General features: G+C 40.9%; 1 protein-coding gene and 1 long non-coding RNA gene across 3 annotated transcripts; both read left to right on the top strand.

The window, feature by feature from the left end:
- Nucleotides 1–31,036: 31,036 nt before the first annotated feature.
- Nucleotides 31,037–31,616, top strand: LOC102516934 (60S ribosomal protein L12-like). Its single transcript, XM_032475214.1, is given in 2 exon segments — nucleotides 31,037–31,445; nucleotides 31,448–31,616. Coding segments are annotated over 2 exon segments (495 nt in total). The 5' UTR covers nucleotides 31,037–31,051; the 3' UTR covers nucleotides 31,549–31,616.
- Nucleotides 31,617–39,898: 8,282 nt separating this feature from the next.
- LOC116662116 lies at nucleotides 39,899–68,339 on the top strand. 2 transcript variants are annotated; one of them, XR_004318097.1, is made up of 4 exons: nucleotides 39,899–40,111; nucleotides 40,885–40,986; nucleotides 42,240–42,341; nucleotides 68,066–68,339. It is a non-coding gene; the product is annotated as an uncharacterized LOC116662116 (long non-coding RNA). The 2 variants fall into 2 exon arrangements; XR_004318098.1 differs by lacking the exon at nucleotides 68,066–68,339 and adding an exon at nucleotides 43,161–43,997.
- Nucleotides 68,340–72,089: the final 3,750 nt, after the last annotated feature.

Raw genomic sequence — 72,089 nt, 5'->3', positions numbered from 1 at the left:
ACCATTGTAATAATCAAGAGCTAGACAAATATCAAAGTTGAGCGACACCTCTACTTCTGCCTCCTTCTCCCAACAGAAAAGTTCTTTGTTCACTGGCCCAGCGGGATCAGGCCAAATCAGGGAAAGTACATCTGGGGACTTTTTCAGGGCCACCTTTAGCCATCCCCCTGACAGTCATCCTCACAGCGCAGTCACTGCATGCAACCTAAGTGTTCATCAACAAATGACTGGATAAAGAAGTGGTTCTATATTTACACAATGGAATACTACTCAGGCATAAAAAATGAAATAATGCCATTTGTAGTGACATGGATGGACCTGGAGATTGTCATTCTAAGTGAAGTAAGCCAGAAAGAGAAAGAAAAATACCATATGAGATCAGTCGTATGTGGAATCTGAAAAAAGAAAAAGAAGATACTAATGAGTTCATCTACAAAATGGAAACAGACTCACAGCAATAGTAAGCAAACTTGTGGTTACCGGGGAGAAAAGGGGTAGGGAAGGATAAATTGGGAGTTCAAAATTTGCAAATATTAACTACTATATATAAAATAGATAAAAAACAAATTTCTTCTGTATAGCATAGGCGACTATATTCAATACCTTGTCGTAACCTACAATGAAAAAGAACATGAAAACGAATATATGTGTGTATATGTATGACTGAAACATTATGCTGTACATCAGAAATTGACACATTGTAAGTGACTATACTTCAGTTTTAAGAAAAAGACTTAAAAAAAATTTGTGAGCCTCTTTATGTAGCAAGTCTGATGAATCGCACACTTAGAAGTTGCTTTGGTTGAAATATATACAAGCTGAATGATGTGAAATGGGTCTATCATAAAAAATCTTAACTGTCCCATAGGGCTTTCTGTTATGATGGAAATTTCTAGAGCTGTGCTGTCCAATGTGATAGCCACTAGCCACATGTGGTTACCGAGCACTTGAAATGTGGCCAGGGTAACTAAAAAAAAAAAAAAAAAAAAAAAAAAAAATCGAATTTTAATGTAATTTAATTTTCATTTCAATGTATATAACCACATGTGGCTGGTGGCTACCAGGAGCATCAGTCTGGACTCTGGGGTTTGTAGGAGCCTCACCTTTTTACCTCTATTTTGATTTTCTTTTCTGGTTACGCCTTTGTGCCACTTCCTCTGTAGGCTTCCTCACATTCCCTTAACACCCTAAAATGATTGCACCTGCTGATACGAGATGTGAAACGAGCATAAAAATGCATTGTTCTGTGTACAATTGCAGCACATGTCTTTTTCCTGAGAACTCAACAAAGCTGCATTTAAAGGGATTTATTACTCAACTGACACTAGGATAGCACTGACTATGTGCCCGGCACTAAATGCTTCATCAATAAGAACCTAAATGGGTTCATACTGAAATGATAAAGCATTGAAGTTTCATAACAATTCTGTTAGGCAGGTGCTTTTGATCATCCCCATTTTACAGATGAGGAAACTAAGGTGTAATGAGGTCCATAACTTGCTCTCTGGGTCCTAGTTAGGAAGTGGCAAAGTCAAGATTCAAACGTAGAGAGTCTGGCTTCAGAGTCTAACCAGCATCGCCTGCCAAGCATCCAACTTTTCCAGATCAATCTCATTCACCTCAGCAATCATCGCCATCGGAATTTCCACATCACTTCCTTCTGTATAGGTCGCCTAACATGGAGCAGAGGCTCTCTGCTACACCCTGTTGGTGCCAGGAGACAGAAACAAAGTGTGGGAGCATCACCCCCTCATGGAGATGAAGGTACCACAGGGGTACGGAATGCCTAGCAAAGGATAAGTACAGAGAGGAGAAAAACCTGAAATTGCCAGTCCCCGCCCCCATGCATATATCATCCTGCTGGAGGAAGAAAATACCTTAAACTCTACCTGACTTTCTCTCTCTTGGAAATACACTTTAGCATTCTGCATTGTATCATAAGACCACAGGATGACGTTACCTCTAAACTCTGCTCTGCAGCCCCAGTTTTCTTCTTTTTGCACGGTGTTGTTGGAATCTGTTCTAATAACCCAGACCTATTAAACTCAAGCCATGAAGATCCGGGGGCGCCCCCAGACTTAAGCTGCTCTCAAATGAAACCAGAACAATAATCAGGGCTAAGCCTCTGGAATCTGGGGCCTGTCAGGAGCCAATTTCTCCAAGCATAAAAGGGACAACAATGATTTGGATGGGGAAGCTTTACTCTGCCCCTGGCAGGCTCTGTATGGAACGATCCCCAGAATTATTGCTGGCTTTGACTGAAACCACAGATCAGGTATCCAAACGCTCACCTTTATGGAGTCGTTCAACTTCAGTGAGGAGATATGGAAAATCAAAGAATGCAATGGTTGGTTGGTTCTGAAATGAAAACCAGTTTCAACTAATGATCCTTTATTACCCAGTAACATGCATGAGAAAATGGACCATTTCCCTCCCCTTTTCTTCCATCATAGTGCATTCCAAGGACCATGCTCTAAGTTCAACTTGCTTTTTTCTGTTTCCAGGAAAGATGGAGAGAAAAGAATTGAAAGAAGTATAGCTAACAGATACTCAAGTGTGTGAAATATATTCTTCAGGAGGAGAAAATCTGTCATCTATAACGTCAAACTGGAAACAAACATTTAGCATTCCAAGCGTCTCAAAATATCCCTATAGTGGTGGCTTTAAAAAAAGTCAGGAGTGGAAATAATGCAGACATGTCCTACTAGAGCTGAAATATGGAGGGGAAAAAAAAAGCCCTGTAAATAAAAAGTCAAAGTCTGAAACAGTGGTTGGCTGACGGAAGTACAACTTGCATTTGACAAATCTGAATTATTTGCATTGCTATTTCAGCAAGAAAACACAGTGTTCCTTTTCCCTGCAACTCAGTCATGACAGAGATGCGGTGAGTAGTTCACTACTGGTTAATGCTTCCGCAGCGAGCCTGTGGGAAAATGAACCGTAGCACGGCCCAGAAAAAGGCAAATATGACTTTAACGGATTGCAAACATTAGTGATGAGTGAAGGGAAAATTGGTATCCAATTATGCTTGGTCCTATTCATTTCTGTTTTCACTGATGGTGACAAATATGTACTGGAGGATTTGGGGGAAAGCACTTCATTTCTTGAGAGCATTAAATAAATATGCAATATTTAAAGGAGAATGTTTCATTCTTACAAGATTCCCTGTAGAAATTAAAAGTCACTCAGTTCATTAGCGGTTTGGAATTTTATTCTGTTCTGGAAATAACGTAACGACAACATCAGAGGCCAAATTAACGCTTTCATCATGGCTTTTTGGATGGTAAATGTCAGCTTTTCAAAAGTGTATGATATGCCCCAAGAAAGCTCTAGTCATCATTAACTGTGATATAGTGAACTATCGGGTTTTTTTTTTTTAAATCACAAATTGTCAAATGGTGCATTAGCAATGTATCGATTGCAGTTACAGTGAAAATGACACCTTGACTTAAAATGAGGTGCGATTTCCTTTCCTTAAAAGATTGATTTGAATATGAAGAGAGCACACTGTTAAGTACCCTGGGTTTATATCCAAGCCTATGACTTGCCTGCTTAATATATGCCCACACAGTATTTTTAGCTGGCTTTTCTCTATTACTTGGGAACAATTATATGCTTCTTATTATATAATATTTGTCTGATAGTATTGATTTGCATATGATTTAATATGCTGAAATCATTAACTTTTAAATTATTATAAAGAGTACTAATATAATCCTAGCAATTAAATAATATTTTGGTTTGATATGGCATATCTATCTATCTATCTCCTGGAGCTCTCCGTTTGGATTATGGATACCTTGAACTCAGAGTGTTCGAATTTGAACTCCTTCTCTTCTCTTCCGCCTCCTCTGTTCTCTATGTCAGTTGATGCCACCACCAATCACCCAGTTGCCCAAGCCAAGAATTGGGCGCGATCTTAGATTCCTCTCGGTCCCCTCACTGCCTCATCCACGTTCATCCCCAAGTGGGATCAATTCTACTTCCTTAATATCACTCAGCAGGGTCCTCTTCATTCCATGTCAACTGACACTTGATTTCAAGCCAGCACCATCTCATCCCTAGATGCTTGCAAAAGCCTCTGAAATGGTCTCTGTGTCTCTGAGGTTGTTCCCACATCACCCTTGAGTCCATCCAAGTTTCTCGTCATGGCCCACTAATTCATGACCTCCCCGCTTAACCTTTTCGTTTCTTTTTCTCCCTCCTCTTCTCTCTTGCCAGAGACCCTGGATTGGTCCTCCTCCCTTCTCGTTCCCTCTTACTCCTCCTCCTCTTTCAGGGTCCTGCTAAAGTGAGTCCTCTTCCAAGAAGGCCCCCATTCTCTCCTTCCGCCTTCCCAGGCTGGCTACCCCTCCTCTGCCCGCAGATGGCACTTGTTATACTGTGCTGTATGTAAGTGGTGATTTACTTGTCTGATGCAGAGCCTTGAAAGAGCGGGATCTTTCTCAAGTTTGTATGTCAGGAGCCCGGCACATCTCTTATCATTCTAAGTGTGCAATAGATATTTGCTTAATGAACGAATGAAATCCGATATACCTCATACAGACAGCAATACCAAAGCCCACTGCTATGCGCCCCCTCTGCATTAGAATGAATGAAAAATAGCCCAGGTCTTAGCTGTTTGTCCAGAGGTGCCAAAAGGAAATTGAGGATCATATACAGCTGCCAGTTAAGCCAAGGTAGATCAGAGCCCCCATCTCAACTCCCCGTCTCCGAGATAAGGGTGTCCATCTTCCTTCCTCTTCCACATAAGGTCCTTTGTTGCCTGCATCCTTTTTGCTCATCTTTCTCTAATTATAGGCTGCATTTGTGTTTATGTAAACCCAATTTCACCCAAGTTGATTCATGGTGTTTTCAGAATAAATCGTCAGACAGACTCATAAAGAATCATAAATAATAATAATATCTAACATTGGTTGAACACTTAACTGTGTGTCAAGCACTAGAGCAAACAATTTGCATGCATTATCTCATTTAATTCTCATAACAATCCCTTTGGAATAATGTCCCTATTTTACAGTGCAAGGAAAAAAAATATAGTCGGGAGGGTGGTTGCCAGGGGCAGTTGAGGGGATTAAGGAGCTGTTTACTGGACCTAGACTTTAAGCTTTGAAAGATGAAAGGAGTTGTGAAGATTGGCTGCAAAACAATGCGAATGCACCTACCACTGTTGAACTGTACGCTTAAAGGCGGCTGAGAAGGTACATTTTCTGGTATACGTATTTCAGCACATTAAAAAAATAAATTTGAAAAATAAAAAAAGACTGGAACAATACAGCAAAAATGGAGGCAGTAGGTCTATTCAAAGAATACCACTGAAACAGTAGTTCTGTTTAGAGGGAGCATTTTATCTGTGTTTACAAATTTCCAACAATAAACATAAAGAAAATAGTTGGGAGCAGGGTTGAAAGGTAAATACCGTATGAAATACCCTACGGGACACACCAATGTGTGCATTTCTGGGACCATCTCGCCCTTTGTTCCCCCTTTTCCGTTGTGCCCTCCACATCATTTTGTTCACAACCATCCAGCCAACAGGGCTCACTGGCTTCCTAATGACCACTGGTCTAAAATATCCCAGAAGAAATTAAGGTTGTGATTATTTTAAGCAATGTGTAAACCCGTTTTAACCACCCAGCTTATGTCGCACCATCACGGCCAGGAGGTAAGGGCCGCTATGATGGGTGTCTCTGTCCCTCTTTCCTCAGAGCCCTAAAACTCTGTCCCCACCAAGCATCAAATGATACTGTTTGGTCAAACCAGGAATTTTTATTAAACAATGACTACACGTAAAACAGGAAACCAGAGTGTTTCCTGGGACAAGCTCATGTTTGGGGAAGGAGGGGATTGTCCCTGCTTCCCAGGGTTCCCAATCAAGCCAGGGAGGAAGACCCCAAGCCATGGCTGTGAGAAGACTACAGATTGCCCTGTGGGATGCTGGAGATGTTGCGCTGGATAGAAAAAGAAATTCCAGTAACTTTGTAGACCAGATTCAGCTTGTATTAGTGAGAGGTTCCTATGTCTGGCAGGCACTGGCCAGTTCAAGTTAGAGCTCGGGATTTCAGCTTTCGATGGGTATGTACACATAAGGATCATTAGGTAATAGGTATGCATAAAATACATTTTTTTCTCAGTCTTGGTAAAGAGAGACTTTATTAAAGAATATCATTGCGATTTAGAGGGAAGTTTTGTATTAGGGAGAACATTCCTGACCATAAGATCTGTTAGTATTGTCCATCAAAGATATTTTAATATTCAATTTATTAGCATCACACGTCATTCAAAGTTATCTAAAAATATTGTCAATCCTTGCAACAGACCTAGGAGTATATTTAGGCACACAATTGGAGGGTTAGAGGTGTGGGAAGATAATGAAACATGTTCAAGTGTCCCTTTTAAGTAGTGGATCAAGTGATGGAATTGAAGTTTCTCTACTGAATAGAAAAACAGGGGCTCTGGAGATAGCCAGATTTGGTGGCACTAAGAATTGAAACAATGCAATTCCACTTCTAGGTATATATCCAAAAAAAACCCCAAAAACATTAATTTCAAAAATATACATGTGTCCCAATGTTCATAGCAGTATTATTTCCAATTGCCAAGTTATAGAAGTAACCTAAGTGTCCATCAACAGACAAATGGGTAAAGAAGAAGTGGTATATACATATGGTGGAATATTACTCAGCCATAAAAAAGAATGAAAATTTTGCCATTTGCAGCAACATGGATGGACTTGGAGGGCATTATGCTAAGTGAAATAAGTCAGACAGAGAAAGATAAATACTGTGTGATATTGCTTATATGTGGAGTCTAAAAAGTAAACAAACTAGTGAATATAATGTAAAATAATCAGATTCACAGATTTAGAGAACAAACCAGTGGTTACCAGTGGTGAGGGCTTAGGGGAGTAAAAGGTACAAACTATCAGATATAAAATAAGCTACAAGGATATATTGTACAACACAGGGAATATAGTCAATATTTTATAATAACTATAATTATCATATAATCTTTAAAAATTGTGAATCACTATTATATACACCTGTAACTTATGTAATGTTGTACAGCAACTGTATCCCAATTAAAAAATAAAATAAATAAAAATTAAATTAAATAAAAAATTGAGACAATGAAGCTACAATCTCTTGCTCCAGATATCTGATATTCTGTACCACTTTTCAGTAACTCAATTTTTGCAGGAGAGTCTCAAATTTAAATATTCTGTCCCACTATCAGAATATGAATACTTGTTTTCATATAATTTTTAGCTTGCTAATACTATCATAATACCAATGGGCTTGTCAAAATATCTGGACATTTTCCACTGCAATAAATTATAGGTAGTTTTGGCTTTGCAAACCGGGCAAAGCAATCTTAACCTATGGGAAAAATGACAGCTGTTCTGCGACTTTTAAAAATTGTCATCAGAAGCATTAAGATTTCTCTTACTGTTGGCTACAAATCTGTAGGAAAATTTAAACTAGTAAAATTAATATCTGTTTAGTACGTTGCAATTTAAAACATGAGACACATTGAGAATCAAAGTGGTTTTCGTTGTAAAAAACTTACCAAGTGTAGTTGGAGCCTTCTTACCGCTTTATTCCCATCATATAACGTTGGATCCAGAGCAAGCTCCTTCTCTATGCTTTGGCAAAGCGTCGTGCTCCTTTCTAAGTATGAATAGCTTCCAACATTTCATCCTTTGCACTTTCAATGTTGTAAAATATCTCTGAGAGTTCCTTTAATGTGAAGTTTTTGCCGGGGTCACTTCCTCTGGGACATCGCCGTGCTTTTCATCACAGCCACTTTCCTGACTTATAAATGTGTGGAGTTCCCCTTCACTAAGTTCTTCTGACTGCACATCTGGGGTGCCTTGAGGACAGGGTCGACATTCTCACAGTCAGCTATTTCTTCTATCACTCTGTTTGTGTTGGATTCAGATTTAACTTCCAGTATTGCCACTTTTCATTTCTTTGCCTCCCTTTCATCTTGCTTGGCCAATTTCCTCTTTCGATTATCCATTTTTGGGAAATGTTGCATGGTTTTATCACTGAGTAACAAGGAGGCAACACAAGTATATGTGTGAACTGAATAACAGATTCGCAGAAACCAGTCATCGGCAGATTTGAAAGAAGTGATGTGATTGGCGACTGGTTCTGATGCGCATCTGTTATTTACGTAGTGATTTGTGGACCAAAAAGCGAGCAGCCAAGATTGTCCTTTATGCAATTACTCAGTGTTAACAGACCTGGTAACTGAAATTTGAATCATATTGTTGGGGGTCTGATGTTATTAACTAAACTGTGGTATCTGAAATTTTTGCATGTCAAAATCATACTAAGTACGGACTTCCTGTAGAGCAAAGCCATGAGATTCCATAGCCACTGTCTTCAACCCTGAGTAAATGAATTTCTCCAGGATTAGCATCAGAGTTTAATTTACACAAGTAACGTGGCAACCATAAGGTGACCAAAGATGTATCTAGAACTCTTATATCATGCTCCTCTAGTCCCATGGGAAGGGAAGATGGCTTGGGGTTGTGACCAAGGTCTTTACCTACCTGAGACTAAACACTTGTAAGGAAGAGGCAAATTCCAGACTCAAAGCCTGTTTCTGAAAGTATTGCAATAAAAGGATGCGAGCTCCCATGAGGCCAGTATCCGGTGGTATCTGTGACCTGCAGAAGACAGGTAGGGCTCAGCCACTGTCTCAAGTTTGAATCTTTTCTTAAAAGAGCTTCACAGCATCCCATTCACCGACTAAGGGGTCTTCCTGAACAGCTGCCCACCGAGGCTGTTGCTGAGAAAGGAACGGTACACACTACTGGACAACAGAAGGATCTGGGACTAGTCCAAGTTACGGACAGACACTGCTGAGAGGAACCGTGCAAAAACCATCCAGGAGGGGCTGTTTTGGGGTTTCTTTGGCTACTATTTACTAACAGACATGATATTTTATAAACCTCATGCAGACAAACTTATTCTTTCATCCAACAAATAATTACTGAGTACCCACTCTGGCCTATACTCTGAAAGGTCCTGGGATAAGATGGTCAAAGTGACAGACTCGATCATTTAATTATGATCAAGCTTATCAAGATCTGAGTTACAAGAGAGACTGACATGGTAGCATGGCAATGCGAGGGGAGAGGGCTATTTGAAGAAAGCTTTCTCTTTTTTGTATTTTTTGGTGGGGAGAGGTAATTAGGTTTATTTATTTACTTATTTATTTGAATGGAGGTACTGGGGATTGAACCCGGGACTTCATGCATGCTAAGCATGCGCTCTACGGCTGAGCTGTACCCTCCACCCTGGGGAAAGCTTTCTTGAGGGAGTGACATTCGAGCTGAACTTTGAATGATAGGCTGGTTGGGTTTCCCAAAGGCCTGGCATGTCCCCCATATTTGGAAGATTTATGACATTTACATAGAAAATGATTCTTTTCCCAATTCCTTTCCCAGGCTAAAAGGAAACTTCTCTAAATTTTACAGATTTACATTACTTTTTCCAAAGCACAAGTTTTCAAGCCAGCGTGGCCTGCTCCAGACCTCATTTAGGTGGTTACCCAGCACTTCTGTCTGTGCGAAGACCTGCCCTGACCTACCTGCCTTGGCCCATACGCCGACTCTCACCCCGTACTCCCCATTTTCCCTACTCTGGCTTTGCCTTGCCCCACACATTTGACATACACTGTTGACAACCTGGTTACAAATTGGGCTCTTCTGAGCAGCTCCGATTCTCCACGCCAGTGTCCAGCACCTACTCTGACTTTGCCTCCACCAGCATGGCTGCCCCTTGTTTGATCATAGATGTCCTCACAAGACCCAGACAATTTTGTTAAATGCCTACCGTAAGAACTCCAGGATGTTTGACTCCTACTAAAATGCAAGGTCTACAAAGGCAAAGCCAATGTCTCCCTCATCCCAAACATACTCCTGGCACAGTCATCAGGAAATCATAAACATCTCAGTTTCCCATCCCCTTGGCAGGGGGGCCTGGGCATAGCTCTGAGAGGTGGGCTGGACAGCCTCCCTGTGGTCCCCAGTGCAACCAAGCCCCAGTTGTCCACAGTGATAACCAACTTGATACTGCACCTTTTATTGGCGGCCTTCCCTTCCCTGTCTCACTTCCACATCTTTTGTTCGTGTTTCCTGGGACCATCTTCCAGATAAACGACTTGCATTCTCAGCCTTGTCCCAGGATGGGCCTTAGGGAGAACACAAACTCAGTCAGCTGCCTAGAGAGAGTACCATCTTGTTGACAATATGCTAAGCCCTTGACATGCCTCCTCTCAATTAATCTTCAAGACAACTTTAGTAGGTTTTTCTTTTCTTTTCCCGTGTCTTATGGAGAAGAAATTGAGTCTCTGAGAAGATGGTAACTGGCCCTAGATCATACAGTAAGTTAACGGTGAAGGCAGGATTCCAAACTAGACAGTCTTATGCTACAACTGCATCCTTCAACGTAACCTCAAGGTTTACCTTTTAGAAACATCACTGTTTTCAGCAGTCAGGTGGCTGCATTAACTTAAACTGAGCTCAGCAAGTACCACCAGTGAAGGTCACCTACATGCAGGAATGTTCTCAGAATTATCTGTACTCCTTCTACTTACTTCTAAGGCCAGTTCTGCTTTAGAGCAATCTGGGTTCAACTCCAAGACACAGATTATATCCTCCATCTTTTGTGTATAAAATATTATTAGGGTACCATTTATTACCCTAATGAAGAAAGGTATATCTAAGCAAATGGTATAGCCCAGATTTTAGCCTCATTTTCACAAAATCCCAATAGAGTCCAAATGAGGAAAGTCTGACTATGTATTGAAATTTATAAAAGGTGGCACCTAGAAAAGCTAAAATACGAGTGTAAATCTAACTCCCTATTTGAAGATGGGGTCAACGAAAGGTGGTTGAAAGGAAAAGGAAATTTTTTTTTTTAATCTCAAAGGCAGAAAATCAAGAAGAAGCAGTGGGAGCTAAAACTCCAAAAGACAGATGAAGAAGTCCTGAATTGTAACTCCCAGGGTTTTAAGTGTTGAGATGAGTTTTCTTCATGGGAAACAAAAGGCAAATCAGTTAATGAGACTGCAGGTGAAGTGTTATGAATCTGCGAGAAAGCAAGCTGACAGCTTGATTGGCATATTGAAGGAGAGGAAGAGAATGAATGGAAAATTTATCAGATGAAATTTACAGATGCCTTTTTAACCTCAGAAGTGAACAGGGGTAGAGATGCAAAAAAGATGCTCTCATCCTTGGAATAAATGGCTAATAATGATGGGCCCTGATTGTCTGCATACAGGGAGGATTTATCCAACTGATATAAAATCTCATGGTTGTACCTAGAATGAGACAAAATCATGGGAATAGAATACCCATAAAGGGGGACTGAGAATGAATGGCTAATGCCTCTGAGGTATCCAGCAAGGCCCAGGTACCTTGAGGAACAATCTACTTGGTCCCAACAGAAACAAAAATAAATGGACCCAAGGATCATGGAGGTGGGAGTAGCAGTATTTGAGGATTTTTGTCTTCCCTCCGTTTTTCATTTTCTACTTGGAGCCCTGACCTTTTGACCAGGTGAGCTCTCAATCATATTCCTCCTTTGTTTCATGGCTCGTTGCTTTTTCTCTGAAGCACTTCATTAGACAGTGTATCTGCTGAAGTTTTCCATTTGGCCTCTAGATCATTCCGGTGGCCTCGGCCAAGGAGACAGCCTCAGAGTTCAGAGTCTATCCATGGTCCTGGATTTGTTCCCAAGGATTGGACTCCAAACATAACGAGTATCAAATAGCTGAGAAGATGTTTAAGGATGCATGAGTACCAAGGACCATCCAACTTCCAAGGTAGAGCAGTGACTTGATAGTCATGGGACCCATTGGTTTTGACCCAGCCTGTTCATGGTTACAGCTGCGGCGAGGCCAGACCAGGTCAATGCCCCTTATGATTGTCCTTCATGGGCTATGTGCTGTGAGACACTTTCTTAACTTCCAGTGGGTCACACACTTATTCTTTACTGTATCTTAATGCACTGCTGAACCCAGATTGCTCCAAAGTGGGTGTGTTAGTCAGAGCTCTCCAGAGAAACAGAACCAAGAAAGGAATTGGCTCATATAATTATGGAGGCTGAGAAGTTCCAAGATCTGCAGTTGGCAAGCTGGAGACTGAGGAGAGCTGGGGGTGTGGTCCCACTCCAAGTTGGAAGATCTGAGAACCAGGAGATCTGATGATACAAGACTCGCTCCGAGGGCAAGAAAAGACCAATATCCCAGCTCAGGTAGTCAGGCAGGCAAAGTTCCCTCTTACTCAGACTTTCTGTTCCATTCAGGCCTTCAACTGATTTGATGAAGCCCACCCACCTTGGGGAGGGCAATCTGCTTTACTTAGTCTATAGATTTACATGTTAACCTCACAGACATATCCAGAACAATATTTGACCAACTGTCTGGTCACCTTGTGGTGGAGTCAAGTTGCCATAAAGTTAACCATATTAGTAAGATTAGAGTGAGCAGTGCCCACTTTCTAGGAGATATTCTAGAAGGGCTTCCCATCCCTACTCACCAACCAAAATGTTTATCCCACCCTCTTGTGAGTTCAGGAACCAATCAGAATAATGAGAGGCTCTTTTTTATGTACATATGTCTTTTTTAACAGTAATGTTTCAATGGTCCAGAAGATTGATGAAAAGCCTTTATTTATGCTTTTGTTTCTTCTGGGCTCTGGAAAGCTTTGAGAATTCAGGACAAGACCCATGACTTTTTAGACTCATCAGAAGAGTGAAAAAAAGACAGACTTAGGGAAAAATGAGAGTCATCTAATATAAGATGGCTAACTCCTATGTATTAAGAAACATTACAAGTTTTTTAATAAAAAGTTTTCTTCAGAATTGGGATCGATTTCTCTGTTATACCACATGCTAGCCCTCTTTCCCCCTAGCTTCTAACTCTTCTTCTTCAACCTACAGCTGCTGTTTGAAACTGACCACTGTCAGTCACCAGGAGGTTCCTTCCTGTCAATACTTAAATTACATGTTGGTCAGGATCTCCCAACATGGATGGACCTGGAGATCATCATTCTAAGTGAAGAAAGCCAAAGAGAGAAAGAAAAATACCATATGATAGCACTCTTATGTGGAATCTTTCTCTTTCTTTCTTTTTTCTCCCTCCCTCTCTTTCTTTCTTTCTTTCTTTTTTCTCCCTCCCTCCCTCTCTTTCTTTCTTTCTTTCTCCCTCCCTCTCTTTCTTTCTTTCTCCCTCCCTCTCTTTCTTTCTTTCCTTCTTTCTTTCTTTCTTTCTTTCTTTCTTTCTTTCTTTCTTTCTTTCTTTCTTTCTTTCTTTCTTCCTTCCTTCCTTCCTTCCTTCCTTCCTTCCTTCCTTCCTTCCTTCCTTTTTTCCTTTCTTCCTTCCTTTATGCCTTTCTTCCTTCCTTTATGCCTTTCTTCTTTCTTTCTTCCTTTGTCCTTTCTTTCTTTTATTGAGGTATGGTTGACATACATATTATGTTAGTTTCAGGTGTACAGCATAGTGATTCAGTATTTTTGTAGGCTACATTCCATTACAAGATAATGAGTATAATTCCCTGTGCTTGACAGTATATCCCTATTGCTTATCTATTTTATACATAGTAGTTTGTATCTGTTAATCCCACACCCCTCATTTGTCCCTCCCTGTGACTTGCTTTTGTTTTCCTTTGCTCCCAACCTTTTGTTCTCTCTTCTCCTTCTCCTTGCCTAGCTTCTCCTCTCTTCTACCTTTCCCTCCTTGTTGTTCTTTTGTCCTTCCTTGTTGTTCTTTTGTCCTTCCTACTCTTTTGCCCGTCACACTTTGTTCTCTTTCTTCATTCTGCTTTTAGCCCTATCAATGACTCCACCTTGCAATGGATCTGAAAACCTCTCATTTTTCTAATGTCTTTGACTCTGACAAAAGCTAGGAATCCTCTCCCCGGAATACAGCACAGATGCGCATATTGGTCGTTGATGATGCCTGAAGCTTTCCAGGTCAAGAACTCCAGGAATAAGTGCATTTGTAGTCCAATTGTTACCATGAATCAAATGATAAAATGGTTTCAAGGAACCACCTTAAGGAGACAAAAACAACTTCAAATAAATTTGGCAAGGAGGTAATCAGTATGAATGTTAAAAGATTCCACTGGATCATATAGCTGAAAAGGGAGCCTTGGAAATCACATGAGACCCAGAACGATTTCGGAGATCCACAGGCTCATAAAGTTGTTTGTTAGCCAATGGTGGAAATAGCGACATGGCATCCTCTCCCTTCTGCCATCTATTGCTACATGTACAACTAGCATTGCCTACCTGTAGGTCACATCTTCTGTACATCTTAAAACCCCAAAGCATCATTTTCTCGTAAGGACTGTCATTAAAGTGAATTTAGTTAGTCAATAAATGTAATAGCCATGAGTGGTTCTTTCTACAAATGAATATTTCTGAACATTGAAGAATAATTTTAGGCTCTTAGGAATTATTTTTATTTTGAACACACACACACTTTCACATGCATGCATGCATACACACACACACAATTCCTTCAGTCCCCTCTTCTTTCCAAAATATATTTTAGAACTTCTTCCTCAAGGTACTATCCTGTTTATAGGAAAAAAATTCCACTTTGCATATATGTCATCTTTCCCCAAGTCTCCTATTTGGATTTTTTTCTCATTTCCTCCCTACTACTCAGTAGAACCAGATGACAATTTTATAGTCAAAGGAATTTGCATGATATAAATGCACTATGAAATGAGCATAACAGAAATCTATCGCTCTATTGTAAATTACTAATATAATCGCACTTCCATCTGGGAATTCTTTAAAGCATGGTTAAATTTTTAGTAATGGCAAGTTAATGACATATTAAAAATGAAACAGGAGCTATTTATCTGAAGTAGCAACGATATTATTATTATATATTTTAAAAGGTCATCATTTATTTGAAACAATTATAGAATGACTCTAAGCCACACAGAGACTTACTTTTAAAAATATACATTACATTTTCTCACTGATACTCAGCCGTGTTTAAACAGTGGTGGTTGGGTTTTTAAAGGGAGGAAGCACTATATCATTATCTTGTATTTGTCCTTTGAACAAATTTGGACCATAGGGCATTGACCTTCTAAAATCAAAGCCAACAGTGCCACATCAATCAATCGATAGTGTTAGGTCTGCTCTCTCCTCTTTTGTCCTAGATTCAGGTTCTAGGGGTTGTATGAACTTAAGATAAAAAGAAATATGATGAAAATAACTTGGCTAGCTGGGAAAAAAAAAAAAAGTCCGCTTGGGAAATGGGGAAGAGTCAAGTGTATCAGCTAAATGCCATTTCTAAAAAAATAAATAAATGGCCAACTTTTTCTTTTTGGTAAAGATCTCTCCAAGCTATCATGGTAAACTGGACATGATGTGTGTTGGCAGTTAACTCTTGATTACCTAAGAAAATGAAGCACATAAATGAGCCAAAACAGGGTAATATTTGAAAAATTCTGTTTCATTTAGCATTTACCTTCCTGCTGTGTTTTTCCTTTTGTGTGTGTGTTGGGGGGGGTGCGGTGGAGGGTAATTAGGTTTATTCATTTGTTTATTTATTTAATGGAAGTACTGGGGATTGAATCCAGGATTTTGTGAATGCTAGGCACACGCTCTACCACTGAGTTACACGCCAACCCCCCCCCCCCCGGCTGCTGTCTTTCTCTGGAATAACTATTAAAATCATTTCACTTTGCCTAAGGGGCACACCTCAGTCTGGTGGTGAGGGGTACAGGCTCCTTGGAGTGTGCTGGGATGGGGAAGACCCACATCAAGTGAAATATTCACCTAAAGAAAGTAGAAGTAATAATAACAGTACAAGTTTATATAACACTATACAATTTATAAATTTCACATAGATGTTCCCCAACCTTGGAGGTAGAAAAGGTGTATATAATCATCACCGATGGGTTACAGATGGATGGATGGGTGGAGAGAGAGAGAATCAATTATAAGATTTTATTTTTAATTGTCCATGTAGACACTTAAGTTTCAATTGAATGCAAACCCCAGTTGTCTCTCTCCTAATTGTTGCAGATTTTCTCAATTTTGCTGATATAGCTGTTGCACATCATTCTTTTGCATCCTATGTCTGAAGCTACCAGCTTCTACCTTTCCCAGGTGTAGCATCCAAACCAGGGACTTTGCACATGCACACATCTCCCAGTAATTGCTAATCTTACAGAGTTCAGACATTTCCAGGTTAATGTCTGTCTTGGATGAGTGTTTCAGTTATGGGAACATTTTGAAAGGAAGCTGTTAGCCATTCAAATAGGAACTAATCTGCACTAATTCATCCATCCCTCCACTTATCAAATATGTATCAAGCGGATCATTGGTGTGCCAAGCACTCTCTGGGCCAGGAGGTTAAGAGTGAATCCGAAGTAACCTAGAGATGATTATACCAAGTGAAGTAAGTCAGATAGAGAAACATAAATATCATATGATATCACTTATATGTGGAATCTAAAATACGATACAAATGAATTTATTTTCAAAACAGAAGCAGACTCACAGACTTGGAAAACAAACTTATCGTTACTAGAGGGGAAAGGAGGAAGGGAGGGATAAACTGGGGATTTGGGATTGGCTGATACACACACTACTGTATATAAAAGAGACAAACCACAAGGTCCTACTATATAGCACAGGGAATTATATTCAATGGCTTGTAGTAACCAAAAATGAAAGATTATGAAAAATAACATATGTATATATATATAAAAAACACTAAATCACTATGCTGTACACCGGAAACTAATACAACATTATAAGTCAACTACACTTCAATTAAAAAAAAGAGTGAATCAAAAGTAGTCCTAGCCTGCAAGAAGCTAAACACAAGTCTGAAATCATAAAACTAGCTGGAAAGTCCTTGGGAAATTTTGGATGCTAAGAATTTAGCTCTTCCCAAGACAAGGCGTTTTCTTGGCGGTGGTGGTAGTAGTTAGGGCAGAATAGATTTTTTTATACATTTGAGAGACCCAAATTCAGCAATTTCAAACTTCAGCACACTAAAACAATCGCCAGGGCAACGTGTTTAAATGAGGTGCTGGGGTCCCACCTCCCCAGATACAGTGATCTGATTTAATTTCTCAGGTAGGGCCAGTGAATTTGAATTTTAAACAACCACCTCCCCCGACTCCACACATTCAAACAAATGAGCTGGAGAGCCCCAAATAGCCCTCAAGACGTTTTCCAATGAAGTATCCTTGGCTTGGGGGCCTTGCACATCTAGTCATATCCTTTCTTGGAAACTGATTCATAGAAGAAGTCGAGAATTGGTCCAAATGCTTCTCACAACGTGGGTGATCGTCAAGAATCCTCCTCTGTTCACACTGAACTGTTTTCTTGAAGCACGCGCTGTTTGCCTTGAATATAGAGATGGCTGTATTCTGCCTTGTATTCTGGTCTGGGTCTGTCCATTTCTTTCACTTGCCAGTGAGCTACCAAAGGCAAGCGATTCACAGTGAACAACCTCTCCCCTGCCTTGCCTTGGCACCTAAGGAGGTTTGCAACAAATGCATATTTTACTGAATTAAACGGGCAGGAGTTAAAACATTTAGAAATGTGTAACCTACTCAAAAATTGCTTGGAAGATTCTCCTCTGCTGAGCAGAAAGCCCCAGGAAGTGTTCTGTCCACCCTCCAAAGAGGCACGGGGAAAATGTTGTTACAAAGGACTGCTTCCCACGTTCCAAATTCTGGCTTTTGTGAATGTCTTTGTGCGAAATTCCCGCAGAACTGATCATTTCCTTAACTCGTGTTTTCTTAAACTATTTTCTCATGTAACACTTGGATCCAAATGGAAAATTTTCACTGAAATGGTGAACCCATTGTGAAGTTTTTTTCCGTGAGGTATCTGGGCAGGTCTTGTTTTATTAGTTATAAGCGTTCAGCGCAAACCCACACACCAGCAACACCATCTGTGAAACTGTCCCCATGCATCATTCCATTGTGCGACTCAAAAATAGAGAAGAAAATGAGTTAAATAAAAACACACAGCAGTGAATGTGTCTGGTGGGAGTTCTTCCTTGTGTTTTACATTATCACAGCAAAACACGAAGTCAGACTTGATTTTAACGTATTTAAGCAATAACCATCAAGGCACAGGGTACTTTCTGGGAATTAATGAGCAGCAGGAAGAGCTGATGGCCCAAAGTCAAACCAAGGACCGTTAACCCCAGCTAGCTATTAATTCCCCAGGAAATGCCTGGCCCTGAGGTTGGTATTACTATTTATAAGCCCTTTATATATGAAGAAAAGAAATACATATGTTCCCCCCCCTGCCGTGTCTTCATTTTTGCAGAATGCCGTGGGAAAGCAGGGAGCTGAATCATACTCTCGTTGCTGCATCAGGACTTTTCTGCTAAATTAAAAGTAATTATCAACCTGAAGGCTTTGGTCTACAACCAGAGACAGACATAAGAGCCCCCACACTACCCTCCTCTTCCTCATCCTCACCACCTGGAAATGAAAGGGAAGTAGTAACGCAGCATCTTCCCGGGACATTTTTTAATGAGGTCTAACACACATGCAGTAAAGTGCACGAATCTTAAGCGGTCGGCTTGATAACGGTTTTTAGAGATGGAGTCACCCGCATTACGACCCAGATCAAGGTTTAGAACATTTCCAGAGCCACTAAAGCCTTCTTAATTCTCTCTCCCAGGCGGGACCCCAATAAAGGTCATCACAATTCTGCTCTCAAGCCCATAGAATTGTCTTGCCTTTTCCTAAATGTTACATAAATGGAATCATACAGTGTGTACTCTTTTTGTCTATTTTTTTTTTCTCACCATGATGTCTGCGAACTTCAGAGATGTTGTTACCTGCCCCTCTTTTCCATGGCTGCTTCAGAGTAACTTTTAAATACACTAAAGTTGAATAAAAACCAACACAAAAACAGAAAACTTTTTTCTTTTTCTGACCTACAAGAAGCCTGGATGCCGCAAAGCTTGAATGTCTGGATTCTGTTTGGACGGAGACAGTAACACCCATCTATGGGGTCTGGCCCACTACAAGTCAATGGCACTGTGTGTTTAAGGACATACTAAGTCTATATCAATTACTTTAAAATCATGGTTTTAAATACTTAAGAAGTAATTCCGAATAGGTGTCTCTTTTCAAAAATTTAGCTTCAAATATTTGAATCTTAGCAAAATTTCATTAACACGTGTTCATCAGATCATTCTTTCATAATAACAAAACAAAAAGCAAAATTAAAAAAAAAACTCACCTGTGGTAAGGCCACTGCTTTACAAGGCTGTTCTGAGGATACACTAATCAGAACTGTGTATAAACAAACCTTCATAAGGGAGGAGGGTGTAGCTCAGTGGTAGAGCGCATGCTTAGCATGCCCAAGGTCCTGAGTTCAATCCCCAGTACCCCCATTAAAGGTAAATAAACTTAATTACCTCCCCACCTGACAACGTTAAGAAAAACTTTAAAAAGTAGTAAGTAAATAAATATTAAAAAAAAAAAAAAAACAGGCAAACCTTCATAAAAACATAGTGGGAGGCATCCTCCCTAACTTCCCTTCCCTCTCCCCATTCTGAAAGGAGTTATTCTAAACTGCCTCTTATGCGCTAGGCTCTTCGTCACTTTTGTCCTCGCAACACTTCAAAAATGGAGCTATTGTCTTCTCCAGTTGACAGATGGAGAAACTCAGGAATGCCAGCTCATTTGCCCAAGGTCACAAAGGTAAGTGGCAGGGCTGGGACTCATCTCATCTGTCTGACTTTGAAATCCAAGCCCTTCCATCACACCCATAGCCAAGTGGGAAAGGGGGGGCCAGAGGAAGTCGGGGAGTAGGGAGGAGAGAAGGACTGATGCAGGACTGTCACTGAGATTCTAGCAGGCAGCTCTATGCTCCTGGGGGCACAGCTGAACCTTTAGTCCCTGGACTATTTAAAGTGACATTTTAATGAAACTTTGCTTTAGCCTGCATTTGCCTGTGTGAGGTATGTCTTCAGCCCCCTCGCAATACTCTTGTAATGTTGACACTTAACATTAGGGAGAACTTACGATGTGCCAGGTACCGTTCTAATGCTTTCTATGTGCAATCTCATTGAACACCCTATGAGAAGGTACTACTGATCACCCCATTTTACAGAAGAGGAAATTGAGGCCCAGAGGGGTTAAGTACCTTGCTTGAGGTCACACAGCTGGAAGGGAGTGGGTTCTGAATCTGAATTCGAATCTGAGGAGCCAGATCCCAGGTGGTTGGGATCCTTGATCTGTTCTTATAACTACTATGCCCTACTGCACAGAGCTAGGTTAATGTGCCCTTCTGTAAGCAAATTTGCCTTTGTCCTGTATTTTGACCCAGCCATCCACTTCAGATGCAAATTCCTAAAAGACAGAATGTGTCTTGTATTCTGTATTGTTTTTAAACTTACTCTGATTTCTGTATTAAGTGAGTGCTAAGTAAATATCAACTGACTCACACATCAATATACTCATTGAATCCTCCAATAGCTTTTCATTTGGGGGGATGGATCTCATGATGGATGATGGATAACAGTGAGCCTACTTCCCAAGTGAAAAATTAGGAGACCTTCTCTGAGCAAAGATTTTGTTTTTTAGTTTTTGAATATAAAAAGTATCTGGTACAATGATTAAATGGCATTTGTTGGTTATTATTCTGGTTATCTCTTGCTGTGTAACAAATCACCCAAACTTGGTAGCAGAAAGCAACAATCATTTTATTATGCTCTCAAATTCTGTATGTCAAGAATTCAAGCAGGGGACAGCACGTGTGGCTTATCGCTTTTCCAAAATGTCTGAGGCCTTGGCTGCGAAGATTCAGATGGCTGGAAGTGGCTTGAATGGCTAAGTACTGGAATCATCTAGAAGTTTTTTCACTCACATATCTGGCATTGGGTCTGAGATGACTCAAAGACTAGAAATGATTACTGGAGCACCTATTCATGGTCCTCTCACGTGACTTGGGCTTCTTTACAGCCTGGTGTCTCAAAATAGTCTGCCATCACACATGGTGGCTCAGGGCTCCAAGAGAGAATGTTCTACGCTGCATCACCTTATTTTGAGCTCGCCTTGGAAGTCACATAGCACCACTTTTACTAGACTTTACTGGTTCAAGCAGCCAGAAGCCTGCTAAGATTCAAAAGAAGGGGATATAGATCCCCACCTGTCAATGGAAGTTGTCAAAGAGTTTGTAGCCATGTTTTAAAATCACCATAGTTATGCATTTACAAATGGCCTTTATTACATAAAATGTGCACTGTCTCAAGAAAGCCAAGACCATGTCTGCTTCAATAGAGCAATGACGGAACTTGAAACTGTTGACTTACGCCTGTTAACCATAATACTCTGGTCCCCAAGTCCCCAACTAATTTTAATCTGTAGTCTTGGGACATGTTGGATCTCCAGGGAATTCTTCTAAATTAAGCACTCTCATTAATGTAGGTGAGTTGTCATTACTTTTTCCCCCATTAAAAGGGGTGGGACATTCCAGCTGCCAGTGTCGCCTCCCCTGCTTCTTCACTCCTTCTGGGGCAGTGTTATAACTTGAGATTTTTTCTACCCATTTCTTCCCCGTCAAAGCTGCAGGGGAACATTTTCTGTTTCTTGTGTAAATTTCTTACTTACTTTGTAAGCCTTACCTTGTAAATTTCTTACTGGCTGGGAAGCTGTGATCCAGCTGAGGAGATAAATGTGGAACAGAGTAATCAATATCTAAGGTCACAACCTAGGTTGATAACCTTGCGGTGAATGTGGCTCCAGTTATCTAGTAAACAGTTGCACGGAGTATTTGCATTTGTTATCTAGTAGATTCGTCATTTTGTAACCATCAGTCTTTCTGTATGTTCAGTTGTCCTAATCTCGAATCAAGTGGTCCAGAATATCAGAGGGCACTTGGAGTTCATGTTTTAGTTCAATGCATGCATTTTATAGGTGAAGACACTGAGGCCAAGGAGGTCGCCAGGGAGTCTTCTCCAAGGTCAAGTGGCTAGAAAGGAACCGAGTACGAAACAGAACCCAGGTCTCCTTACTGCTGAGCCAGGCTCTTTTCACCACCACCACCTGTGTCCTCACCACCTATTCCTAGACCTATACAGTGCCCTTCCTGTTCACTTAAAAGACCCTTATCTAGAGAGGCATCTGGAAGCAGAAAAGCTGAGAGACTTCTCTCTTTTTGCTTTTTAAAAAAAAATTTATTTTATTGAGTTATAGTCATTTTACAAAGTTGTGTCAATTTCCAGTGTAGAGCACAATTTTTCGGTTATACATGAACATACATATATTCATTGTCACATTCTTTTTCACCGTGAGCTACCACAAAATCTTGTATATATTTCCCTGTGCTATGCAGTATAATCTCGTTTATCTATTCTATATATACCTGTCAGTATCTACAAATTTCGAACTCCCAGTCTGTCCCTTCCCACTCCCCTCCCCTCTGGCAACCACAAGTTTGTATTCTATGTCTATGAGTCTGTTTCTGTTTTGTATTTATGTTCATTTGTCTTTTTGCTTTTTTTGATTTTGCTTTCCTTCACTAGATTGAGGGTGGGACTTTGGTAGGAAAATTAAAGAGATTGTAAGAACTGGAAGGGCTTTTGGTCTTAGGTGGTTTTGGTGTCTTTCTGGGTTTTTAACGGAAGGTGTAGGACCTTGTTGCCTGGAGGCACATTTAGGACTGGGAATTAACCTTCTGCTTAAGAGATGCTGTTTGCTCCAGAGTTGAGGGTACTAGAACAAGTTCAGAGGATTGGAAGGGTTTGTGTGAGACTCAAAGGTAAAAGGTAAGGATATAGAAACCTCACATATTCTGAATTTTTTCCAAGGCAGTCTTGACTTTTACTTTTGGCTGATTGCTTAGCTTTGTGTTAGATGGAGGGTTTTCTATACAAACTAAGAATAGAAGGAGGCTTCTGCAACCTGATAAAGAACATCTATGAAATATCTACAGCTCAGCTCACACTTAATGGTGGAATACTAAACACTTTCCTCCTAAGATCAGAAACAGGGGAAAGATACTGGCTCTCATTACTTTGATTTAGCATTGTTTAAAGATTCCTAGCCAAGGAAATTAGGGAAGAAAAAAAAAAAAAGAAAGGCATAAAGATTGGAAAGAAAAAAGAAAACTGTCATTATTTATGGATGTGATGATTGTTTACCTAGAAAACACTAAGGATTTTACCAAAAAAAAAAAAAAAGTAGAATAAGTGAGTTTAGCAAGATTGTATGCTTAATATACAAAAATAACAAGGTTGATACACAAAAATAAATTGTATTGCTCTATACTTACAATAGACAATTGGAAAACGAAATCAAAAAACAACGTCACCACAATAGCTTCAGATGCCATTACATAACCTAGGAATAAATCTAAGTCTATGGATGATTATAGTCCCTCTCAATTTTGTATGTTATGAATTTCAACAGTTTCACTAATGAAATAGCTGCTCCAACCCAGGGATTTCCTACCTACTTCATGTTCCCAATTGTATTTTGCTATCAAATGCCTTCAACTAATCACACAATTTGCATCATCCTTGTACAAAGTAGAATGAAATTTATTCAGTAATAACATATCTTATTGAACATTTTTAAACTATAGTTTGACATTTAAAATAATGATTTTTAAATTGTGGCATTTGGGGAAATCAAGTTTATTAACTTGTCAAACAGCCCAAAACATGGGCACTATAAACAGTTGCGTCTATTAATTTTGATGGTTAAGTTACTCAAGTGAAGCTAAAGAATAGATAAATGATATTAAAATGAATTTTATACATCCAGATAAATATAGAAGTAAGTGAAATAATCATACTAGGGAGTTGAGCTGAAAGTAGGAACTCGGTAGAAAATTAGAAATGAGGCAATGTTTTCTCAGAAGGTGATAGTAAGATGTGCTTCTCATAAACTTGGACAAGCCTGATGTAGCATGAAGTGGACTTTTCAAAGTCCAGAAAAAATCAGTCTTATAGAGATTAACTTAAAGTGCAAGTTGCATCACTAAATAAAAGTGACCTTCTCTTAATTTTTGTGTAGATACAGCAAAGATCTAAGTCCAGTTTATGACCATTTGAGATCAGACTGTCAGAAAAATCTAGAAAGACTTAGCAAAGCTAATCAGACCAGAATATGGGGAAGCATGCACACATTGGATTCATGAGTTAAAGTTCTGGCTTCCTTTTAGCCTTGAATTCAGAAGCCTTCTCCCCTCCCATCCCCTCCCCTCCAACCCAGGACTTACTGGGACAAAAGGAACTTTGGACAAAATCTGCACATCTATAGTAGTGGAGAGAGGACTTTTCCACCCTCAGGAGCTACCATTATAAAAAAGCACGCAGCACCTATAGGTTTGACCTGATTATAGCAAAATGTTCTGAGATTTCCTTTGAAAGACACTTAGACTTTAAAGAGGAAACAGATATTAAAAGTCTGTCTAACTCATTGACCATCATATCATAGTCATGTAAGAGAATGTCCTTTTTGGAAATACACTCTGAAGAATTTAAGATTTAGGGGACATGATGTCATCAACTTACTCTAAAATGGTTCAGAAAAAAAAATTACACACACACATGCACACACACAGAGAGAAGATGATAAAGCAAAGGGGGCAAAATGTAAACTAGTAATGAATCAGGGTGAAGGGTGTACAAGAGATCCTTAAATTTGAAATGATATCAAAATAGAACATTTCCCCCCAAATGTCTGTCTAAATCATATACTTTTCCTGGTCAGCCATGTAATCTACCTATAAAAATCACATTTGAGGGGTTTTTAACCTCAACTAGAATTCTACATATGAGGTTTCAAGTGATTTTATGCATTGATTGAGAGCCACCACCTATTACATCTTCACAAAAAATTCATTATACTCATGGAAGCTCCAAGGAAAGGTCCTCTCTTTAATTAAGCAAAGTTGAACAAACATTTTATCAGAAATAATTTTGGAGTTGCCTGTCGATAGGGCCAACTGTCCCCAGGAAAATGATGGCTTCTCTAAGCTAGAAAGGAAGGAGAAAGATGAATGGAGAAGAGCAATCTTAAGTGTCATTAGAAGATGAATCTTTAATTTTATAAATATTTGAAAGCTGAAAAGGTAGAAGAGGGAGGTCTAAGAAGAATCATGGTAAAGGCTGGAGATAAGAACATATGGGAATAATAATTAATAATAATAATAATAATAATAATAATAAAAGTCATTGTTGCTGGAGCTAGCCCTTAGTCTTATGTTCCAGATTGGAGAGTAGAAACTATTTTTCCCTCACCGCCACCCGATGTAACCCATGAAGAGTGGCACTTAAAATAATTCTTGTTACATAAGAATGGCAAAACACGGGGTGAAAGAAGAAATATGTCCAAACCTGGTGAGAAAATGAGCCCAAAGACTGGTACAATGTCTTTCAAAACAAAACACAGCAGAGGAAAATTGCCCATAATTTGTTTGAACTGGAATTTTAAACTCAGTGCAGCTTAATTTCTTTTCTTTGATGAAATGTGTTTACTCTTGCTGGTATTTGCCCTAAACGATGAGAACATTTATCAAATGATAGTTCCACAGAGTGAAAAAGAACATTTCTCACTGGAAAGGGCATGGTTTTTCTGTGACCTGGCCTCAAATGTCATATGTCAGCATTTCCACACTGTATGGGTTGAAGCAGTCTTGAAGGGAAGCCAGATTCAAGGGTCGGGTACAGAGGGGAGATCTGATGAAGAATTAGTGACCATTTTTCACAATTGCCATACTGAATGAGAGACACTTGGGAGACAGGAGGGAAGGGGGCAGGGCACAACCACTGAAGGAATGACACAGCAGTTGAGGACAGGACAAACTGGTTACAACCAAGATGGCAGAAGATTTGACTTCCGGTAGATCTTGAGATCCATGGCACACCCACAGGCGCCATGACAGTTCCTAGGCTGACCATAAAAGGTCAAAAAGTGGGCGGGGCCCAATTCCTGGAAATCCCCGCCCCTTCCCCAAAGTAATCCTCCTACTCATTAGCATATGAAATTACTGAGCCCGTAAGACCTAACAACTCCACACCTCATGGTGGCTCTCTCTCTTGCCTTCTGAGATGGTCTATGGAGTGTGTATCTCTCTAAATAAACTTGCTTTCACTTTACTGTGCCTTGCTCTTGAATTCTTTCCTGTGAGATGCAAGAACCTATCCTCCAACAACACTTGTGCCTCGGTGCTTCCTTTAGGTAGTCTCCACCCATCCTGATTTCTACAAAGGTGAGTTCACTGTCATTTCCAAGGGACATTCCTCAGTCAGCCATTGTCTTGGTTTCAAACTTAGTGGCTTAGAAAAATACAAATTTATCCTTTTACAATTCTGAAGGTCAAAAGTCTGCTTCCCTCTTATAGGAGCCCTTGAGATTACATTGAGCTCGTCTGGATGATCCAGGCTCATCTCCCCATCTCGAGATCCTTAATTTAGTTGCATCTGCGAAGTCCCATTTGCCATGTGAAATACAGCACATCCACAGGTTCTGGGGATTGGAATGTGGACATCTTTGTGGGGGTGGTTATTCTGCCTACCACAGCCGTGTTGAGGGAAGCAATAGATCATTTGCCTTTCTAACCCTGTGATTATCATGTACCGCTTTGTAATGTGGACCTTATGATTTGTTGGCCGAAGAGAAACTCTTAAAGAAACCAGATGCAATACCTGTTTCATTTAGCTTCTGAAATTGTGATTAAAAGTTGGATGTTACTATCCATCCCATGACTATCAGCTTAATCCTGCCTTTAGAGTAGCTTGACACAACTTCTAATTGTCAGGTGTAAGATTCCTGATCGGATTTTCTAATTCGTCCCAGCAAAATTCTATGACAATGATCCAGACTTTAGCCCCAGTGCCTGACACAGAGTGAATTTTCCAGTAACGTGTGTTGGGTATGAATTCTCTCTTTAGCAGGTGGTGCCTTTAAGTTGCAAAGAATAATCCATAGACTGTTTTCTTGAGAGAGTGTTCACTTTCTGAGCACAATCATTTGGTTAGTGAAGTTGGTAGATGGTGTTACGCTGTCATGTGTTAAAATAAAAGTGATTTCTAGACAATTGGCGGCAATCTGACACTGACCTCCTGCTGAAGTAAGCCTTTTTTTTCATGTCTGGATCACAAATGATAAAACTCGCTACATATAAAAGGTCTTTTCCCAACAGTGTGTTTGTGAAGGGAAAGGTGTAAATATCTCAGCTAATTACAGGAAAGTTCTGATGTTGACTTTCAATTGCTCCTCACAAAAACCCTTGACCAGGTCTGGCTAAAGTAAACGTCCTTTTCCTTTTTTTTTTTTTTTTTTTTTTTGTTGTTGTTGTTTTTTGGAAGGGGGTGGAGGATAATTTGGTTTGTTTGTTTATTTACTTAAATGGGGTACTGGGGATTGAATCCAGGACCTCGTGCCTGCTGAGCATGCGCTCTCCCACTGAGCTATACCCTCCCACCTCCAAATGCCCCTATTCTGATTTTGTGTGTATCTTCATCTTCTTTCTACTGATTGAACATCGTGGCCAATTCCTGTCTCTACCCGTGCTGAGTCATGTTGCCCTACTCACATTTTCTTGTTAGAACTGATAGGTGAACTGCAGGAAATTTTTGTTTTCCAGCTGCCAGTACTCAGAGTGGAGAATTCACATCATAATGTCTACATCGCTGATGGTTCTATACACTTGCTGATGGGGAGATACATGCAAAAATGGAATCCTAAATGGATGGCTCCACATTCATTTTCCCTTTGGAAGAATTATGCCCATTCTCTGCCTGCATGGAAGGGTTTCATACATCAACCTAATGTCTAGCAGAAACAAAAAACTTTCAGGCTGAGTTATTTCTGATAAATGACCCTCTCAAAGCTAGAATCCCCATAATTCTTATGCACATGCCCCACGTCAAAGCCACCATCTTATGTTGGTCTATGAATGGTTGGTTATAAAAGCTGCTTTTCCTTGAACACTGAATTTCCAACTGGTCAGGCAACTGGCCATGCCCAGTGGGGTTCCGCAGGGCTGAAGCAACAGTGGAAAGTTTCTCATTGGAGATTTCAAGAGATGCAGAAATGGGAATCTGTAATAGAGAGCCAAGAATGTGCTAGAAAGCTAAAGGTCTAAGAAACTGGAAGAATCCAAAGTATGTCCTGAATGTCAAAGCTATAAGCAGATACAGAGACAGGAACCTAAGAAAGAGAGAAGAAAAAATGGAAATGGGTGGAAAATAGCAAATGGAGAATATTCTGGAGCAAAGACCTAGAACAGGAGCTAATGTCCATAGTTTGCTTTTACATGCTGTTAAGAGCTGTGTATAGTGGGGAGTCTGGAAAGTTGTTAAATGTTCAGGTTATTCCCCATTTGCCCTTCCATTTTCATCCTCCACCTTTTTTTGAACCCCTTCAGATTCCATCACCCAGGTTCCCTTATTATATGGCTTCCAGTTGAGTTTGTCCAACGGAAATCTCCAGGAAGAGATCTGAGAGCAGGAGGAGAGAGAGATCAGAGTATTTATTTGTTCCCGATTCCTACCCTACCAAGTTGCAGATGGGCAGTGGCTGAGTTCTGCCGGAGCCTTGGCTCCTGCCTAGTGGCTCTTTCCAACAGCTACAGATATCACTGGGTTCCCGCAATTTCTCTTCCCCGCTTTCCTAGTCAGGCCTAAGGATAATAGTAGCTTCTCATCCTTACTAAATCCAGGGTGCTTCAGCATCTATTGCTGGTTCTCATTTCCCTGCTGTCACCTCTGTAAATATTCCCTTCTTCAAAATTCCATTTGAGTGTGTCTTCTGTTTCTTATTGCTGAAACTCCAACTTACAGTCTGTGAAATGGATATTTTCTAGAGTGGGCAAAAATTCTCAATGCTTCTGTGTGGTGTTGCTACCAGTTATGTAAGTCTGAATTCTGTGCTGTAAGTCACCCTTTCATGTGACTTGTGATGAGGAAGAAAATGCTTTGTTTCTGCCTTTTAGTGGCTTATGGTCTGCTAAGATCACCAGACTGAGCACACAAACTAGTATAACATGCCATACGAACCAGCAATCCCACTCCTGGGCATATAACTAGAGAAAACTCTAATTCGAAAAGATACATGCACCCCAGTGTTCATAGTAGCACTATTTACAATAGCCAAGACATGGAAACAACCCTAAATGCTCATTGACAGATGACTGGACAAAGAAAATGTGAGATATATATATATAATGAAATACTACTCAGCCATAAAAAAGAATGAAATAACACCATTTGCCCCAATATGGATGGACCTAGAGATTATCATACTAAGTGAAGTAAGTCAGAGAAAGACAAATATCTTATGATATTACTTACATGTGGAATCTAAAAAAATGACACAATGAACTTATTAACAAAACAGAAAGAGACTCACAGACATAGAAAACAAACTTATGGTTAACCAGGGAGGGAGGGATAAATTGGGAGTTTGGAACTGGCAGATACAGACTACTATGTACAGAACAGATAAACAACAAGGTCCTACAGAATAGCACAGGAAACTCTATTCAATGGCTTGTAGTAACCTGTAATGAAAAGGAATTTGAAAAAGAATATATATGTATAACTGAATCACTATACTGTACACCAGAAACTAATACAACATTGTGAATCAACTATACTTTAATTTTTAAAAAGTTTTTAAAAATTAAAAAGAAAACCTCATGAGAAGAACCAAAACAATAGTATAACACCACGAAGGAACTGCTACAGTACTGGTAAATGTAATGGGAGAATGGAAAAATTACCCAAGTTCACTTGGTGTTTTCAGGAAAATTCTCTATTGACAACATGAGGAAGGAATCACTGTTGGATAGATGATCTATTATCTTCCCTTGACTTTGTAAAGCCAGAGATATCCTTTTCTCCCCAGCAGACATCTAAGCAAAGCTATCTTTATCATATAAGCCCTTCCTGAGTCAAGCTTCTCTTTGGTCAGGTTCCCCAGAACAGAGACTGAGAATTCAAGTAGGTGTTATTAATGAAGGAGGTGCCCCTGGGAGAAACCAGTAGGGGAATGGGGCAAGCTAGACAAGGAAGGCGAAGAAGCCAAGGGTGTGAGTTCTGGCGATACCCCAGCCTCAGCCTAATCCTACAGGGAGCTCATGAGTGTAAATTGCATCTCAGAGTTGTTTCCTTTGTGACAAGGGAAGGGGGAGCTTCCATATTTCTGTTCCAGTTAGTTATTGCTTATGCATTGCCCAGGGTAGGGGGGTGGGTTGGGGAGCCACATAAGCTTCCCATCAGGTCCAGCAAAGTGGACCCAGGAGCCCGAGGGTGGGTCTCTGAGGACAGTTGCAGGTGAGAGTAGTTAGGAGCAAAGCACGTGGATGCTAAGGGATGGATATGTAGAATCCATAAAGAGCGTCTAGGGGATCTGACCAGCACACTAGCATGATCTGCTACAGAGCTTTTCCAGAAACATATCTGCAACTGCTTAACACACAGCTAGGCAAAATCCTAGGGAAAAATAAACAAGCACAACTTTCTTCATAGGTACATTTTTAGGTCCAGGAGGCTTTGGAAGAGCTCTTGAGTGATGCCTTGTATCTAAGGTGACCAACAGCATCCTAGGATACCAGATTTCCAGTGCTGAAACCTAGACGGTCCTGGGTAATCTGGGACCCAGGGTTGGTCACTCTACCTGGATCTGAAATGCCACTCAAGGAAGGACTCTCAGGTGGTCTCACAGAAGATCTAACCCAAGCAGAGCCAGTTGAATATAGGAAGGCTGCAGAGCTCTCCTGATAGAACACTCAGTGGTTTCAACAGTGGCACTGAGAGCAGGTGTCTGGAAATCTGGGAAGAAACTGAGTCTCAACAAGGGATGTAGGGCTGCAGAAGAGGATGGGAGAAGGCTTTGACTTTTATTGTCTTTCAAATACCACAATGGCCTTTATCACCCAGGGCAGCATGGAGTGCCCTTCTCAAGATGCATTTCTGGCTTTTGGCTCAGAGGAGGCCAAGGTGCAACTTTCTTCTGTAGTCCCAAATCCGGGTTCATCCGACACCAGCTGCCTCCACCTCCACTATGCCGCCTAGGTTTCACCCCAGCGAGATAAAAGTAGTCCATGTGAGGTGCACCAGTGGGGAAGACAGTGCCACACCTGCCTTGACCCTCAAGATCAGTCTCCTGGGTCTGTCTCCAAAAAAGGTTGGTGATGACATCACCAAGGCAACTGGTGATTGGAAGGGTCTGAGGATTACAGTGAAACTGCCCATTCAGAACAGACAGGCCCAGATCGAAACCATCCCTTCTGCCTCTGCCCTGATCATCAAAGCCCTCAAGGAACCACAAAGAGACAGAAAGAAGCAGCAAAACATTAAGCTCAGTGGAAACATCACTTTTGATGAGATTGTCAACATTGCCCAACAGATGCGGCAGCGATCTTTAGCTGGAGAACTCTCTGGAACCATTAAAGAGACCCTGGGACTGCTCAGTCTGTGGGCTGCAATGTTGATGGCCACCACCCTCATGACATCATACAGGATATTAACAGTAGTGTGGTGGAATGCCCAGCAAGTTAAGAACTACAAAAAGAAAAAAAAAGATTTAATAAAGGGTTATTTGACAACCAAAAAAAAAAAAAAAAAAAGATGCGCTTCTGAGGAAGACCTTGGTTCCCTGGGATACTAGAGGATGCTAAGATTCTCCTAAGCCTCATAGGAGTGGGCTGCGCTCTCCTTTGACCTTCCCTGGAGGTTTACTCCCAGATAAAATTCCCACAATAGTGCTTTCACACTCATTATTCTTCAGGGAGGAGGTGAGGGAAAAGATGTTTGACATGAGTTTGGATTTTTTCTTTAAGTGTTACTGTGAACTCTATTGATGTGATAATAAATTTCCATTTAGCAATATTCTTGTTTAGCTTTGTTTCAAGTCTAATGTGAATGACGATGAGTAATAACACTTCAAATTATATCAATTTTCTATATGAGAAAATATGCCATTTTCATGCCATTTTTGTTTTTTGAAAAGGGAATCAAAGGGTGATTCATGACTCCAGTTTTTAACTTATGTATGGGTTGAGAATTTTTCTAAAGAATGTTGTCATGATGATTTCACCCTGGATAAGCTGAAAATGTTTCAGAGTCAGGGTTTTGAGTTATTGAATTAGAGAGAAGTTTGTATGCAGGTGTCAATTGTAACTGTAAGAATCTTTTGAATTTAATGATTCCCCAGAGCGAGAATGATGGTTCTTAATTCTAACTGCATGGGAAAAATATTTAGGGAGCTTTAAAATAATTCCAATCCCTGGACCCCACTCAAGATCAATGAAATCTGAATCACTGGGGGTGGAGTCTGAGTAGGCGGGCTTCATGGACCCATGAAGTAGGCAGGGCCTCGTGACCCCGCCCACTTCCCCTGTCTCAATGCAGAGTTGCAAGAGGTCAAGCAGTGTTGAGTCTTGAGGGAAACAAACATCACCACGTCTACATCCAGGGTCAGGCAAAATAGGGATGGTCACTGCCTTTTTCCTGGTCCACTGCTCTTTGAGTCAACAGGCTGAGAGATTGGCTTTCTTTGTACCCTCTGAGTTGGTGAGGTAGGAGAACAACCATTAGGTTTTCCTTTGAGCCAACGTGGATGCCCCAAGTTGTACATGAAATGATCTGTAAACCTCATGGAAAGCCTTGGAAATTTTATTTCCTTCACTTGAGGCTTTGTGATGCTTGTATCATTGATGTTGATGCTCACAGATGCTTCTTTTCCTTTTTTTTAATTCTGAAGATTCTGGTAACCGGTGGTGTATTTTTTTTTTCCTATTGCCCTGTGACAGATGTTTTCCTTCTTCCTCCCCATGCCTTTTCCCACTAACTATACACAGATAAACTTCACCTATGAACTCCTTAATCTAACCTGTGGAGAACTTACAGGGTTTAAACACATCCATAAATACTTTTACTTCCAACAAAAAAAGGGGAAGTCTCTGTATGAGACCCTTTGCAAGTCACCCACTAGCAGAAGTCTCTGAGCCGTAGACACCAAAAGGCGTGATCTGACATTTGCAGGACAGAAGCTAGAGGGCAAAGAAGGCAGAAAACCCAAAGTCCTAAGAGCCTTTCCTTATGATCCTCACTCTCCACGGAAGCCTTTGGCTGAATCTTATGTTCTTTGAATCACAGAATCCCTTCCTCCCCATCTTTACCATTGGAACATCGGCTACTGCACAGAAACCAGGGGAAGACAAAATTTATGCAAAACAAAAAGGTCTTGGGTGGACAAATCTTATGATTCAAAACTGATCAGGCATATCTTTGTTAATATATTCAGAAATAAAAATTGAGCTGATGAAAGGAAAGAAATCATGAAGTACCCATCATGAATGTTGGACACTATCTTTCATTCTGAGGTCTTTGCTTCCAAAGAATAAAATTAGTCAAAAAAAAAAAAAAATGAACTGCCTTTCCTATCAATAAACAGGTGAATGCTTTGAACATTCTATTCCATGAAATACATGAAGTCATAATGTTTATATCAATCACTCTTTCCACCAATATTTATTGAGCACTTACCATGTGTCAGACACTGTTGTTGGTGCAGGGGCCACAGCAGTAAACACAATAGACAAAAATCCCTGGCCTCAGGGAATGTGTATTCCAGTGGGGAGATGTGGTCAATAAAAATAGATGAGGAAGAAAGAAAGGATGCTTGATGAAAACAGATGAGACAGAGAAATGTAAAGCAGGGAATGGAGGTGTTGGAGGTAGAAGGTCAGTGGGGGTTGAGGGTTCAGGTACCATCTAAATAATCACCTTGGTCTGGGGAACTGGGGAAGTTTTGTCCTCACTCTTGGCTGGAATTGGCTCCCTAGGGAATCGGAGTAGGTTTGGTGACCTGGGACCCAACTGCTGAGTGGAACTTGCAGGGAAGGAGTCGGCCACCCTATTTATACCATCAAGTAGTTTAGTGGTTGATGGAATTTATGTGCATTGCAAAGACAAGAGATCTTTACTGAAGACATCATAACAAAATACCATGAGTATTGTAATAACCTATCATGGAAAAGAATCTGAAAAAGAATATATGTACATATAACTGAACCACTTAGCTGTACACCTGAAACTAACACGACATTGTAAATCAACTATACTTTAATAAAAAAAAATACCATGAGTAGATTACTAGTACATTTTAGACTTTTCTTCATAAGCCCAACTTAAAAAAAATCTAATATAAAAATTGTTTTTATTCGATTGTAATGCTTTGATTCCCGTTGCGGGCTATAGTTAAATTACTCCTGCACATTTTCATGAAGAAATAAATCCAGGAGGCCTCAAGCAGCTCCTGACCGTGTCAAACGTTTTTCAAAAGTTTGTAGAGTCTAGGTATCAAGATCCAACAACAGGCATACAGAGAATTAACTCCAGTTTTCCTTTCTTCAGAAAATTGACACTTTCTTTTGTATTCCTCCTGGCACTTCTGACTAAAGACTCTCTATTCATCTTCAAGTGGGGCCGACTTCTCTCAAATGTGTTGGGTTCTCTTTTATGGATAGTATAACAAGGGGGAAGGATTCGTGATATTGACAAGTAGGGGGAATTGTGATATTGACAAGTGGTGGATTTGTGATATTGACTATGGATTTATATTGGGATCTGTCCCAGGCATTTCTTTTTTCTTTCTTTTTTTTTTTTTTTTTTAGTTTTTTTTTGAGGGGGGGATGGGGGAGGAGGTAATTAAGTTTATTTATTTATTTAATGGAGGCACTGGGGACTGAACTCAGGACCTTCTGTACGCTAAGCACGCGCTCTACCACTGAGCTATACCCTGCTACCCACACAGGCATACGTTTCAAAATGAGTTCCTCACTCGCAGTGACAGCGCCAGCATTTCTATTCCGGAAGGACATAGGTACTGCATCTAAGTGGAATTTGGAGGTGGGGGCAGGCAATGGGATCTGTGCTGGGGCTTGCTTGAAGCTACATTTCCATTTCAAGTCCATCATTTTTATTCAGCTTAGATATTTTAGGGGGATGGCTGGAGAGGGGGTGAGAGCTGATGGAGGTTATTAGAGAGGGTGAAATCCCCCTGCCTCACCTCCTCACCACAAATGCTTAGCAGACTGGGAAGAGCAAAGAAAAAAAGCTCTGAGCTGACCTTTCACTCCTACGTTTCAGCCCCTTGTCAGGTTTTCTCCTACACAGAGCTCGGAAATCAAGTCTGTCTTGCGCTCTCCTTCTCTCCCTCTTCTCCATCTCTCTCCTTTATCCACCTCACTCAATCCTTCATTTAGTTCCAGCTAATCTTGGCTTCTCAGTTCAACTTGGCAAATACTTATGGAGGACACTGTATGACCTCAGCATTCTCCTAGGTGATGGCGGGACAGAACAACGCACTGATAAAGGTACAAGTTGGGAACTGACAAGAGTTTAGGCTGGGAAGTCTTCCAGACTGATTTACATTTTAATTTGGGACTACTGAAGACCAAAAGCTAATTTAAGACAAAAGGTGGAAGCTATTTTAACCCAACAACTGGAGATGGAATTGAATGGGGGGAGGGCACAATGTGTACAGAGGACCCCATTCTGCACCTTTTAAAGACATACCGTCTAGGTATCATGTTATCTCAGAAGAAGAGAAAAATCTCTAAGGTCTTTGAACAGGTTAAGATTCTGTGACTTTATGATTCTCAGTTGTAGCCAAGTCCCATCTTGGAGGAGCAATTAGATTAAGTAAATTCTCAAGAGTCTTTCCAGTTTCTGGAAGATTCTATCCTGCTGTTGTCCTTCACGTATTGAGATGATTCTGTCTATCATTCTTGAACATCCTACACTTGAACATTTCCTCTGTGCTAGGTGCGGAAGAGGATGGGCTGGCATTACCAGGGGTTAATGATTCCCTGGTGGGTTGCTTTCCTAAGGCTGAAAAAACCAGAAATGTATTGTTTCACAGTTCTGGAGGCTAGAAGTCCAAAATCAAGGTGCTGGCAGGGCCCCCATGGGAGGATGCTTTCTTGCCTCTTCTAGCTTCTGGGCGTCCCAGGTGATCCCTGGCTTGTGGCAGCATCATTCTACCTCTGCCTTCATCTTCACATGTGTCTTCCCTCTGTGTCTGTATCTGTTCTTCTCCTCCAGTGAAAACAGCAGTCCTATTGGATTAAGGACCCACCCTACTCCAGGATGACTTTGTCTTAACTTACATCTTAATCACCTCTGTAAAATCCTACTTCCAAATAAGGTGACAGTCACAGGTACTGTGGGTCAGGACTTACGTTTTGGGTGGATGCAATTCCACCCACAACATCTGGTGACCAACAATGTTTGTCTATGTCTAGGAATAAGGCTTTGATTGGCAGCCATAAAGAGACCAAAACAAAATGGTCCATAGGGGAGGCAACCATGATTTGACACACCTGATGTGCTTATCAGTCGTACAAACCAGTCCTACATGTATTCATCCTATCACGTTGGCCCTTCCTTCCTTTGTTTTGTTTTGTTTTGTTTTGTTTTTGGTTCTTTCTTTTCTTTTATCATATAATGATATGGTTAAATATTTGGAGCTGGTAAATTTATGGGAAGATCTGGATCTGAAATGGTACTTTCCTGTGAGTACGGTAAATATTGAGGTACTCAACAGTTTATCACATACCCCAAAACTGTAAGAGAGAGCTCACCAAGGGTTTTGTAACTGAAGGATCTAGCACAGTATTCAGGTTTCTATTTAGCTTTGAATTATATGCACGCACATCAACACACACACACACACACACACACACACACACACACACACAGTTTTATTTGGCTCACAGCATCAACATTTCAATCTGAGCATTATGTGGGTGGTATTGTCTTTGTCACCATTGTATTGTGAGATAACAGGTTCCATTTTTCCCTAGCACAAGGAGACCAATGAAAGTAACTGGCATTCTGCAAATTTGAGCCAGTGATGTTGCTCACTAACCTCAATCCACCAAAGTGAAGGAACTGAGTTCATGCTTTTCTTAGAACCAGAAGAGGAAACTCTGGCAAAAGAGCTGTCTTGTCATCTTCCCTTCCCTTGTAAATCATCTCCAGGTCCGCAATTCCCAGTTCTCATAGGAAAGAAAGGAGAGAAGACTCTGCACTATGTTCAGGCTCACTATAAATGATAACACAGCCCGAAGAGTAAATGAATAAAGAAATAGTAACTTTCTCATGGGGGAAAGCTAATGCTTTATAAAACTCTTTATATTGGGGTGAGGATCGGAATGGGAGATGCCAGTAGGATTAAGCTGTTACAACAAACATGTTTTGAATTGGAACCCCCTCTCCTTGGGTCTGCATGGGATGTTCAGATCTGTCCTTATCAATGACATTATAAAATGTTTCAAAAAACAAATGACGAGTGACACAGGATTCTTTGGAGACAGCACTTGTGCCCAGTTGCACTTTCTTATTTCTTTTTCTTTTATTAAAAAATTGTTTTGCACTTTCTTATTTCAAGATCAGTGAAAAATTCTCAACAATACAGGAATGAAAAGGGAAATGTGAAATGCAGTGATGTTTGGTCAGTGAGCAAGGGATTTGTAGTGGTGAAGCAAAATACGGATAAAGTTATTTGAATTGTGCTTTTTATATATCAGCATAATTCGGGCTTAGAAAGGATCTCAACTGTGATTTTTGTTGGCTCAGTTTTGACCTGAACAAAACGGATTTGCTGGTTTTGTTTCTTCTTTTTATTCAAATAGGACACACCCTCCTGGTTTTGAGAAATCTGATTGTTATCTCTTAGAACCATGCCTGATGAAGTTCTCTTTCCAATTTTGGATGTTTGCTCATGCTGAATTCCTACCAAAGAGCTCAAGGGAGACTTAACTTGAAGGACAAAGATGATTGTCAAGTGAACTATGGATTAGGGTCTGATTTTTTGATAGAAGTTCAATGAAAATAGTTTAGACAAAGGTAGATTCAATGAGGCAGACAAAAAACATGCTTTGGGGAATAAGCAAGGCAAAGCAAACACACAGGAACTTATTAAAGAAGCAAGCAGTGAGCAATTCATAACCAATATCTGATATATAATTTAAGACCCAAAGGTCACTTAATATCAACGCTGTTGCAACGCACAAGCGCAGAAAAATCTGGTTAGCAATTGTTCTCCAGCTTGCTTTAGCTTTTTTTATTTCAGGCAAGTGTTTCTCCGGAGGCGCACACACACAAAAATGTAAGAGTAAAATCGGATTTATCGGAGGCATTTGCTTGGATTAATTAGGTAATAAAAGCATTTTCAAATTGCTAATTTACTAAGCAATGTCACTGGAATGCTGAATTACTTTACTTTTATTATGATGATCAAAAGAAATAAATGCAGGCCCGGCCACAAAACCAAAGCAGAGAGAAGAGGCAGCAGTCAATTCTTTGCATAATTACTGGTATTTGTCATCCTTGCCTTGAAGAGGGGATCATCAGTTTTTCTAAAGACTGTTTTCTTTGCTTGGGAGCCTCTTCTTCAGTCTGCTGTTTATCATGCACGTTGTCCTCATTTACCCAGCAACAAAGACACTCCGAATATGCTTTTCATTAATTTAATGAATTTAATTTTGGTTCAAAATGTTAATTAAACAGTGTGCATTTCATTCTTACCAGGATAAAACTTAAAAAAAAAAAACTGCTTGGTTCTCAAGCGTTCGGTTAAATTACTAAAAGCAGAATTGAAGAATAGGGTTAATAAGTGCGAAATTGAGCATTGTGAGCCGAAGGTTGATTTTGATAATCAATTAGAATTAATCTTCCTATTGGTTTAAGCAAACACAAGCTCAAGAATCATGGCATCTCTAGCTTTTTTTTATATGTAGGGAGAAATTTTTGCAGAAAACAAGTGTAAGAGGAAACAGAAAGAAAGTTTGTCTCAGAGAAAAACGCTAAAGAAAAAAGCTGCCAGACGAGATATTCCATCACGAGAAAATGAATGAGAATTTTATTATTTCTTGGCTTAAAAAAAAAAATCTGTCCTTTGCCAAATCTAAGAATGTTGCCAACCTGGAAGAAAAAGGATCCATTTTCCTACATAACCACATTTAATAATTTCCATGAAATTGACATTTTAGAACTATGGCAAAAAGCCAAATTAAAACTTTCGGGTTCCTAAAGCCCTAAAATCTGAACTCATTTTCTTAAGCAAGACCTACAATACACTTTAAAACGAATCCAATTAATGTAATTACAGAGGGCTTAAATAACGCATACACGCTGGATCTGTTTCTGTAAAACATAGCTGTTCTGTTATTTATATTTTGCTATTTTTAAAAATTAGAGATGTGGCCATACATATCAAGGAACTTTTTAAAAAGAGTGAATCTGTTGTCTTCTGCATCATTAAACTGAAAAAAAAAAAAAAAAAGCCCCCACAACCAGTTAGCGTGGACATCTTATAGTCATGCTTCTGAATATCGCTGCGGTGGTAACACGGGAAGCAGCACATCCAGGTATTTCATGTAACAGAAACAAGGCACAGGCAGCAACTTGTATCCCGTGGCAGTTGACATGCTAATTTCTTCGCCTCCTCTCTCCGGCACGCTCCACCCCGCTTCACCAACCCCCTTCCTCCCCCCCCACCACCCCAGACACGAGGCACCCTCGGGGCCGTGGAAGGTGCCTTGCGGGGAGTGAAGAGGTACCGGAAGAGCGAGGGCAGAGCGCCTGGTACCCACACCCTTGGCGGCGGGGCGAGTGCGGGCGGCCGCCGCCGGCCGGGGGAGAGGGGAGCGGGTTAGGAGCGCGGGGTGGAGGCGGAACCCCTCCACCCTTCTCCGCCGCGGACTGGGGATCTGCGGCACGAGGCGCGGGGCCCACGGCCCCCCTGGCAGGGCCCGGGCGAGGATGGGGGTGGGGGGGGGAGGACGAGGGGCGGAGCGCAGCGCGGCGCAGCGCGGGGCGGCGGGAAAGGGGCGGGGAGGACAGCTCAGGCTCCGGCGGGCAGAGGGACGGTGGCAGAACCTGCGGGCTAGGTGGGAGGCTCACCCTCGGGGAGGAAGGGAAGCAAGGAGCGCCGCCGCGGAGGAGCGAGGAGCCGCTGGGAGGCCGGGGGTCGGGCCGCCGCCGCCTCCTCCTGCAGCCGAGACAGCGCAGCCGGCGGGCGCACCAGCCGCAACGGCTACCCTGCGCGCAGGTGGGCACCCTCGAGCTCGGCGCTCGGTCCCCTCCCGGGCCGCCGCGAGCCGGATTCCATCCCTTCCAGGCCACTGAGCTCGGGGACGAGGGCTGGCCAGGTTCGGGGGCCGGAGGACGGCGCACGGCCCCTGAGTGTGCACGCTTATGCGCGCGCGCTGTGCTAGGTGGGGAAGAGGTGCCGAAAAGCTGCCTCCCTCGGGATTCACTCCCTCGGGGCTCCCTGTCTCCACCCCAACCCCCTTCGGACGAGCTGACCACCCGAGCGGCTTGGGAGGACTGCGCCTCCCCCTACCCTCGCCTGCAGTCTCGGTGGTGTGTGCGGTTCGCCCCCCTTTTCGCGATCCCCACCCAGCCACCATCAGGACGCCCCTGCTCCGGGCCCGCGGGACTGTAGGAACCTTGGGGGCGGGGGAGAGTGGTGGCAGGACCAGCCGGGGCGTGTGCGGGGAAGGCAGGAGTTGCTCGAGTGTTGTCTGCCGGGGCGGGTGCCTGAGTCCGCGCGCTCCCCTCGCGCTTTCAGGGCCAGAGGTGGTGGTGTTGGGGGGGAAGGGGGGCGGGAAATGGGTTTGCTGAACTTATCTCCGGAGGCTGACTGCATACACGCACTTGGCGCCTTGTGCACGTTTGGACCAGGGCTTAATGGAGGCACGTGGGAGCAGGATTGGTCGCTGGCGGGCCCCCAAAAGAGCCTCTTGGGATGGCCCAGCGCGCGTTTGGGGTTGGGAAGGAAGGGAGAGGGAGAGTGTGAGTGTGTGTGAATGTCCGTCCTAGGGAGGCGGAGGAGGAGAGTGGCTCAAGGAGACTTCATTTTCCTGGATTTGCTGCAGTTCCTTAAACCCAACCAGGCTTTCGGGGCGTTAAAGTAAATTACTGGTAAGTGGGGACGGGTCCCTGGTGGGGCTAAAACGGCCCCCGGGTTGGTAGGCCTGCTGGCTGGGTGGCTTCTGGCCCTACCTCGCCTAGGGGGTGGGGGTGGGGGGTAGGGGGTGCTGCGTGTTGTTTTTGGCTTAAGGTGCTGGAGCTGGGACACTCGTCCTGGGTAGACTGTGGGACTAGGAGGAGGCAAAAAGCTGTGCGGTGCTGTCTGTTACTCTCAATTAACTCTGAAATCTCAGTGTCTGTCTGTCTCTGTTTCTTCCTCTTTCTCTCTCTCTCTCTCTCACACACACACACAACACCCTGGCGTAGTCTGCTTGTCTGTCTGTCTCTGTCTCTCACTCACATCCACACCGCACCACACACACCCTGGTTTGATCTGTTATTCTAAATTAACTCTAGAATCTCAGTGTGTGTGTGTGTGTGTGTGTGTGTGTGTGTGTGTGTCTGTCTGTCTGTCTGTCTCTCCTCCCCTCTCCACACATCCCTCTCATCTCATGGCTGCTTTGACTGATAGTTTTTGCTCATAGATTTTTATTCATCTACGTTTAAAATTTTTTTTTAAGATGGAGGTACTGGGAATTGAACCCAGGACCTCACACATGCTAAGCATGAGCTCTACCACTGAGCTCTACCCTCCCCCATTTTTTTTTAAGATAAAATACCTACCCGTATTAAAATCTGTGGGGTGTCAGAAAGACCTTTCAGCACTCACCCACATTCAAATCAAGAATAGGGCCTTATGATGACAATGCCCCACCTAATTGCTGTTTAGATTGGACAAAGCTCTAATTGGTGTTAGCATTAATATTATTTTAAATAGACATTTTACTACCATGTGAGAAAGTCATCTTTGCCTAGATCTTTCCCTCTTTTTGTCTTTGCAGCAATTTACAGAATTCTTAATTACCCGATTAACAAAATGGTCAAGTTGTCTTCTAATTTTAAAGGAAGGGTCTTGAAATGCGTTGTAGGTTGGCGTGAAAATGGTTCTGTGACTCCGTCTCTTTAATGACCTGATCAGAGTGGTGTTGATCTGAGACTTATGTATGGTTCAATTTCTAGATAATTTTATCAAACCGTTGCGGGAGAGGGACACCTCACCAGTTTTCCACACAGAGGAGAAGGAACACTTTGATCTCTTGGAGCAAATATTTTGCCACTTTGCCTCCAATTGTCCCTGTCAGATGCCTAGGAAAGATGCGTGGTTGATGAATAATACATGGCTTATTTCGCTTTTACGTCTACAGGTGGCAGTGTAGAAGCCAAGACGGGAGCTTCCAGAAGTGGTTTCCGAAAAATAAGAGTGAATATACCGGAGTAAGCAAGCACAGGGGTCTGAAAAACCACAGGTATGTAGAGCAATTAATCCATCTAACCGGCTTTATAATGATTGCATTCCAGAATCTTGACATTTACATAGACTTTTATGAAGTATAATGTATCTTGAGGTCTTCTCAAAGGAGAAAACAAGTGTATTTTATTTCAGACAGTGTATTTAAATACAAATACTGCTTGTTATTAAACTGCATTACTTTTGACTGCTCAAAAACAGAGGTGCCCATGTGCCTTTGCATTTAACCCGTTGTTTCTTGGTCTCTGCTTTTAAAGACACTTCCCCGGAAACTGTATAAAACTGCCAGTTTTATTGTTCTGAATAAATTACTTTGGGACACTGTTACCAAAAATCACCGGGTTGAGCCAGCAGAATGGTATTTGCTTTTTCCAAAAACGGTGTCTCACTGTTGACTGCACATCTCACTTATCAGAATACCGATGCATTAGGCGGCCTCTTTTAAATCAGCCCTTCTGTTTTTAATGCATTTTGTCATTCTTCCCTACCTTGCTGCTTTTCCAAGCCCAGCGTATTAGAGATACCTTCCTAATTCGCCCCCTTGACTCAGCTAACGGCGGGGTTAATATGGGATCAAAGATAATCAAGGTCTCAATCTCAGAAAGTTTTTCCTTGTGACGCAATTCAAAAGAATCTGCCTTGGGTCATCATTAAATGACAAAGTTTGGCCTATTAAGACTCTTTTTCACCCACTGGCTAGCATACTATTATGGATGGTAAAAGAAGCCAGAGCAGAGGTCAGAGTTCACCTTTGTGGATTTTTATTTTCTTTCCTTAAATTTGTGGGCCAGAGCTAATGGTGCCTTTTTTTTCACAGGGAAACTAAAGTTACTATGATGGTGGTTGTGCATGGGCGGCGGGGATCAAAATGGCAGTTACGAGAATGAAGCTTTCTCTTTCCTGGGGTGGAGGGGGTGTATGCCTTCATGCATTGGCAGAACGTGGTGATACCTTGTGATTTTTTTGACATTCTGCCTTTACAGCTGTGGAGGGGTTTGTTTAGCCCCTGCCAGTGAGAGTGTCAAACAAATCAGATACTGTTCTTGACGCTTAACATAAAGATCAAATGGGACACTTTACCAATAGAAAGCACACTGGGGGCTCTAAAGGCTGAAAGGTTGTTTACTGGAAAGATCGCATGGAGATGGAGTGGCTTCAGGAAAGCCCACAGACCTTTAGGAACACGGAAATTTGCACTGTGTGGGATTTGAATTCATTCTCTGACTCAGTAAACTGGGCAGTAACTCGTCCTCGCCCCATGGGTCTAAGAGGAGTAGGGTCTAATCCAAGTTAGAAAGAAAAAGCACAACGTTGAGATTTTATTCCTTTTTGGAATTAGAGCATTCTCATAATAGAGACACCAGGTGCTTTAGAGATGTTTTATTTTATTTTTGAGATATAACATATACACAATAAAGTGTACAAAATGCAATCATCTAAAGTGTACTGCTCAATGAATTTTTACATGTGTATATACCCATGGGACCCCTACCCAAGTCAAGATAGAGAACATTTCCAAGCACCCCAGAAGATTTCTTCCTCTTTCCCCTTCTGGTCAGTTTTCATCCCACTGCCAAGCTGAAGGCAACCACATTGTGATTTTGTTTTCACATTGTGATTTTTACAAACTCCAGCCACTAGTTTAATCTGCTGTTAACCCCCATATAAATAATATCACATGGAAGGGACTCTTGTGTGTGTGTGTGTCTTTTTTTACAGAACATAATGTCTTTGAGATTCATCCATGTTATGCGTATTTGTAGTTCATTCTCGCCTATTGTTGAGTAGTAATTCCATTGTATGGACATACCACAATGTGTTTAACCATTCTGTTGGTTTGTTGGATTATTTCCAGTGTTTGGCTAAAATGAGTAAAGCATCTATGAGTATTCTTGTGGCTTTTGGTGCACACACTTACTTCTTTTGAGCATATACCTAGGAATGGAATTGCCTGCTCACAGAGAAGGCTTATATTTAGCTTTAATAGATACTGCCAAACAGTTTTCCAAGGTGGTTGTAACAATTTAAATTCCGCCGGTAGCGTACCAGAGTTCCAGTTGCTCCACATTTTCACTAACACTTAGTTTTGCCAGTCTTTTGTAATTTTAGCTATTTTTGTGGGGGCATAGTGCTACCTCCTTGTGGGTCTTAAAACTTTTTAAAAATTTAAAATTGTGGCAAAATAGACGTAACGTAAATTTACCATTGTAAAACTGTTCCCATTGAACAATCACTCTCCATTATCTCTTCCCCCAGCCTCTGGCGACCACCATTTCACTTTCTATCTATAAATTTGACTACTTTAAGTTCCTCATATGGGTAGGATCATAGAATATTTGTTCTTTGATAAATAGTTTATTTCACATAGCATAATATCCTTAAGATTCATTCATGTTGTAGCATGTGTCAATTTCTTTTCTTTTTAAGGCTAAATAACATTCCATTGCATGACTCTACACCACATTCTGTTATTCCATTTGTCTGTCGGCAGACACTTGGGTCGCTGCTGACTTTTGGCTATTGTGAATAATGCTGCTAAGAACATGGGTGTACAGATATTTCTCTGAGACCCTGCTTTTATTTTGGGGGTACATACCTAGCAGTGGAATTGCTGGATCACATGGTAATTCTGTTGCAATTTTTTAAGGACCCACCATACTGTTTTCCATAGCCACTGCACCATCTTGCATTCCCAAGAACGTACAAAGGTTTCAGTTTCTCCACACCCTTTCCAATGCTTGTTATGTTCTGTTTTTTGGGGTTTTTTTGTTTTTGTTTCTTTGATGGTAGCCATCCTAATGGGTGCGAGATGGTCCTTATGGTCCTACTTCATGTTTCCTGGTGAGTAATGTTGTTAAATGCCATTTCAGTTACTTCTTGGCATTTGGATACCTTTTGGTGAAATTCCTGTTAAAATCTTTTGTCTTTTTCTTCGTTCTTTGTCAGAAGATACAAGATACTTCTTGTATCTTCTGCACATGAGTCCTTTGTTGGATGTACGTATTGTGGATTTTCTCTCCCAATCTGGCTTGTCTTCTCATTGTCTTCATGGTATTTTTTTTTTTTGATGATTTTTAATAATCCATTTTTTTTCTATGGCTATTGCTTTTTGTGTTCTATGCATGAAATCTTTGACCCCTTTGGGGTTATTTTTTTTAAAAAAAAAACCTTCCCTTTTAGTTAACTGAGAATATATAAAGGCAATCAGTTTGGATGCAGGAAATTAACCAGAAGTGTATTTCCAAAAAAGCACCCTAAAAATGAAAGTTAGTGATGTTCTTTGCTGCAGCAGGTGCCAGGAGGGGTTTGGAAAAAAGTGTGTTTTTCAATAAAATACATGGACACAGATGCTCTGACTCAAGTGGCTCCTGTTGCCTTCTCCTCCCCCCAGTTATGACCTCAGGGTCCCCCTAAAGTGGGAGGAACCCTAGGGAAGAGCTCGGTGGATGATGACTTGGCCAGAGGAAAGAATGTGGCAAAATGGATGGTCTCCAGTTTTTCCTTAATTGTCATCCAGACTTTCTGAATGATCCTTCTCTGCCTCTCTTCCATCCCCAAAGGAGGGCTGACCCTTGTTTGTTGCTACTTCTTTCCTTTGCCTCTGAAATATCTGCTGCTTTCTCGTCTCCATCTGCATCTTTCCCCTGAATGCCTCGTGTCCACGTTCCCTCTTGTCTTGAGCTGTCCCTCTCCCCCTGCCCTGTGTCCTGAAGACTCCCCAGGTCTTAGATCTCCTGCTCCCACCACCCATCCCTCAATGCAAGGTCCAGGTCGTGTTCTTACTTGCCTCTTAATCATCTCCCACTAGATACCCCGGCAACTTTATAAAAGATATCCATTTTTTCCTTTCCAGTCTGCTGTTCTGCTGTTACGCCTTCATTAATATATTTGCTATTCATCTAGGATCCCAAAGTAGAAATCTTGGCACTGCCCCCGATCCTCCCACGCAACTTCTATCACCCTTATAGCCCAGATTTAGTTGGTTGTCAAGGCTGCTGGGTCCTTCTTCTGTCTCTGAAACATCATTCAAAGGCATCTTCTCTTCTCTATATTTGCTACCTCGTGGTTCAGGTCCCCCATGGGCTTGTAATAATAGCCTCCCAATTGATCTCCCCGATTCTTCCTCTCGCCTCTAATCCTCCACCTGTCCTCAGCTTTCTTTTCCTAAAAGACAGATTTAATCATGTCATTTCCTCCTAAAAAATGATTTGTAGCTCTGCACGCCCCCGAGAGGCATTCAAATCCCGTCACCTGATTTACAGTATGACACCCTTCATTATTTGCCTTCAACCTGCTTCTCCGGCTCTGTCATCGGCCGTTTCCTCCCGGCAAGCCATCTGTCTTAAACTGTTTTCCATTCCTAGAACATTCCTTGAGTTCTTTCCTGCGTCTGTGCTTTGGCACACACCGCTGCTTCTACTTCAATGTCTGTTCCTGTCCACTGGTGACTTCCCAGTTTTTTCCCTTTAAAGCCAGCTCACACGTGACCTCGTCTTTCGAGCGAGCCTTCTTTTCCTCGAAGTCGACCCTGTTATTCTTACTTCCTTTGGTGCAGTTAGAGGCATGATTCCGTAATTGCAGGCACTAGCGCATATTAATCCTTATACCCCCAGAACACTGCCGCGGATATGGAAGGCATTTAACAAATGTTCACTGAATAAATAATTCATGAAGAAGCTTAACAAAGCACCGCAATATTGGTTCGGTTAGTGGTTTAAAACAACCAGCATTTAGTTCGCTCTTGACTCTGTGGGTTGGCAGTTTGGACAGGACTCAGCTGGGCACTTCTTTGGATCTGGGCACGTTTTTTTTTTTTTGCTGGGTGAGTTGGGGGCTGGCTCCTCCGGGGTGGCCTCAGCTCCTCTCCACCTGATTTCTCAGCTTTAACCAGGCTAGCCTGGACTTGTTAACACTGTGGGTGGCAGGGTTCTAAGCGAGTGTGGAGGCATGCAGGACTTCTTGAGGGCTAGGTTTGCAACGGGTACCAGGTTACTTCCTCTGAATTCTCTTATCCCAAACAAGTCACAAAGCCACCCCTGATTCAGGAGGTGGGGAAATAGATTCCCTCTCCTGAAGGGAGGAGCTGCAGTCATGTCGCAAGGAGCAGAGAGAGAGAGAGAGAGAGAGAGAGAGAGATGGAGAGAGAGAGAGATTAATTACAGCCATTTTTACACTTAGCTAGGAACAGGAATATGAGATTAGATGAGGCTTGGGCCAGAGGGCTGCTTCCACTTGGGTCACCAGCAGGGAGAACAAAACTTGACCCTGACTAATGGCGTCGACTGTTTGCATCTAAGAGGAGCCCCAACCAAGATAGCCCCGTGGTTCTTAGCATCCTCCATCGGCGCTCCCCTCAAGTCCTCTCTCCTTGTCCTTTTATCCAAAGTTTATTTGAGACAGTCCCAGTTTCCTTTGGCGTTGATGAAGTACCATTGGTGCTGTGGGCTGTCTTCTGCTGTATATACCCTCGGGCCCTGGGGACCTCCTCGTTACGGAGCACCCTTGAGAATTTGCCATGGATTTGTCTCTAGCATCTGATTTAAGAGGCATTTTTGGAAGAGGAGAATGTCACGAAGTGAAAACAGATCTAATTGATCGGGGCTGTGCATCTGTGTTCTCCGTTACCACGTGAGAAATTTGAAGCTGTCCTCCTACTGAGAAATAGCAGTAGTTTACCCAGTCTTCGTGTTTGTGTGCTTTTCCAGCTGTTACAAACTCTTCAGAATGGACACATGAATCTAAATGTTTCTGATCTACTACCTATTGAAGAATCCTATAGAAGGAAGAGAGCACATTAGGAAGAAGCATCCTTACTCTATACAAGGAGGAGCCTAGCTGCAATATACATGAAGTGTACACTAGTAAATAGTCTTAGTAAAGCATGAGCGAGGCCAGTTTTCCAGAGATAATATAGTAACCATGGGTAGGTATGAGTTTGTCCAGAACTTGGTTTTAGTACACATCTGTATGTTTCAGGAGAGCTGGTTGAAGGAGTTTAAGAAAACAGATAAAAATTTTACATCATTCGAGCTTATTTCTACTAATCCTAGAGATACAGATGAACTGATAGGCAGCCAAAAAGCCTAAAAGAATAGAAGGCACTTAAAGGGCCTTAAGACCCCTAAAGACCCCTTATGACGTCTCTCACGTGTTTTCCTCCTGCTCTGCACCACTCCTAGATCGGCCATTGACACAGTTTAGAGGCATGAAAAATCCACAACTCAAGTAAGCCTCTGTCTACATAACAGATGTGCTACTATTTATGGGCGAAAATAGAACTTTCACTTGTGATAAAAATATCTTCTTGGAGCTTTTTCTTATGAGATGTTTTTCCTTTTGTTTTTTAGAGAACAAAAGATGTAGTTCTTATCTCACTTACTGTACCCTATTTATCGATCAGTTTCTTATTAAATCTCTGGATTGCATGTGCAGTTTATTTAACATGACAACATAAATTCAAGTGGCCACAGTGAAATGTTTTCAGAAGGCCACGACAATTTTGAGTTAGAAAATCAATATTTTTTTCTCTGTTAAAAATTTATCAAATCAAGGAATTTTAGCAGCTTGCAATAGGGTGCTGATTGAGATAGCATTTATAGGTTAACTTGTGCTTTGTTTTTCTAAAAGAGCTAGTTTGATATTATAGACAACATTGTAAAACATTTTATGTATTATATTCCCAACATGTTGCGTAATGTGTATATTTACTAATGTATAAATACATCTATACTATGTGGAGAGAGAAACATTGCTGCTCTGGTTCCCAGCAGGCTTCTAAATAGCCATGGGGCTGGACTCATCATTCTTACTGCTCTGGGCTTCAGTTATGTCATCTCTAACATAAGGGTTGGACTATTTATCTTTAAAGTCCCATCTTATTCTGACAACCCATCAGTCTTAAAGCTGTGGTTGTGTTTTTTTCCCCCTAATTTTATTAGCCTCTAAAAACTATTATTGCAATTAAAATTGTTTGATTGTATAAAATGTAGAATTACATGATTATAAGTAAGGTTAATGAAAGGCGATCAGTGGCTAGGTGGAAACCAGGATGCACTGATCCATCATAGTATATTCTGATTTATGTCATTGTAGAATTTTATCGTATTGGGTCAAGAGCAGAGTGACTATAATCTTAATAAAGAGTGTAAACTTAATGTTGAGTGGAGTGCCTACCCCTACACTGACCTCTTTATTCTCATCTTTTCAAGAATAGGAAGGCTAAGTTTGTACTAGACTAAGTTTGGGGGCTGCTATGTGACTTCCTCAGTGCTTGCCAAGTTTTTGTACTAAGCATGTGACATTGACTAATCCAGGTATGGTGTTCCTTATATTCATCCTGTTTTGGTCTGCCGACCTTGAATTTGAAGGTTGATGTCTTTCATCAGTATTGGAAAATTCTCAGCCATTGGCTCTTCAGATATTGCTTTTGTCCTCTTCTGTCCTCACTTCCCTCTGGCTCTCCAATCACATAATCATATTTCTTAGGATCTGTTCTTTTTTGTTTTTCTTTTCTATTTGAGTTTTAATGTGGATATTTTCCCTTAACCTTTCTTTTGGAATTATTTATTGATTTGTTTATTTTGATTGAAGTATAGTTAGCTTACACTGTTGTGTCAGTTTCTGGTGTACAGCATCATGTTTCAGTCATACATATACATACATATATTCCTTTTCATATTCTTTTTCATTAAAGCTTACTATGAGATATTGAATATAGTTCCCTGAGCTATACAGTAGAAACTTGTTGTTTATTCCATCAACCTTTATCTTTAAGTTTATGAATCCTGTCTTTTGCTGTCTCTAGTCTGGTATTGAACCCATCCGGTGAGTTAATATCAGACACTGTGTTTTTCTTAATTTCAGATACTTAATTTTTCTAGGCTGCCCATTTGATTTTTTTATATCGATTCTAATTCTCTTTTGAAATTCTCCATCTTTTCATCCATTTCCTTCCTTTTTAACCAGATAATCATTTAGTTTAAAGGTCTTGTATACTGAATCCAATAATCTGAATCTTCTGTGAGCCTGCATCTGTTGTATTTTTTTTCCTTTTGAATATTGGTTACATTTACTTGCAGCTTTTCTCATGTCTTAAGAATTTTTTAATTTTGTGCCAGACACAGTGGGTGAAAGGATCTTACTAGTTCTAGGTTACATCTTCCTCCAGAGACGATTTCCTTATTTTCCTCTGTTAGATAAATAACAGTGAGGTGCTGATCACCTTCACTCCATCAGAAATTGAATGTACAGGTTGCAAGTGTCTTTCTTTTTTTTTTCCTCCTGGACTTTTGATTGAAACCTTAGAGGATCTTTGTCTTCTTAGTGCTGAAAGACCGTGGGAGATTAAATTTTCCCCTTTGGCAGTCTTGGGCTTAGTCTCCTGTCCCCTTAATTTCAAATTCTTATGATTGTCTCAAGGAGAAAGCTGGTTATGTATTTGAGGCCACACTCCTACGTTGATAAAAACTTCATCTCCGATGCCCTGTGAAACTGGAGACTTCACTCTGGCTTTTTAGAAACCTTCAGCCTTAATAGCTCAGCTTCCCTCTCCCAGCTCCAGAACGGAACGAATGGCAGTATTTTCCATCTGTCACACTGGCTTTCGCATGTTCATCCAAAAGCTTTGCTGGTTTCTTTGCCTCAGTAGAAATCCTTTCTCCTGGTTAAGTCTCATCCATATGAGCCCAAAGTTCCCACAGGAAGATCAGTGATTATCTGCTCACCTCAGAAGGGCTCCCTTCATTTATTATTCTTTTTTAAAATATTTTTGTATTTTTAAAAAAAAATTTTATTGAAGTGTGGTTGATTTACAATGTTAGTTTCAAGTGTACAATTATATATATACACACACAAACATATATATACATATATTCTCAGATTCTTTTCCATTATCGATTACTACAAGAAATTGAATATAGCTCCCTGTGCTATACAGTAGGTCCTTGTTGTTTATCTGCTTTATATATAGTAATGTTTATCTGTTAATCCCAAGTGCCTAATTGATCCCTCTCCTCTTTCCCCTTTGGTAACCATAGTTTATTTTCTGTGTCTGTCTATTTCTGGTTTGTAAATAACATTTTTATCTTTTTTGGAGTCCTTTATGGTCTAATGGAAGACTCATCCTTTTTTTTTTCTCCCTGCATGAAACATATAAAATGGGGTCTGCAATTTCAGAATGCATCATTTTCACGTCCTCATCTATTCTGCTCATGAGGTCTTCTGTTTAAACGTGAAACATTTTTCAGCTTCGTGATAAAAGTAATTTTGGTAGCAAGCACCTGCTGACTCATTCCAATCCTTCCAAAGGAGGCAAATGGGAATATATTAAACAATATGGTCCCCTTCAAAATAATTCCATTGCATTTGTTCAGTTTTTTCAGCTTTAATTTGTCTAGAAACCTTTTTGTAGGTAGAAGATGGTAATGGAGGTAGTTTCAGTTGATTTCAAGCTCTCTCAGATGGATTCCTTCTTGGATACATTTTCTTCTATTTTGTGTTAAAATGAGGCACGACTGTCATTACAGACCCTCCCGTTCGTGAGACGAATTTGCTGCAAAGAATTCTAGTACCATGAATAGGCAGCATCCATATGGTTTGCACATGTTAAAGGAGAAAAAGAGCCCCTCAAATGATTGAAATTGGAACCATTTCATTGTTAGGGAGCAGTTGTGTTGCTGACTTTTCTCTGAAGCTGTGTGAGACATGGCTGGTGCTGAGAGCCCTGGGGCTAGTGGGAGCCCTGAGATCTAGTGTGAGCTCTGCCTGCCACAAGTCATTTGTCCCAAGAGACGCCTGTGTTCTCATCCTGAGGATGAGGATCTTGCCCTTTGGCTTCCAGTCGTTCCCCACTTGGAAATTAAGATTGTACTTGCATTTCAGTAAACTATATTGCAGGATCAATGAAAAGAATACGGCTATGCCAATTTCTTTTGACTCATGGATTTTCTGTTTGCGACACCAAAAGCTATGTGTCTCTCTCTAAGAAACAATAAAAAAAAATAGTACCTTTGAGTTGTGAGTGCCTAGATTCAAATCCCAGGTTTATCGTTCATCTGCTTGGGGGCCTCGGGCACATCTTCAATGTCTATAAGCCTCAGTTTTCTCAACCGGAAAATGGGTAGAATAGGAGAGCAGCCTTACCTATTTCTCAGGGCTGTTGTGATGATTGACTAAAACTTCACTTCATGTGTGAAGGCTCTTTATAAACACTAAGGAGCTGTAAAAACGTCCATTATCATTAGGACTGGAATGACACCTTGTCAGCAGTAACCATCTGTTTGTTGTGGCTGTCACTGTCAGAAGTGAGATGGGAAAACAGCCCAAGGGTATTTAAATTATATCCACCTTGACTTTTGTTCCCCTTTCACTTTTTGTGGGGGGTGGGGGGTGGGAGGGAAGGGGTCTAGGTAAGCTGACACTGTATTCAAGGTGTAAGCTCTCTCTTTGAAGCCCTTGAAATGCAGAGCTGGTTGGGACGGTAGGATTATTTTCGCAAATCCTCCTCCTTTAAAGATGCAATTTAGAGACTTTAACTGACTTAAGGGAACAGAGCTGCTTCTAGGTAAAGCCCACAACTCGGACCAGTAAGTGTTTGCTCTCTGTTTAAACCTCGAGTTGGACAATTACTTCTACAATGTTGGTCAAGGAGCGAAATAAAGAGATTTCTTTTGCTTTCAAACACTGGGATTTTCCACTTCCTTTCTCCCTAACCTCCTGACATCGCTCACTTGTCTCCTGCCTCACAGCCCCCACTCCCATCCTGGTGGGTGGTGCCTCCCCCTACTTCAGAAGAGAGAGTTCTCCACCTCTCACCCAAAGCTGCTACCCCCCCCCCCCCCCCCCCCCCCCCCCGCCAACAACAACATGTGCTTTTGATTCTGACCCCGTTTGCCTCCTCCGGGATTTATTCCAGCCCTTATCCTATCTGTGTCTTATCTTTCTTTCCCTTTCTGCTGGTTCTCTTTAGCCTGTGGAGGTACCCAAGCTTGTCATAGAATTTCTTGTTTTGTTTTTACTTTGTCCCACACACTACTTCTTTTCAGTACTTGGCTACTTGAAAGAGAAATGGGTAAGCCGTTTACTTTCATTCCTTTTCTTTTCCTTTTCTTTTCCTTTTTTCATTTTCTTTATTGTGGTAGAATACACAGGACGTAAAACTTGCTAGCTTGTACCATGTTTACGTTATACACGTCAGTGGTACTAAATACATCCATAGTGTCGCGCAACCATCACCAGCATCCGTCTCCAGGATGCTCTTCGTTTTGCAAAACTGAAACGCTACCACCATTAAACGGTAACTCCCCAGGGCCCTCTCCCCCAAGCCCCTGGCAACCGCCGTGCCCCTTACTGTCTATGTAATTTTTCCATGTATTCCTTACGCAAGGGTATGCAAGCACAGTGATGGGGGGGCTTGGTGGTAGCCCAGAAAAGTTCCCCGCCCTCCCTGTTGTCCTCTGTCTCCCTCTTGCTCCTCGTTTTCTTTCCTTTTTCTCACTCTCTGCCTCTCTCTTGCCCCCTGCTCCGCCCATTCCCCCAATGGTTGCAATCTGTTTGTTGGCCTCTCATGGGGACAACTTGCTCCCCAGCTCCTGGGCACTTCTTCCTCCTTTTGGCCTCTTTGATCCCTCCTCGGGATCTAGGCTGGCTTTCTTCCCCTCGTCTGATTTTTTTTTTTTTTTTTTTTTTTGATGATGTCCTTCTGCAGGGCAATTCAGCAGCAACCCGGAGCCCCTCGCCCACTCTCCCTCCATCTCTGGTCTTCCAGCCGACATGGAGGGGGGCTGTTTCCTCGCACCCTTGACACACCCAGCTGAGCCATGCCTCCAGCCCCTTGCTTGTCTTCTTCATCCGCATTCTGCCCTAGTGCCTTCCTCAGGGAAGTCTTTACCAGCATCCTCAGCTGCAGCTCCACAGAACTTCGGCAGTCTCTCTAGCAGCCCCGATTTCAGTGCCAGTGGGATTTCCAGTTTTGTCCCCTGCCCCCTCCGTGTTCAGAGAGTGCTTCCTGGGCAGGAACGCATTCGTTCATTCAAGTACACTTGCTATGTAGATAAGTGCTTTTCTGATTTAAGGGGCTGAATGTTGCTCAACCACAGGGAACATCAAGGTATAAAATCAGAAAAGAGAGGTGCACATTGTGCTGTGTTGTGGGAATCTGTGACATCAGCTAGTCAGTAAATCTTGAGTTATTTTACACCAAGTACCACAATGTACTAGGTTAGGTCGCATAATGGCCTTCCAAAGATGTCTGTGTCCTAATCTCTGAACCCTGTGAACATGTGAAATGGCAAAGGGGGAATTAAGGTTGCAGTTGGAATTTAAGAGTGCTCAGCTGACTTGAAAATAGAGAGATTATCCTGGATTATCTGGGTGGGCCCTCTGTAATCACAAGGGTCCTTAAAAGTGGTATGTGCTGTAGGATCTCCTTAGAGCTAAAGTTCATGGACTGCTGCGGGCCTCAGATTGTCTTGAATATTATTTTTGGTTAATGCTTCACTGATAAATTCTTTTCTATAACAGATATAATCATATCGGTTTTCTGTGATCTTTCTTAGCTGTAGTGAAAGAGAGGTCCTTCTGAGTCATGCGCTTTCTGCCTATCACCACATTGAATGTGCTAAATAATCCAAGAAATAGATATTAAGTCCTTTTTAGATGAGGAAACAGGCGCAGAGCGGTTAACTTACACAAGGTCACACTGCTAGTAACTGGTGACCCCGAGGGTTCACTGCACATAAAGAGAGAAATTCTGAGATGTGACAGCTTCCCTTTTTTGCAACGCATGCTTGTGATTTATACTAATTTTTAAGAAGCCTTGCCTTCAAATTTGAAAGTTGAGGATGAATTGGAATTTTATCAAAGCCGTATGACACTGTAACAGACGTAGACAACAGAGGACAAAAATTGACTGAAAGTTCACCAAAATCTTGATTATATTTTGATATATTTCCTTGGAGTCCTTTTGTTCCCATGCATATGAATGTCGTCCTTTCCCACAGCTATAATCATAGTCACATTGTACTTTTTGCATTTTACATTATGTATTTTTTCCTCTCATGTGTTTTTATTATCTTTAATAGGCGTAGATTGTTTCCAATTTTTGATTACAAGTAATACTGAAAGAACAGTTACTATCTGGGACATGCTGTTCTCTTGGCTGAGAGCAGGAACACAATCCAAACCATGCAACACAGTTAAAACCTCTGCTTGCAGGTGGTTGGTGACATATCTGCTCACATTTCAAAGTGTGATCAAAGTGTGTCCTGGGGCCAAACCCAGAGTCCGCCAGGTGGGCACACACACTTCTCCCCCATGACGGCCCATGACGGCCCATGACGGCCCACAGGTTGAGCAGCCCGATTTTAGAGAGGGAGAAGTAATTGGGAGTCATGATCCCATTTACTACTGGGAAGGGAAAAGAGAGGATTAAAACACAAAAATAGAAATAAATAAAAGCAGTAAATATAGACAGACTGGTGGGTTTTGAATCCAGATTCTGACCTCAAGCAGAGGCTCTGTCTGCAGGTGCTTCCTCTGAAGTGGAAAGATTTTAAAAAGTGATGTGTTGAAAGCATCACTTTGCCTGACATGGAATAAACTGCTAGTCAATGTTAGTTTCCTTTAAAGATGTAATTTTTTAAAAAAGTAAAGTATAGTCAGTTACAATGTGTCAATTTCTGGTATACAACATAAAGTTTCAGTCATACATATACATACATATATTCGTTTTCATATTCTTTTTCATTATAGGTTACTACAAGATAGTGAATATAGTTCCCTGGGCTATACAGCAGGACCTTGTTGTTTATCTATTTTATGTATAGTAGTTAGTACCATGTTACTGAATGAGCCATTTCAGTGCCCCTGTTTGGATGGAACTCGACTTTCTTGAGTTTTAACTCAAATATACACAGCCATTGTGGATTTTCTAGTCTTTAAAGAAAAGATCCGCCTCATTTGTGCATTAGTCTCCTTAAATTCCTTTAAAAAGTGCATAATTACTTTTGGTGGGAGCTAATTTTAAATTCCTGGTCCCTAGGAATCCCCAAGGGGTGAATATCAACATTTCCCCAATGATTATGTATTCTTTGTTACTTAAAGGGTGGTCCACGGGCCATCGGCCTCCCCAGCAACTGGGGGGCTTGTTAGAAATGCAGGACTTTGGGCTCCTCCCTTAGACTTATTGAATCAGAGTGTGCATTTCAGCAACATCCCCAGGGGATTCCTTTGTGTATTAGAAGCTGAATAGCACTGAGGTAGATGGTCCTTAGAAATGCTGTTTTAAAAGAAGTTTTCTTTTTGAATTATTTGCCTTTCAATTTGACCCCGATGAATACATCAATAATAATAATAATTAGGTAAAATTTAAAAAATTTATTGTATACCTCTTTATTTAAAATAGGCATAATTAGAACAGTAATTATTTAGAATCATTGTTTTTTTCCTTTTTAACTTCTAAGAAAAGCGATGTTATTTTATCTGGAAGTCTTGGATCTTGCTTACAAGCTATTGGGCCATGACATTTTGTTTGGCTTATTTGAATCTCGGAAGTCTCAGGTTTTTATGAGATGAAACTCAAGCAGTGTTACAAGTGATCTAACATGTAACATCTTGAGTCTTTGGAACAAAGTGATGATTCTTGAACTAAAGAATCTTTTGTGCTGCTTGTTCCTGTTCTTTGATGGTCATCTTGTCCTTGAGTTTCCTTACGTGTGGATTATGTGTAGATATCAGCGGATCTAACTCACTGGAGGGAGGCGCTGAATGCAGTGGGGTTTAAAAATCCTTTACAAACTCAGATGCCCAACCTATGTGAAGTGTTTGCCTGGCTTTAGGGCAAATGTGCACCTGTGTTTGTCGATATAAATTTTATTGGAACTCAACCATGCCGTTTTACTTAATGGTCTGTGGCTGATTTCAACAACACAATGGCGGCAGAGGGACAGAGACTACATATGACCATTTATGGAAAAGATTTGTCAACCTCTGGTATCAATAATGAAAGATAGCTATTTGGATGTGTGTGAAATTCTTGAGCAAAGGTGTTGGAAGAGTCTTGATTCTTTAGATAAAAAAGGAGTCAATCTAACACTGATTAGGTTTTTATTTCTTTTCTTCCAAATTATCTGTTTGTGTTAGGGCTGACCATAGGTTAAATTAACTTTGCCACTTTTTGGACTTAACTTTAAGTCTTTCAACCACTCCTTTTCAGAGGACTGAAGACGGTGCTCTGACGCTGACTTTCCTACACAGTGCACTAGTTCATCAATGAACTGTGTATGTTTTTATATTTTTTGTGGATGTATGCTAGCTCTCTCCTGCAGCCCAGTGACTGTTTCCCTTCCAAACCTGCCAATCTCAGGCTCTTCCTTCCCTGGGGTGCCGCCTTGTGGTGGGCCGTGGGCCCTTCACTGACAAACTCCTGCACAACTTAGTCATCAAGGAAAGTGAATCAGCCACGGGGTGACTCATTGCAAACCCCGTTCCGGGGTAAGAAACCCCATTGTGTACCTAAGAGATCATGAATCATTAGACTGGGACGACCTGCTGGTGGATACAATTTGGAAAAAGTCCCCTATTATGATTCGAAACCCTTTTCCTCCTACTATAAATGGGCATAGAGTAAACATTAAAAAAATAAAAAGACATTTCTCATTAGGACTTTTGGGGATTTAATCTTAATTTACATTTTAGTTCAATTTCCTTAACGCTTTGTTCTATGTGGTTGTAGGTATATTTTTAAAAATACTATACATACTATATATACGTAAATACTTTTAAATAGTTAGATAATATTAAAAATAATATGCAAAGAACTGCATTATTCATTATCTGACTTTCCACTTAGTTCTAGATGAAATATGTTGACCATGCCACATCAGTCCACCAACATTCCATTGATTCAAATCACTACCGTAGTAACTGCCAAGTTCTTACGTTAAAGACTAGAATATTCTCAAAATTGGAAGAAAGATGATATCATTTATTTACAGTAATTTTTAAGTGATAAAATGCCTGTGTCTTAAAGAATCAATTGCTTAGATATGCTGCAATTAAGTCTTTAGCTCCAAAATACAGGAATTATGAGCAAAATTATGAACCAGATTATTCTTCCGTAGCTCTCACCAATCGAGTTGGATGAAGATGAGGAGAGATATGTTACTCATAAGAATTGACAGATCTGGGATACATTCAGCACAAATAGCACTTTAGAGATGTCTAAAACTATGGCGTTCAGCTAAATGTCCCCATAGTTTAAAGATATATTTGTTCCTGAATGTTGCCAAGGACCCGAGCGCTGTGAGCAGCTTGCAGTAGAGATCTGTGTGGTTGCTATGTGCAAAAGCCCTAGAATAAGCAAGCGGGAAATGATATCAGGGTGGGTAAATATTACTATGGTAACAACTAATTTTCTAGAGGAGAAATTTGGCAAAATAAAGCAGGAATCCCTAGGACTTGGGTAGAAATATATTTTGTACAAAATGGAGACTACCTCAAAAGAAAAGTCATGCTTTTGATTCCACTTTTTCTTAAGAACACTTTTATGACATGGAATCATTTACAATGTGACATTTTGAGTGGCTTGCTAATGCCCTGTTGGGTTTGGATAAAATCACAAGAGAAGGTGCAGAGCCCTGAGAGAAATCAGCGTCATTCCATTTTTCCATTTATTTTTCTTAGCATGACAGTACCAAAATATGCTCTTCACATGAAATACGTTGTTCTAGAGGAGGTAATTTTATTTTTTCTAATTCTGTTATCTCAGCTTACTCTTTTTTTTAATAATTAAAATTATTATTTTTATATTGAGTTATAGTCAGTTTACAGTGTTGTGTCAATTTCTGGTGCACAGCACATCAGCTGACTCTCTTGATCATGAAATTCTTTAAATACAGCCTGGATCTCTCGCTCTTACTTTTTTTTAGAGGAGGCACTAGGGATTGAACCCAGGACCTCGTGCATGCTAAGCACGTGCTCTACCACTGAGCTGTGTATATACCCTCCCCCAGTCTGGATCTCTTGAGTTGCTTCTCACTTGACTTTTCTTTCATATTTCAGTAGGATAGAAAAAATGCCCACATAATTATTAAAGCCATTTTTTGATCACTAAGTACTGACAGTTTCTTCATCTTTTCTTCTGTTGTGGTGGTCTCATCCCCTAGCTACACCTGGAGTCTTAAGCTTGTACAAAATATAGATGCCTGTGCTTGGTCTCAAATTTCTGATTGCGTTGATTTGAGATTGGGCATGTCCTTGTGTGTGTGTGTGTGTGTGTGTGTGTGTGTGTGTGTGTGTGTGTGTGTTAAACTACTCATGAGATTGTAATGTGCAGTCAGGCTTGAGAATTCCTGTTCTAGACCCTTAGCAAATCCTTAACAGTTAACCACCATCATACTGATGATCTGTAAAATGCTGTAAAAGATGTTAAATTGCGGTGGATGCAGCTGGTTATAACTAGAGTGTCTGGTGGTCTCAGAGCTCTCTGCAGCTCTGAGTTTCTGGGGTTCTAATCCCTGTACCGTGGGAGATGTCTCGTTAATGGCTGCGTTAGCCAACTCATTTGAGACACTTAGCAAGGAAACACCTTTGTGAGGAAGGAGACCTAATATGGTGGGGTGAGAAATCAGAGTTAAGTGGTAGCTTCACTCAGCAGAATGATGGTCCCACCATTCTGCGCTGAAGACGTTCCATGAAACGATCCCATGAGATTGGTTTTATTCCATTTGGACAACTCGGGACACGGAGGCTGAAAGAGGATACCTGAATAGGAGGTGCCAGGGCCAGGATTTGCAAGCAGATCTGTTGGTCTCTTAGATAATATTCTTTTTGCATCTTATCACACTGATTCTCACATGTTGCTTGAATCTCCCATGGCCTTAGTTGCTTGGGCTGTGAATGTAGAAATAAGGACAAGAAAGCTCACGGGCAACTCATGCTGCCACAGTGAATACCTATGTGTTTGAACATCTTTGGACCAATGTGAATGCTCATTGATGGGCGACATAGAGATCCTTAGTGTCTTCAGCCTGTGAAGGCTCTTTATTACTTTTATGGAAAAGTTATACTGTGATCATCTACTATATACACGTAAAAGGGGTTCTCACAATTCTTTCCGGAAAAGAACTATTGGCGTAGCCTCCTGAAGTCTTATTTATTGAATGTGTTAAATGTAATTTATTGAGAGTTCTGTTAAACTTGTCATCTAATAATGATTTCAAGTGAAGTAGTTCCTGGTGGTCAATTTTTATTAACCGAATGACTGGTAATGTCTTTGCTCAGAACTTCATATGTCAGTTTAAGACTGTAAACTTATTAATAAAAACGGGAAGATACCCCCTCCTTCCAGTTATAGCAAAGATAATTACAAAAGCAATTTCCATTTACTGACCTTCTATTATGTGACAAGACACTGTAGATATATTCTCTCTAATCGGGAGTTAAGTGGAATTCTTATTTTGCAGTAGAGAGGACTGGACTTAGCTAAAAAAGACTTTCCCCATACTGCAGTGCTAGTGAGCGGTAGAGCTAAGACTGAAACCCAAGTCTTCTGACTCTAGAAGATCTTGCTAGGGAGACTGTTCCTCTGTTTACTCTGTTTAAAAAAAAAATAATGACATTTCACTAAATTTCTTCAGTGATTGTTCCCAATTGGGATTCTGCTTCCACCCTCCCACCCCCTGTCTTGTAGCTGCTTCCATGGGGATTTTTAAAAACCTTTTCTGCATGTATGCACATGTATGAAATGCACTCTACATACAGAAATGTGGTTTTAGGTGCGCAGCTGAAAGAAATATTGTCAGCGAGCTCCCATCTCTCCACCACCAAGGCCAAGAATTGGAATGGTCCCAGGACCTCAGAAGCCTTGTCTTTCCCCTTCCAGTGTCCTTTGCTCCCAGAGGTATCCTGACTCTATGCAAACCTTATTTTGCTTTTTAATTTTCTACCTAAATATTTATCCCCAGATGATGCAGTTTCGCCGATTTTTGAGCTTTATGTAAATGGATTAATATACTACATACTCTTGCATCTGGCTTTATTTGTTCAACATATTCATTGATGTCGTTTTCTGCATAATGATCTTACACATATTTTGTTAGATTTAGTCCCATGTATTTGTTTGATATTATCAAAATGGCATATTTTTAAACATTTTATTTATAACAATTGCTGATATATACACATAAATTCTATTTTATTTTTTTAACATAAATTTTATTTTTGAGCTTTGATGTTATAGTCATCAATCTTGCTAAAAACCCTTTATAATTGTAATAATAGTGATCCCTTTGGTTTTTCTATGAATATAATCTTCTCATCTGTAAATATTAACTCTTTCTTTTTAATCTTTCTTTTTTCTGCCTTATTGCCATGGCCAAGACCTCTAGTGCACTGTCAAGTAGAAGAGATGACAGTGGATGTCCTGTCTCATTCCCTTTTCTAAAAGGGACTGCTTTTGATGTATCATCATTAAGTATTATGTTTATTGTAGTTTTTTGGTATGTATCTTTGTTTAGAATAGGAATTTTCCGCCTGTTGCTTATGTTTTAGATCATTAATAGATGTCACTTTTTCTACATCTATTGAGATGAGAAGATTTTTCTCCTTTAATGTATTAATATGGTCAATTATATTGACTGATTTAAAAAATTATTTTAAACTGAGTGTGGATTCCATATTTAAATTCAATTTGATCAGGGTATATTATTCTTTTAAAATAATGTGGATTTTGTGTGCCAGGATTTTCTTTCAGATTTTTGCATCTGTGATCATGAGTGAGATTGGTTTATAGTTTTCACTTCTTGTTTAGTTCTAGTTGTGTTTTTATGTTTGGCTCAATCTAGACTCCAAGCTGTGGATAATGCCTTTTGCTCTGTTCTGTGACAAGGTTTGTATCGTTTATCCATAAATCTTTGTGTTAAGTGTTACTGCTTTCTTCAAGTTTTGGTAGAACTTGCTGGTACAGCCATCTGCACATGCAGTTTATTTTTTACCATGAGAAGGTTTTAAATTACAAATTCAGTTTCTTAAAGCACTGTTCAGGTTTTATATTTCTTGTGACCATTTTGATAAATTCTAATTTTTGAGACTTTTTCCAATTTATCCAAAATTTTAAACTTTTTGGAATAAGGTTGATTGAAATATACTCTTTAATTATCTTGATTGTCTGTAGTTATGTCTCTTTCTCTGTTTTATTCATCAGTCTTTATCAAAGGCCTGGCATGTTTATTAATCTTCTCAAACAGCCAACTTACACGTTTGTGGATCATCACTATTTTATGCTTTTTTTCTACTTTATTTTTGCCCTTATTTATATTTCTTCCTTGTGCTTTCTTAGTTTATTTTGCTTTTAATGTCTTGAGATACATACTTAGCTTGGTCATTTTTAGCTGTTCTTATTTTTAACATATATATTTCTTATTCTAAGCAGCTTTGGCTCCATTCCCACAAGTTTAATGTGCAGGATATTTGTTATTCAGTTTAAAATATTTCATGTGGGTATTTGTTTCTTTGACCCATGAGTTACTTAGATATGTTATTTACTTTTTAAACACTTTGGGGTGTTAATTATGCTGGACAAACATCATTTCTATTTCATTTAGTTCCGCTAGTGATAGGGTTTTTTTTTTTTTTCCAGTTTTTGTTATTCGGAAAGTGTCTTTCTCACCTTCATTTTTGATAGATATGTTCACCACTTTTGGGATTCTAGGTTGGAACTATTCTATTCATATTGTTTCTTTTAGCACTTTGGAGATACCACTTCACTGTCTTCTGACTTCAGTGATTTTTTTGGTGAGGGGTAGTCAGCTGTCAGTCTTAATTGTTGCTCCTTTGAATGTAATTTGCTTTTATTTCCCTCTGGCTACTTTAAAAATTTTTTTCTGCATCTTTAGTCTTCTGCATTTTTACTATGATGTGCTAAAACATAGATTTCATTTATCTTTTGGGCGTTTATTAGGATTTCTGGAATCTGAGAATGATACCCTTAGTGAATTTTGGAAAATTCTCAGCCATTGTTTTTGTACATTGTTTCTAGCTCATTTTTTTCATTCCTCCCTATCCGATGAAATACGTGTTAAATATTCTCCAAAAAAAAAAAAATAGTGGCTTAAAGCAGCAACCATTCCATTCTTTCTCATGGTTCTGTGGGTAGACTAGGGCTCAGCTGGGTGATTCTTCTGCTGGTCTTGCTGAGGATCTGTCACGAGGCTACAGTTAGAAGACAGCTGGGACAAACACTGAAGATGCCTTCACTTACATGTCTGGTGCCCTTGATGGGGACATCTGGAAGTTGGTGTCAACGGGGATGACAGGACATCTTAGTCTCAGGATTCTGTCTTCCTCTGGCCTCTCATTGTGGCCTCTCCACGTGGTCTCTGCAGCGGGGCAGCTGGGCTTCTTACATGGTGACTCAGGGCTCCCCAAAGAGGGCTTCTAGGAAAGTGGAAGCTGCCAGGCTCTCTTAAGACACAAACCCAGAACTGGCATAGTTATCATTTTTTTTTTGTTGTTATATAGAATCTTCTTTTAAAATTTTAGTATAGTCAGTTTACAACGTTGTGTCAATTTCTGGTGTACAGCATAATGTTTCAGTCATATGTATATATTCTGTTTCATATTCTTTTCCATTATAGTTTACTACAAGATATTGAACAGAGTTCCCTGCGCTGTACAGTAGGACCTTGTTGTTTATCTATTTTATATATAGTAGTTAGTATCTGCAAATCTCGAACTCCCAATTTACCCCTTCTCGCCCCCTTACCCACTGGTATCCATAAGTTTGTTTTCTATGTCTGTGAGTCTGTTTCTGTTTTGTAAATAAGTTCATTTGTGTCTTTTTTTTTTTATTCCACATATGGATGATATCATATGATATTTTTCTTTCTTTTTCTGGCTTACTAGTTATCACTTTTGCTCTGTTCCTTTAGTTAAAGATAACTGAAGCTTTAGTTAAAGCTAACTTAGATTTAATGTGGGAGGGGATTATACAAGTTCATGAGTACTGGGAAGCATGGTTCATTGTATGTCCCTGTCTTTGAGACTTGCTACCATATTGTTCATCCCTGTCCTTTTGTTCATCCTAGTGCCTCTCTGTAGTTCATTCCGAATACCTTTTTTCCCCAGACTTATCTTTCATTTCACTAATTCTTTCTTCATCCGTTGAGTTTCTAATTTTGCAAAAATTGTATTTCTGGGTCTAGAATGGATATTTTCTTCTTTTTTCAAATCTGTATCATTAAAAAAAAGTTTCCAGTTTCCTACTGAAAGTTTTTGAGTCTGGCTTTTTGTTCTTGAATATGTTTTAAGTGTAGTTTTTTATACTCCAGTTCTGACAATTCTAATATTTGGAGTCTTGGGGTTTCCCCCTCCCCGCTGTGTCTTGTTGAGCTCTGCTGACTTTTTCTTGCTCACGGTTTCTTTTCTTCTTGCATAAGTGATTATCTTTGGTTGTGTCCAGATACTATGTTTGAAAAGTTGGAAGTTTTATGCCTCTAGAGAATGTTTCTTTCTTTTTTTTTTTTTTTTTTTTTTTGGTCAGATGCCTGAAGGTAGCTCTCTGGAATCGTCTTAGTCTAGGTTATCTGAGCCACCCCAACGAATTGAAGCTTGGCTGTAAGTCCACATGAGGGCTGGTTACTTTCTGTTCACTTTATTTTTTCATCCCAAAATGAAGTGACTTACTCTTGGTGGGTCCCACCTTCCGTTTTTTTCTCCCCCAGAGCCATCAGAAGTAACCTTCATCCACTCATGTTCCTAGGGTATCCACAAACATACCCCAGGCAAAAATAGCCCTATACATACTCTTCCATCCACTTCCAGACTTGGTATTCAGTTGTTCCTCACCATCTTGATAGCTCTTTGATACCTTTTAAGATGTTCTCCTTTGCTCAACTTCTTTAGTTATCTTCAGTGGGAGTGTTGGCCCCAATTATTTGATCTCTCATCACTGAAAGTCAAAGTTGCTATAGTTTTTAGGATGGATTTACCTTTCAGTCTTTATTCCTTATGTTTTATATGCATTCTTTATACTCAGAAGTAATACATATATTAATGCTGATCTTGGAGGACCAACTTGTTATAGCCCTAGTTTAATCTCTGTTCTGGTCAGGGTTGGCTTCCTCTGTCCTGCCTCTCTTTAAATTATTTTACAATTGTAGCCCGTTAGAACAGCCTCGTGACTGTGTAAGCCATTGCTTTTCATTATGTGGCTCATGCGCCTCCAAATAATCTGTGGGAAGTTATTTAAAAATGATCTGGTCTAACGACTGCATTTTTCATACAAGCAAATGTAGAACAAGGATGGTTGAATTTAAAGTTGTGACTTAATTAAATATAGTTACACTGGGTATGATTAAGTGTATAAATGCCTATTTGTAAATTTGTCTAGTCTGTTGTATTACAGTATTCTAATTTGTTTGGAAATGGGGGCTCATACCTTAAAGGAAATGACCTGAGTTATGTGTAATAGCACTCAAGGTGACCTTTACTTAGGCAAATTAACTGAGCTTTACTTTTTTTTCCTAGCACCTTTCAGATTCTTAATAAGTTGTCCATTTGGATTTGAAAGAGGAGGTGTGTTTCTTGCCATGAAACTAGCCTTGTCGGGTTGCTGGGAAATACACAAAAGTGAAAGTACATCTCTGTAGTGAGGTGATCATTTGGCAGCCCTACTCATGGAAGATCACTCTTAAATCCTACCAATTGGCCAGCTCCAGAGACCCAAACTCCTGTTCTGACAGCATCTCTTTGTGATGTTCGTTCAGGCTGTGGCTGGAATGTCTTGAGAACAGAGTTAACTTCAGACTAGAATTACCTAAAAGTTCCACAGACCAGTAGGGTTTTTTGTTTTTTTTTTTTTAATTAGGATTTTTATAGATTGCTTCTTACTTACTCTAGTTGTTTAGTTGTTTTCCATTTTAACTTTATTAGAAACGTACTAAATTTGTTACTGTTTTATTTTATTTTATTTTACTTTATTTTATTTTATATTATTGTACTTCCCAGCTCCTTATGGCTTGGTGGGGTCATGCAGTTGGTTGTGGCCCAAAGAGTTATGTTTAGTAACACATGGCATTTCTGGGCTGTAGCACTGAACTGTTAGCAGGAAAAGCTTCAAAATCATTTTCCCCTCAGCCATGGTGAATGGTAATAGTCCAGAAATTGACCACACATCAATTTCTATATCCCCGAGTACGTATAACACCAAGCAGAGCTCCTAGCTGGCCGGTGTGGACATCTAGTGTCCTTGGTGGTTTGAAGTTATTGCTGTAGCATTAGCTAGCCGATCCCAACTGATACAGGCACAAATGTCGATCAGAGGACAGATGTAATGGTGAGGGCGTGTGGAAAGTCTGTTATGATTGTGCTGGTATTTAAGTGAAATTGGAAGCTGAGTGTGAGGTGGGTGAGGAGGCACTGGGGATTTGAAGAGAGAGCAAAGGGGATGAAATAGTCATTTGGGAGAATCTGAGAGTCATTGGACCAGCAAAATTCATCATGATTATCAGAGGTTGGTGACCATGAATAAGGTTTGTGCCGGAGTGGGTGTGTCTTTCCTCCAGCAGTGTAGTGGGCACAGACATGGTGTAGGCAAAAAATTGGATCTAAGGCTGTGTTAGGTCTTGCCAGGCGAGGATGACAAAGGGAGAGAGTGGAATTTCTTGAAATCATGAGCTTTGGAAAATGTGTAGTTTCCTGTGAGTGTAGCCATTTCAGAAAGGAAGGCCGGGTGAATAAAAGTTTGCCCTGCTTTTTTTGCTTCATCGACTTGAGTTACTGTTCTTAGAAATGTGTCTCCTTAAGTCACTTTTCTATTTCAGAGACATGGATGATGTAGTTAGCATTTAGAGTAGTAAGAGAGTAAAGACTGGTTTGCTAGAATGATGCAGGAACGTTGGTTCATGGAGTCACAGTTGCCTGTAATGCCTGAACACTCCGTCTATGCATGAATTATTCATTTTACTGCCTTTGTTATAATGGCCACAGTGTTCAGTCTCTAAGATGGTCTTGTGATACATCCTTCTCTTTGCTAAAAGGCTGCTTATCAGCAGTCTCATTTGATTTAGAAGCCAATTCAGCATACCACGCATGCCATCCAAGAAGAACGTCAGGCTTCTTCCTGCTATGGAAATGTCACGCATGCTGAAAATGACAAAGTTTGTCGCAAGCAGTGCTTTCAAGTGTTTTCTAATCATTCTGCTTGCATCTTCGAAGCAATTTAATTTGAGAGTTTTCATTTTCAATCAGAAAAAAAAATCACTTAAATATTTGTTCTGTTTTTCTTTTTTAATATCAAAATATGGAGTTGGAGATTTAGAATATATCCAAAATATAGTGAAGGCAGTGGGTATTTTTTTTTTAATTGTGGTAAAAAAAAAAACCAAAAAAAAACAACCCTGGCATAAATTTGACCACTTTAACCTTTTTTTAAACATGTTGTACTGTGGTGTTAACTATAGTCACGTTGTTGTGCAACAGATCTTTAGAACTTTTTCATCTTGCAAAACTGAAAGTCTGTACCTATTAAACATCTCTCTTCTCCCTGCCAACCCCACCCCCCAGCCCCAGCCGCCACCATTCTACTTTCTGTTTCTAGCAGTTTGACTACATAGATGGAATCATGCAGTATTTGTCTTTTTGTGACTGGCTCGCCTGGTTTATAGCATCATGTCCTCAAGGTTCAGCCACGTTTGTAGCATATGACAGGATTTCCTTCTTTTATAGGGCTGAATAATATTTCATCGCACGTAGACACCACATCTTCTTCATCCACTTACCTGTGGAAGTCGTGTGTCTTTTTTGTAAAGTGTTCTGATGCAAGCTCTTCTTGGAAGTTAAAGCAACCTAACCACAGAGGACCTCGAGAACTCAAATCCCAGTCACGTGTGGTAAGAATTCGAATTTTTCTTTGTGATATTTAGCGTCAGACTTGGACTTCCATACTCGCCAAACCTGGCATTGCCTCACCTCGAATTCTAGCACAAGTGGTTTGGGTTCCCACTTCCCCCAACACCTCCCTCTTGGTTTCCCCTACTCCTGCCCAGCCCTCTTGGAATTACAGTCCCTCGGACTGTCCCTTAAGGGACAGGGTGCCTGGGAGGCGGGACACTCTGAACTACTGGAGGGCGTCATAAACCATGGCATTTTCTCCTCAAGCTGTCTGTGTTTCACGCCAGTGTCTAGAGGGAAGAGATAAGGGGACCGGGGCAGGGCAGGAAGGGTTGACCTATGAGATCATGAGGGTTAATAATGGGGTTTCACCCCGGACTCTGGGCTTTTCTCATAGATGAGCGGCTCTGTGGATTTTAGCCCCAAGCTCAGAGTCGAAGCAACTCTGGCCCAAGCCGAACCACACAAACAATACCCTCTGTGCTCTGGGTCGAGTCTCAGTGTTGCCGGAGGACCAGAGGACAAAAGTTTTGACTAGGAGGAACCCGTGGTTTGGGAGGCTAAATCACACAGTGTGACTTTCACCACACTTCTTCTTAGCTCCGGTTCTTCCTCTGAGCAAAATGATGAGGCGGATGGGGAGGCTGGGTTTGGATTGTGGCTGGGGTCCTTGTCCTCAGGGATGCTGTCGAGTCGGGAGTTTCCTGTCCTCGGCAAGCACGAGCTGTGAGAATGAGCCTTTTTTTCCTCCCTCCCTGGCCCTGATTTTTGAATAAGGGTGAGGCGCAACAGAGGATGGGAGAGTCCCTTCTTTTTCTTTGCCCTGTGAGTTGCTGGGACCTACGCGTAGAGCGTGTGGTCCTCACTGTGTATCATCAAAAAATGTCCCGGTCCTTCCTGGTCTCGGGACTGGGGTTGTGGGGGAGACTTGCCTTTTTCTCTGCTTCTTCTTGGATTTCCTCCAAGGAAAGCTAGGCAGGGTGCTGCTGGCTGGGTGAGGGGAGAAGCAAAGCTTAGGGAAATGGCCAGCGGCTTCTGGAGAAACCTAAGGTGTCTGGGGAAACGCTTATGTGCCTGGCATGTGGCTACCTGGAGACACCAGACCCTCTGGCACTTCAGGGATGGAGCCTGAGGATGTGGGGCAGGTGGGGCGGTCCTGCGGCAGGGACAGCTGGTTCTGTGTTGCCTCCCAGGGCAGCGTGCCGGGGAGGAGGGGCACACTCCAGCCCTGCCAAGTGGCAGGGGCAGTCAGCTGATTCTCAGGCTTGAGTCAAGTGAGGGCCCTGACAGATCTGGCCCCTGCAGTGAGGGCTCTGCGTTAAGAGCCGGAGGGAAGCCAACGGCTTTCTGCCTTGTGGATGCCAATTGGGCGGTACAAAGAAATAGTTGAAAAGATCTTTAGCAAGTCATTTTGTGGATGTGTATGGCTTCCAAGAGATAAATTTACATCAGTGAATTTTGTCCCCTCACATTTTTAATGAAAATCTCCAAGTCTGTAGCAAAGTTGAAAGAATTTTACAGTGAACACTAGTATTTTAAGATACTTGCTTTATCAAATATCTAACCATCTAGTTGTTCATCGAGTCGTCCATTAACCCATCTTGTTTTCTGATGCATTAAAAAAAAAAAAGACACCCATCAGTGTTTCTGCATTCTAAGTTCAGTATTTCTTTTTCAATGTTTTTTTTTCCTTCTGAGTTCAAATTGACATACAATGAAATGTACAAATCTTGTGTAAAGTGCTGTCTTTTTCTGTCATTTTCACAAAACCAAACTTTTTCTTTTGGACAGAATTGAACTGCTGGCTAGCCACAGAATTTCCATAAATGATTTAAGAAGTGAAGTTTTGCAAGTAGTTGGGAACCATAGCATATGACGAGCATATTGGAAAGATGATGCTCACTGTAACATGAACCCTGGCCCTTCTCTTGCTTCCCTTCCCCTCTCTTCCATCCCCTCCACACACAGGAGAGAGGAAAAAAGGAAAGCAATTAATTGGTGAAGATTTTTTTTTTTTTTTAGGATGCTCCACAGTGAAGGGTGAGCTCAAAAGCAACTTCTAGCTTTTGCCATTTGCATGTTGGCAACCACTTTCTTATACTTTTCCGTTTCTTAAGAAATTCAATGAGAACGTCTAGTCACAATATTTCATAACAAACAAAAAAACTGTTCCTCGATTCAGTATAGCCATTTTATAAAGTCCAAATAGCTAATTCCGTGGCAGTTCATGATGGTGTGTGTCCACGTAGAATTAAATGTCCCTGTGAAGTGGTGGATTATTTTAATATGCGAAGGTGCATTTGTCATGCTCGTTAGGAAAATGGGCGATGCAGATGTTGATTTCTGTTTATTACTGATTCACTGGGGAATCCTTCCTTGTAACGTTTGTTTTAATTGTCCATACACCACGGCTGTGCTAAGCTGCTTGAATGATGGAAAAGAAGCTACTCAGATAGGACAAGAATTTGCTGTGGGTGTGTGTGATGTCCCGCCTTTAAAAGGGGAAATGGAGGAGATTTGGTTTTGCACGTAATTTAGTGTGTGTGTCCAAATGCCAGATGCTGTGGGTTAAAGAGACATCTGTAAGGACAGAATGTCTAGGGGGAGCCTACTGTCTGCTCAGGAAGAGGGGATGTAGGTACATAATAGGTCAGGAAGGATTTAAGGCAGTAAAGTGTAGCATGAATTCAAAGAGCATGCATTGGCTGGCAGCTGCAGTGGTTAGGGGAGGGTTCTAGGGGAGCACGTGCTTTGCAATGGTTGGGTGTGGATGGAGCGAGGAAGGGGCGGGGGCTTTGAAGGTCTCTGAATGGCTCACAGCAGAGATGCGTTTTCCCTCAATGCAGCATAAATTGATGGCAGATTTGGGGAAGTCCTGGCAGATAAGGTTGAAAAGATAAGTTGGGGCGATTACATCAGGCCTTAATTGACAGATAATTTTAAAAGACCAGAACAGTCCGAAATTTCCTGGATTATTTTCCACTCCCCTCCTGGGATTAACAGAAATCTTAGCAGACAAGGGTCTTTTTGTCAAAAGAAGGAATGGTGTCCATTTACCGCCGTGTTGTCTGAATAAAGAATTTGTGTGAACTATTTCTAAATAGGTTGATGAGAAATGATGGTCAAACAAACATATATGACTTGAATTTTTCATCCTAAAGTTTAAAATGTAGGTGTCACCTTTTCACGAGAAGAAATGTGACCATGTACGCCTTTTATTGATGGGGATATGGTCACTGTTTAAACCACAAACGAACTCAAAATGCCCAGCAGCATTCCTTGTGTCTAGTTACTCATCTTTTAAATGTTGCAAAATACTGAAGGGATAGGAAAACCAGAAAGGGCGGGGGGAGTTGGTGGTTTAAAAAATATAGTGACTAACTGACTTGTCCTGACTAATACCAGTGAACTCATAATGAGTAACAATAGTGAATTTAGAAGGGCTATAAGTAGAAGGGGAACTATTTAAAGATTGCTATAATACAGAAGGCAGCTGAATTGGTCGCAAGGAAGGATTCCCTCTGGGAAATATGGAAGTAGTTCATTTCACCCCTACAAAGTTCTGTTTCTCCAAAGGAGTCATCTTAGGGAAATTAGACCGAGTTCTTTCAAATATGGCTCCTTTTCCACTTGCTTCCTGGGGGGGAATTCTTGGCAGATGAACTTGCTTGGGGTTTTGCATGGAAGAAATGCCATAGGTGTCCGGTGGGAAGCAAGAACAAGCAATTGATTTCAGAAAGCTTGGTTGGTGGTGCCTGTAAACTGGAAACAAAAAGGTTTGTTTGAATTTATTTTCTTGGTGTCTGTTTCTAATCATGGTAGAAAAGTATAAGAACTGACAAACCATCTTTTTTATAAA

This window comes from Camelus ferus, chromosome X, assembly GCF_009834535.1.
Source record: "Camelus ferus isolate YT-003-E chromosome X, BCGSAC_Cfer_1.0, whole genome shotgun sequence".
NCBI classification, from domain to species: Eukaryota; Metazoa; Chordata; class Mammalia; order Artiodactyla; family Camelidae; genus Camelus; species Camelus ferus.
The sequence above is the reverse complement of the archived record's forward strand: the minus strand, read 5'-3'. Positions and strand labels throughout refer to the sequence as shown.